Source organism: Mesocricetus auratus, unplaced genomic scaffold (assembly GCF_017639785.1).
Source record: "Mesocricetus auratus isolate SY011 unplaced genomic scaffold, BCM_Maur_2.0 Super-Scaffold_100676, whole genome shotgun sequence".
Lineage (NCBI taxonomy): Eukaryota > Metazoa > Chordata > Mammalia > Rodentia > Cricetidae > Mesocricetus > Mesocricetus auratus.
In genome coordinates this window covers 185031879-185103350 of record NW_024429266.1, presented here as the reverse complement: position 1 = coordinate 185103350, position 71472 = coordinate 185031879, and the positions used below count along the sequence as shown (strand labels likewise).

Below are 71472 nucleotides of genomic sequence, written 5' to 3'. Positions count from 1 at the left end.
ATGCGGCTGTTTGGGTTCTGTCCAGAGCCTGTGCGGAATCAGTTTGAGCAAAGCTACCACTGCTTTCTGAGCCAGACTCAGTGACCACCACAGCCACCCCTTTGCTCTCTCAGCTTTCTTAACACATCCTTTTATGCACAGAGGAGTTTGGAGAATTGAAAACAAACAAACAAGCTCCCATTTGCCCAGGACAGTCTCCACCCCAAAGTCAAAGACAGAGGTTCTTATGAGAAGAACAGAGGCTCCTCAGGAGGGTGCCTGCCACTGACTGGGCCTAGTCCAGCTGGCCAGCCCCTCCCTGACAAACCCCTCCCTGCCCTCCCTGCCCGCAGTGTGGCCCAGCACAGGCCCGGGTACTCTGAAACCCAGCTCATCCTGGCGTTGGTCCAGAATGGCCTGGCAAATTCAGCGATTCAGAGGCTCTCTCTGCACAAGCAGCCGGCTGAGGTCCCGGCCAGTTCCCTGGTCTGTCTCCACTCCATCCTCAGATCCTTTTGGCTCCAGACAGGATCAAAGGTTCCCACTCTTCTTGGCTGGAGGCCTCATAAAGAGACATTTGCAAGAGCCTTTTCATAATGGTTACTGGAATGTGAGAACCTGGCTGTGAATATTTATGCCAAGCCAGCTGTTGGCACCACCGCCCTAGCTAGGATCCACTTCTAACCCTGGCCTCTTTCAAGCAGAATTGTGGTTTCTTTCCCTGAAACATCTGGGGGGAGGGAGCAGGGAGACAGAGACAGAGACAAGGACAGAGATACAGAGACAGACAGAGACGCAGAGAGATTGAAAGAGTGGAAGGGGATGAGGGAGGGGGAGACAGAATTTCCCAGGATTTAGAAGGCAAGCAGCAGAGATTGATGGATTCTTATGCCGTGTTATTTCATCGCGGTTTTTAGTGTGCTAGCATGGCCCCCAGATTGGGATCATGAATGGGCCCTAGCAGGTTGTACAGGCCACCTCTAAGGCCACAGCGAGGGAGCAAGGGATGTGCTAAAGGACACATGGAAAGTTCAGTTAGACCCATGAGTCAGAGAATACTGAAGACCAAGACAAATACACTCCCCACAGGTGTGGCTCTGGGGACAGGAAAGGGGAGTATGGAAGGCTGGGTGTTGTCTTTCCTGTCTGAGGGACCTTGACATACAGTCTTTCTTTAGAGGTCATCCAACTGCATGCTGGGATGGATGGCAGCAGAGCCCTCTCACACATTCCAAGCAAGTGCTATACCCTCGAGCCGCATCCCCAGCCAGCAGATACACACTGTCTCTCTTATGACTACAGGGGTCAGAGAAAGAGGGAAAGGACCACTTACTGACACCTGAGACTTCAAAGTTGCTGGAGGCCCGGCCTAGATACACCAAAGCTATGCGAATGTCATCCTGCTTCCTTCTGAATTTTATGTTTCTCCCCTTTATCCCTCCTTTCCCATCACCTCCAGTGGTCTCTCTCTCTCTCTCTCTCTCTCTCTCTCTCTCTCTCTCTCTCTCTCTCTCTCTCTCTCTCTCTCTGTCTGTCTCTCTCTCTGTCTCTCTCTCTCACTTCATACTTGGTGGAGTGGAGTCAAGTGATGTTGATGATCCATGGGAATCAGGGACAGATCTGGAAGTGGGTGAGGAGGCTCCTAGCACAGTGGGAATTGGGGGAATGGAATAACAGACACTTTCTGTTCTAGAGGCCCAAGACTGTTCAAGCTCAAGTGTTGTCCATCATGTCCATGATGCCTTCTCTAGAACCTAGACAAGGCAAGAATGACAAAGTGACTCCTTTCTTAGGGTTTCTGGGAAGGAAACCTTGGAATTTAGCCCACAGGGACCCATTTCAGGCTTCTGAGCCTCCCACCTGCAAGATGATATACGTAATAAGAAAAGTTAGCTGTAAAATGATAAACTGGCTTCAAGTCACTGTCTGAGGTAGTTCGTAACACCAGCAACAGGAAACTAATCCAAGGTGGTGTTCTTGGAGACAGAGTTTTGTTCCCCATGGCTGAAGTTGCCTTAGGACTCACTATATGATGTAGGCTGGCCTTGAACAGACAATCCTCTTGCTTCAACCACAGCTTTAAAACTGCAAAGGAGTTGGGGGTGGGGATGGGGGTGGAGCCCACCGTTAATCCCAGAAGTCAGGAGGCCACGGCAGGTGGAGTTCGAGGTCAGCCTGTTCTACAGAGCAAGTTCCAGGACAACCAGGGCCACCCAGAAACCCTGTCTCAAAAAAGACAAAATAAAAAAACAGCAGCAGCAGCAACAACAAAACTGCAAAGGACGCACCCACTGTTCCCTCTTCCAGGTTAATTGAGCATCTGTGTGTGAATTGCTGCTTAGGTCTTGGGAGAGAGAGAATTGAGTCAGAACAAATCTTGAGCTCTAGTTTCCCAAGGAGCTGGGGACGAGGCAGAGCAGTTTAAGAGCAGCTGCAAGTTCTAGAGTATTCCTCATGTTCCAGCCTTGTGTCCCTCTTCTTTTCATTATCAGTTGATAGCTTGCCAGGTCCCTCTACCACTTCCCCATTCTGACTCCATTTGGCCTCCCTCTTCCATCTTCTAAACACCCCTGCATCATGCAGCGTCATCTCCCTCCTTTAAGACCAGTTGGTTTGCAACTCTAATTCCACTTTCCCCATGACATCCATCCAAGGATTAAGATGAGGACATCTTTGGAAAACATGGTATTCAGCTCATCACGGTGATTTTCTTTTAGGATTCTGCTTAAGGATTGCATTTTAGCATCTATTGAGCTCATGTGCTGGGAAGTCAAAAACACACAATACATGGACTAGTAGCAGGCAAGAAGGAGCAACAGCAGTGCAGTGTGACAGAGGGGACTGTGGGACACAGATAAGAATCATCAAACTGAGACTGTAGAAACAGAAGGCACCTGGTCCAAGCGTAGTGACTTCCCAAGAGCTTTGGGGGTGTCTCTTGGAAACCCTCAAGGGTGATGTCACTGAGAGGTGGTACCTTTAAGAGCTGACTCCCTGGGAAGCCCTTGAGTCACTGGAGATGTGCCTCCATGGCATTATAGGATCCTGAGCTCCCCCTCCTCTTCTCTGCCTTCTGCTTCCTGGATCCCGAAGAGGTAAGTCGTTCGGCTCCACCATGGGCTCCTGCATGATATGTTACCACTGGCCCCAAACAATGGTTTAGTTGATCATAGGCTGGAAATTACAAATCATTGAGGTCAAATATACCTTTTCTGTCTATAATTCGATTATCTGAGGTATTTGTTATAGTGGCAGAAAACTAACACACATCTGGCTTCCTTCCTTCCGGGGGTCATAAGTGTTTGTTTTTTTCTCAATGAGCAGTGTTCTCTACGCTTACTGCCTCCCTCCTGGTCTGCCACCACCTGTTGACTAAGGCTGATTTGAGGTCCTCAAAGGTGACTTTGTAGCATCAGTTCCTGAATCACACCAGGGTCTGGCCTTGATTATCTCCCTGCTTTAGGCTTCTTTTCCCCAGAGCTATCTTCATTAAAGTCCTAATTAGGACAGCACCAATGAACTGGAAATGCGTTTCTATAAAGCGATCACTTGTCTCAGCAGATTCTTCGCTCCCTTGAAGGTGGCCCCGGAAGTGATTATGAAGCAGCTGTGGTATGATGGCAAGAGGGAGAGTTAGAAGCTGACTGTGACTCCAACTTCTGACACTTCATCTGACCTTGGGGGAGTTACCACACTTCTCTGAGTCTTGATTGTAATTATGGAAGGGGGGCTGCAGTAAACAGTATGAGCTAACTGCTGTAGCCAAATCTTAGACTTCTAAGGTTACAAAAGCTTTTATCTTGCCCATATAACAGTCTGACTTGGGTGTGACTGATCCCATGGCTCTTCTAGACTACTCTTTTTCATCGTGATTTGGGGACTCAGTGTCCTTCCATCTTAATCCCCAGAGATCTCTCTCTCCTGGGCTAAAAAGAGAGAGGTTAAAGTTTTTGTAGTTTGATGAGCTAGGTCAGGCTGTAGCCTACAATTCACTGGGCAGAACTCAGGAACATGCTATGCTAATTAGGAGCAAAGGTATCTGGGAAATGCAGTCTAGCTGTGTGTCTAAGATGGAAAAGGTTTGTGGAACTGCAACGTCTTATGAGGATAAACTTGTTTCTGGAATTAGAAGAGATAAATAGTCACCTGTGTTCAGACAGGCATAGAACACGTGTGTGTGTGTGTGTGTGTGTGTGTGTGTGTGTGAGAGAGAGAGAGAGAGAGAGAGAGAGAGAGAGAGAGAGAGAGACTGTCTCATAGAATAATACACCCTTGAGGAAGGAAATGTAAATTACAGCCTGTGGGAGGAGGCCTCTTAATGTTTTCTTTTAAAGCATATTGTATCAGGGAAAAATAGTAAGAAACATACCATTATCATCTGTAACAAATGCTCCACAAGAAAGCATAGTCCATTAGCCCTGAGCACCCCTCAGAAAGCGCTCTCAGACGAAGAAACCCTGAGCTGGGCCTGTAGAGCCCACGGCCCCTTCTATCTGTTTCCACTGTGTCCTGGCTACTAACTGCTTTTCCCACCTCCAGCACCCACTCACACACATGCTAACTCCTCTCACCGAGAGGAGCCAAATCAACAGTGATAAAGGGTATGGGGAGGATTAGACCAGACAAGATAATTCAGACGAATAAATGGGGCACCATGGGCCAGCCGAAGGAGAATTAAATGCAATCTGGCCAAGAGAAGTAGCCACACTAATTGAAATGTGTGTGCACATGGGTGTGCAAATGAATTGAATAGAAAGAGGGACTAATAAGGCCAGTGATTTGTGACCTGGTTCCAATTTGCCCAATTCAAATTTGAGGGTCCTTCTATGCCATTCCCTTCCACATTCCCTCCCCTTCCTTCCCTCCACCTCCACCCCTACCATACCCTAATGGGATCATAAGGAGGAATGGAAGAAAGTCCATCTCCCTTCCTGCCTGATTCAGGCTGACGACTGTATTTGAATATGTATTTCTTTTTAAAAGATATAATAAGTGTATTGTGTCTTCTCCCTCTCACCAGCTCAGCCCTTACCTTGGAAAAGCAGTGGGAAGAAACTATTAACTGGTGTGAGCTGCTTTTAGGGATGTCCTGAGGGACACATCCGTCTCCATTACATGTCCAGCTGTTGAGAGCTGCAGCAGGCTTTCAGAGGAGCTCTGCAGCTGTGGGGAATGACTGGCAGGGAGCAGCTCTTAAGGTGGCCTTAGAAACACACCCCACTCTGAAGATGCCCATGGGGTAACTAGGAGAGAGGACCCCTCCCCCCAGAGTGTTAGGGCTCAAGGCAAGCTGCAAAAAAAACCAACCAACCAACCAACCAAACAAACAAACAAACAAACAAACAAAAACGAGGACCAGGGGCCGTTTGAAAGAAGGAACAGGATACACTAGATTGAAATAACGATTGCGGCTCAGGGCTCTGAGCTTTTACCTTGCCAGGAGTTATTTCTGCTTTGCCCAGGGAGGGAAGCCACAAGAGTGCTTTGATGTGAGTGCTTACTTGGAGGGAAGGGCTTGGCTTGGGTGATAGGAGGAAAGGGAGGGGGGAAATGTGTGAGAAGAGGCCAGGCCGGTGAGGACAGAAAGGCAGAAGGCAGGAGCCCAGTACTAGATCCTCTCAGGTCCCTGTTTCAGAAGCAAGAGACTCATCACTGCTGGTGTGACGGGGCCATCTTGACTTTGTCTAGTCACGCTTTTCCTTGTGGTAAATTCCCAGCAGAGACCTCACAGAAAGGGTTTGCAAGGCATGATTGTTAAAAACTGAGAATTGCAGCTTTCCTAGCTGGGGGACCTGGTGGAGCATCTCTGCCTCCAATCCTGAAGCCTGAAAACTAGTGGAGATTAGGGGAATAGTGTGTGTGTGTGTGTGTGTGTGTGTGTGTGTGTGTGTGTGTGTGTGTGTGTGACATTACCAAATGTAACTGCGATGCAAGGCAAATGCTCTGTGTGGCAGGGAGAGGTCTGGATAGGTGGGAAGGCATCCCAAAGGGGGACAGCAGAGGTCTGGTGCAGACAAACATCGCCTGTCACCGGGACTTCATCCTAGCCTCGCCAATGGAAGAATTCAGACAACACACAAAGAGCACAGTGTTGAAGGTGGTGGAGTTTATTCCAGAGCAGAGCTGAGCACACCCTCATGGGTGACATGCACAACGGCAAAGGGACCACTGCGCCACTCTGTATTTGAGGCACACCTCATACTGTTTCTAAAGCTTCCAAAACAAGAAGCTTTTCCTGAAGGGCTTTGCGTTGGTTCAGGAGATTGACAGGCCTACCTGGACCGGCTGATACCGACACATGCAGTGATGGTATGTAAGGCCTCCTGCTAGACAGTAATCCTGTAAGGTTTAGTTAGAGCTCCTAGATAGTTGTGTAGTAATGACCTGGGTAGTTCAGATGTCATGTCTCCATCCAGGGCCAGGGAGCTGACTCTTGGCACATTCCTTTGACTAGTAATTCAAGTAACATGGTTCCAGGCTGTTGATGAGTCTGTGTTCTTAAAGCCTACTGAGACTGAACTGGTGACCCAGCAGGGAGAAGAGCTGGCCTCTGGTCATTGTGCTGTCATAACACGTTTCAGTCCCTTGGGCAGTTTGAATATGACATTTGGGACTCACGTACCATTGAGAGAATTATTCTGAGAGATGGTGACTCAGTGGATAAACACTTGCCATGTAAGTTAGGCAAACTGAATTCAATCGCTTGAACCCATGGAAGGAATGAATTGACTCTATAAGGTTGTTCTCTAACTTCCACGTGTGTGAACATGCATCCACAGATATACAGCACACACACACAATAATAAGTGCTTTTTAAAATGTATGCGTGTGTGTGTGTGTGCTATGTAAGCCATGTGGTGGGGTGTATGTCTGTGTATGTGGGCAGATGCCAGAGGATCTCTACTCTCTTGAGAGAAAGTCTCCCACTGAACCTGGAGCTAGGCTGGCAGCCAGCAAGCCCCAATGAGCCTGCTGTCTGTTACTCCCCCCCCAGCCCATACCCATACCCACTAGTTAATTAATTCAGAGATTTGAACTCAGACCCTCATGTTTGCACAGCAAATACTCTCACCTGATGAGTCATCTCCCTAGTCCTAATGCATGTGTGTGTGTGTGTGTGTGTGATGTGTGATGTGTGTGTGTGTGTGTGTGGTGTGTGTATGGTGTTGCATGTGTGTGGTGTGCATGAGTGTGGTGTGTGTATGTTGTGTGTGTGCATGTATGTGCTTGCATATGTGTATGAGGGTGCATATGTATTTTGTGGATGCGTGTTCACTTGAGTATTTGTACATATGGAGATCAAAGGACAACTTCAGGCTTTTCCCTCATGTGCCCACCCCTTTGCTCTTTGAGACAATCTTTTTCATAGACCCAGAGCTAGACAAGTAGGGTAGCTCATCTGGCCAGCAGATCCAGGGGTGGTATCCTTGGATCCACCTCCCCAGAGCTGAGATTACCATCAGATGCCCCCAAGTTCAACTTTTTTTTAAAAATGTGGACTCTGAGGATGGAACTGGAGTCTTCAGGCTTGCAAGATAAGCACTCCACCAGCTGACCAATCACCACAGCCCCCTCAGGTTCCATTTTAAAATAGTGATCATCCTATGAGGCCAGTCTGCTGCATAGAGTTCTCACAGCAGGTCTGAGGCAAATGAGAGCAATCCTCAAGAGAGGGCAGCATCTAGGAGTTGTTCCAGGGACAGTAGGTAGGTAGCTATTTCCCCTCAAGAATGGGTGATCGATAGAGATCAGACACTAGAGTGACTCAGGAGCCAGGAAGTTTCCAGAAGAGAAGAAGTGGAGAGGAGGCAGTGAGTAGAAATGCAGGGACTGAGCAGCCTTCAGACACCCTGGGGTGGGGCTGGGTGACCTGTTTCCACAGGTCAGAATGGGGTGGTCAGGTGACAACCAGGAATAATGGTATTGCAGGAAGTGAAGGCAAGGAAGCCTTGGAGTTGAAAATGTAAAATAATGCTGACTGTAAATAACATTTATGGAGCTAATTATCATCCATCTATTCAATAAATAAAGCATGCCTGATAAATGCCAAGCAGGCTTTGGTGTTGAGGGCAGACACGGCAATGGAGACTCCCTCTCTGGTGGAGCTGGGGTATGCAGATGGATAAGCAGAGAAAAGATTTTCCTTTTTCATTGTGTGTGTTCATATGTGTACTGAGTGCAGGTACACCCAAGTCCCTTCAAGCATGCGGGGTCAGAGGGCAGCCTAGATCATCAGTCCTTGCCTTCCACCTCACTTGAGACAGTGTCCCTGTTGTCACCTCTGTGTGTATCGGGATAGCTGGCTCTTGATCTTCCAGGCGTTTATTTTCCTGTGGTCATCTCCCATCTTCCAGCAGGAGTGCTGGGATTATAGATGTATGCTACTGCACCTATTGTTTGTTTGTTTTTCAACATGCAGCAAGCGTATTGCCCATGGAGCCATCCCCAGGCCCAGAAAAAGAGTTGCTAAATAAATACATGTATGACGGGGTAGGTATCTATGTCTGGATCATACCTCACACTGTATCCAAAAGTTGATTCTAAATGTACCAAGAATCTAAGTCTTAGATATATTGAGCTTGATAGTTCACACCCATGATTGCAGCACTCAAGAGGCAGACGCAGGAGGATTGCATGTTCAAATCCAGCCTGCTTTGAGGTCATGGCTCAAAAAAGCAAGTGACAACAAATGAAACCAAAACTCTTAGAAGAAAACATAGGTTTTGGATCTTGGACTTGGCAATGGATTCATAGCTATGACACCAACCACTCTAATACAAGAAGAAAAACAAGACAGGTCTGTTTGACTACATCAAGTGAAAAGCATTTGGGCTTTATGTGTGCTATCTAGTGAAAAGACATTTCTATAAAAGTGTATTAATTGACAAGACTGCCCATAAAATGTAAGAAAATATTACAGATTATATATCTGATTAGGGCTTGTATTTAGAAGATACAAATAACTTCTTTGACATGGGCAAAAGATGGAAATAGATGTTTGTAAAGGAAGATACTCAAATGGCTGAAAAGATGCTCAATTTCATTAACCCCCCAGGGAAATGCCAATCAAAGCCACAAGGAGGTACCACATCACACTCACTAGCATGTGATGATACTAGGAACTAAAAATAGCAACAGTGCACGGGGGCTATAGAGAAAGTGGAGCCTTCACATTGTGCTGGCAGGGATGTGAGATGGTCCAGCCACCCTGACAAACAATTCCTACCAGTTCCTGAGAAGCCAGACGGGAGCTTTCCACCTAACCCAGAAGTTCTGTTCTCAGGTGTGACTCCAAGGAGAAATGGGAACACACCCTCATAAAAATGTGTGTGCAAATGCACATGATGCAACGCAAGTGGAGTTGTTCACAGCGGCAAACTATAGCAATCACCTGATTCCCCATTAAGGGATAAACAAAAAGTGATGGGGTGTTCTTTTTTTTTTTGTCCATTAAGAGGAATGAACTAATGATACATGCTACAGAATCAGTAGACCTTGAGGGGAAACCAGTTATAATGTTATAGTATTAATATGCTTCCCAGTGTGAAATAACTCCAAGCACTTAGAGATTAATAAAGGATAAATAGTGCACAATTAGTTCTGGGTAATGCACAAAAGGGAACCAGCCTTGAACAGAAATCCCTATCAGCTTATACAGTTTCACTGCCACCAGTTATACTTGGAGCAATTAAACATGTTTTGAAGACAGAAATTCCAAGGTGTTGGACAAATGGGGAGGTTTACAGTGTAAAAACATGGTTCTCCATAGTTGACCTAGGCTGCTTTTCCCAGGCTGCTGTTAACCAGGGTCATCCTGGCTGTGAGGCAGAATTGTGTTCTTCTACATAAGAGAACCTAGAAGTGCTCATGTCGAGAAACTCTACTTTGTGTGATTTCATACTTCCTAAGCAACTTCAGTGGATCCTTTATGATGTCAATTATTACTCCCAGTTTCTCCTGTATCAGCAATAGACCATACATCACATGGCTCCGATTGTAGGAACTATCCAGAATGAGCAACCACACAGAAATGGAGGAGTAGTTGCTTGGGGCTGATGGTAAGGGGCAAGTGCTTTGGGAGCCTTGCGAGTGATAGCTGAAAGTGTGTGTTTTGGTGGTGGTGAAATGATCTTAGCTTGACAGTAATGGTTGAATTGCCCCAGGTATACTAAAACCCACTGAACCACACACTTGAAGTGGGCAGATAGTATGACCTGTGAATTACATATCAACAAAGCTCTTAAAGATTAGTAAGGCATGGTGACTCATGCATGTAGTGCCAACATTTGGAAGACTGAGGCAGGAGAACTGTCATGAATTACAGATAAGTTTATGGCAGGTAGTGATAAATGAGATGAAGAATTACTAGGTTATTTAGAGAATGGCCAAAGAGGATCTTTCCACAGAGACAGTGTTTAAGTGGAAACCAGTAAGAAGGATGGATATGAGCAATATGAATACAGTTACACAGCACACGGTGACATGTAGTGTGAACCTAATTGTCTTTAATAATAAAAACCCAGAGTCAGATATAGGGGTAAATGCTGAAAGATCAGAGAAGAAGTGCAATCAGCCACTAGTTCTTATCTCTACCTAATCCTCAGACCAAAGGGATGATCCTGTCTCTAGGAATCCTCAGACTGAGTACAATGCTGTCCTGTCTCCTCCTGCTTTATATTCCTCTCTCCACCCAGCCATATCACTCCTGTCTTCAGGAGTGCTGGGATTAAAGGCATGAGATCCCAAGTGCTGGGATCACCTTTGTGTGGGCTCTGTTTCTCTTTTAGACATTCAATCTTGTATAGTTCAGGGTGGCCTTGAGCTCACAGAGATCTGTCTGCCTCTGCCTCCAGAATGCTGAGAATAAAGGTGTGTGCCACCACTGCTTGGCCTCTATGGCTAACTAGTGGCTAGCTTCACACTCTGATTTTCAGGCAAGTTTTATTTGTTAAAGCACACAAAAAAAAACATTACCACAGTGACACCTTGGTTAACAACAAACTTTGTAAAGAACAATGGTCCTATCAAACTATGCTGGAGCAGAGATATCCCTGTTGCTTAGCTGCTTGCTGTCAGGCTGGAACATGACTCACATGTCTGTAGGGATGTTGCTGTGACATTGCCTGAGCTGATGATAGCGTGAAGTAAAGTGCATCCTGCTATGCCTAGGGTAATACACGAGGATGCTAAAAGAGTATGTGACTGGCTTTTGTATGTACTTTACTTTGACATTTGCTGAAGTGTGGGATCCTTCTACTGATAAAAAAAAGTTTACTGGCGCTAGACAGATGGCTCTGTTGGCAAAGTCTTGCCACATAACTACAAGGACCTGAACCCATGTAAAGAATCTAAGGGTGGTGAATGGTTGGAATTCCAATGCTGGGGAGATGGAAACAGACAGAACCCCCTGGGCCTTGTTGGCAAATCAGTCTCACCTAATCGTACCCAGGTCCCATTGAGAAACCCTGTCTCAAAGCAAAAGCAAAAACAAAACCCAAGGCAGGAGCCTAGGAAACAGCTGATTGAGTAAAAGTGTTTGCTGTGGAATTTATGGGTTCCTGAGTTCAAATCCCCAGAACTCATGTAAAAGTGGACATGCAATATGAACACATGTAATCCCAGTACTACTTCAGAAAGACCTGAGGTTAAGACAGGAAATGACTGGCTAACCCAGGATACACAGTAGAAAAATGATGAAGAGTCTGGTCTCAAACTAGACAGAAGGTAAGGACCAACACCCAAGGTTGCTCTCCAACTTCCAATGTATGCCATGGCATGTACATGCTCACATTCACACATATAAATGTATACATACACACATATGTATATATATGCACACACACAAATCAGAACAAAACACACAAGGAGAACAATAAGAACAACAGATGACAACCGAGGAACCACACCCAAGGTTGTTCTCTGGTCTCCACACACATGTATACCTGCATCCATAAATAAGTGTGGATTTATACTAACACACACACACACACACACACACACACACACACACCATGCAGTTTTGTCGGCAGCATCCTCAGACATCTTGTGTTTACCAAGTCTCATGATGGAACAATTTTCTCCTGTGTTTTATCTGATCTCCTGTGACTTTGTTCATCAAGGCCATGTGAGCAGAAGGCTACATCATGTTTGCAATATGGGCACACACTGCACTGTGTGTCGGGATGTCTGCTTTTGGTAGTACTCACACAGCAATGTCATGCAATGACATATTTCTCAGAATACATCTTTGAACGCCCCATCCTTTACTTTTCCTTAGAATGTTGTGTGACTGTGCACAAGGATTCGGGGACGAATCGTCTAAGCTGGAAAAACAGATGTAAGGGCTTGAGGTGGCACAGGGCTTTGAGAATGCAAGTGTGGCTGGTTGAGCTAAGTGAGCAGGATAGGGGTGGGGGTGGAGGGGTGGGGATGAAGGCTGCTCTCAGGTGGGTACCAGTAGGGTGACTCAGGGTGAAACTGATGTGGGCAGGTGGGAATGCAGATGTTTGCCTGGGAGTGGGGGATGGGAAGCCCTGGGAGTCTGAAGCAAGCAAACAACACACATGCACTTAGGATGTGATAGCATCGCTCTGATTGTGGGTGGAGAAAGGTCCACAGGGGCTTGGTGTAAGTGCTGTGCTGTTTTAACAGCTCCCTGGCTTGGGGAGGCTCTGGGCTGTAATGTCCTCTTATTTCTGGAGCCTAGACAGTCCCACCCTGGCCAATTGCAAACTACCAAGAGTTTGATAACCAGCTCTAAAAACTTGGGAAAATTGAAGCAGTCGACTCTGGGGAGCCACTGTGAGTCACTGCCAACAAGTCAGCAGTGGAAGACAAGTTTTGAGTTTCTAGGGCTGTCAAGGAGAGAAAACAGCATCAGATTATGGGGAAATTTTTGTTTCATTTTCTTTTTCAAAAATCTCTCTCTCGTGTGTGTGTGTGTGTGTGTGTGTGTGTGTGTGTGTGTGTGTGTGTGTGTGTGAGTGTATGAGTCTGGCTGTGTGCATGTTATGGAGTGTGTATGGCAGTGACAGGACAACTTTAATTGTCATTTTTGGCTTCCACCTTGCCTGAGACAAGATCTCTTGATTTGTTGCTGCATATGCCAGGTTAGCTGAGTTTGAATTCATGGAGTCTCCTGTCTTCACTTGTATCTCACAGTAGGAGCTCTGGGACTGTACATGTATGCCACCGCATTTGGCTTTATGTGAATTCTGGGGATCTGAACTCAGGTCCTCACATTTATACAGCAAGCACTTTATCTACTGAGCCATCTCTCCAACTTGGGGAAAATATAAAGCTTCCTCCTATTAATTATGAACAAAAGTAAGTGATGTTTCTATCACGAGTCATTGACTCCCCTAGTCAGCCCAGGGCCACCTTTAGCTCTTAGAGGACTTTTGCCCAAAGTGGGAAGAGGAGTCCTTCTGTTGAGAGGAGTTACTGACTCTTGGCCTGGAGCGGAGCTGGTGGTGGGTTGTGGTGACTCCATCTTCAGAGGTGTAAAATAGGGAGCCACTGTGGTGAAATGATTTGTCTGAAGTGGAAGAGGCAGGATTTGAAACTGAGTTGCTCCATCTTAGTCTTGAGTAGTTTTCCTTAAAATCCCACAGTGATTTAAATACCACCCTCTCAAAGGACAACTGTAAGTTTCCCAGTCAGGTGGACCAGACTGCCAAGGTAGAAAGGTGGAGGGGGAGAGATAAAGCAGGGACAGTGATGCTGTGTAACAGTTCTTCCATGTAGAAACATCCCATCCAGGGCAAAGCTTCTTCAGAGTCAGGAAGTTCTAAAGGGAAGTTCCTCAACACTAAGGGAACAAACAATTCACAAGTCTCAGGAAGTCCCTAAGTCTCACTAGATTTGCAAGGTCTTTCTATTTCTATCTTTTTTTTTATTTCCCCTCCCACTCTTTTTATCTTTAATAATAAGGACTGCTGAGGGGAGAGACTCTTAGAGCTGTGAACTGTCTGTAAGTTTTGCAGAGAGCTCTGGGGTTTCAGCTTTTCTGAGTTATCATTATTCATGTTGGGGAGGGTTTTCACTTTTGAGTCAGTCACACTCCTGCAAGGAACGCTTTATGTACACTACTCATTAGTTCACCAAGTTGTACTTCAGTGTAAGATTGTTACTTTGGTCTGTCTCTGGCTCCTTATCTGGAGTGTGTAGACATTTGTTCATGACTCCCAAGGAATACTGTCACTCAACCCCCAATCCCTGTGTTATAGATTTCTATGGAAATATTTTATTCCTAACAGTGTGGAAACTCTAGGCAAAGGGGAAGGGTTAATTATAACAGTAAACAATCTTAATAATAAACATCCAACAATTCAGTTGATGAACACCTATTTTGCATAAAATAATCCAGGTAACTTTGCATTAATTTCAGAAGAAAAATACTTATATTAAAAATGAGAGCACTAAGTCTCAGAGAGAATACGGATCAAGTCCACAGTCACTCAGCTGGTGAGTGACAGCAATGACTAGTGCAGTATTTCAACATAATCCCACTGCAGTGTGAGCTCAACCGATGGGTAAAACCATCTTCTTAGTGTGCCTGCTCTCTCTCCAGAGATCATGGGCATGATTCTGGATCAGAGGGGAAGCTAGTTCACCTGAAGCACATTGGGACATGATGTAGCCCGCTGAATGGAGACCATTCTTACCCATTCCACCCACACTGAGTGTTCCTGTTCACTAGGCATCCCAGGTAGGCAGTGGAATTCTACTCATGAGTAAGATGTTGCTGGTGGTTTTATGACTTATCCAGCATTTCTCCATGTCTCCCTTTGCTGACACCCAGTCTCTCCAGAGAACCTCGTCACTTACATGTTTCCCTAAGTAGCTATGCGAGACACAATCTGGGTACAAGGAGGAGATGGAATTGCTACGTCCCTTTTTTGTGCCCCCAATATGGCCTCACCCTTCCCCCACTGGTTCCCCTAGCAGATTTAGGAGTGCCCATAGCAGAATTCCTGGACAGCAGTGGGTTTACTCTCCGCTTGCACCCCATTTCTCCATTTACAGTCTTCCTATTTTTGACACAGAGTGAGAATCTGTAGGGCACTTCCCAAGAGCAGGGCCCTTTCCTGGCTTTGGGAAGGGTCAGGGCATTAGACTGGAAGGTTTTCTTATTATTTTTTCCCAAGGAAGTGGAATTCAAATAGGAACCACATGTCCAGTTTCTCTGAGCTACGGAGCAAGGCTAGAACATGGTCTCCAGCAGCTGGCTCTCCATGCAGAGCTCTGCTGTCTCTCTGTTAGCTTGGCTTTACTCTTTCCCCAATGAGAAGCCAGAGGCACGTCCTGTTCTGTGCAAGAACTCCCTGCTGGTGATCAGATGGTGCAGCAAGATGTCCAGGGATGCATGTGTGTGTGTGTGTGTGTGTGTGTGTGTGTGTGCTAGGAGATATGTGTCCATATATATGTGTGTATATATGTATATATGTATAGGGCGCATATATATGTATGTTACACATATAACATGTGCATACATGTATATAAACATATATGTTATATAGACATTTGTAATTGAGGCCATCTTGGTAGGCTGAGGCCATGTTATTATTTTGATATAAAGTGAGTCCTCCACCCAAGGCTCGTATGTTGAAAACTTGTTACCTAGCCGGTGTATTCAAACCCTGAGAGGGTATTGGATCATGGGGCTCTACCTTCAGAAATGGACTCACCCTTTGGTTGGGTCATAATCTGATAGCAACCGAGGGGAGCAGTGGGAGGGAGGCCTGGTTGGAGGAAGTAGTAAGTGGGATGTGCTTTTGAAGGCTGTCTTGTCCCTGGTCCAATCTTGTCTTGTTCTTTGTTTCTGGGATACTATGAGGGCAAGCAGCTTTCTGCTGTCTCACACTCCCATCAGGATGGGTCTCCCAGCACAGTCTAAAAGCAGTGAATCCAGGAGATCATGAATGTATGTATGACATAGGCATGGCTCTCTTGTTCTCCATTAAACATTTTTATTTTAATCAATTTCTTTTTAAAATTTCACTACAAGTATGTGTTATATTTTGAGTATACTATCTTGTTTCCCGTATCTTCCCTTTCCCTACCACCTGTGGTGGTTTGAATAGGAATGGCCCCCATAGATTCATGTGTTTGAATGCTCGGCCCACAGGGAGTAGCATTATTATGAGTTGTGGCCTTGTTGAAGTAGGCGTGGCTTTGTTGGAGGAAGTGCATCACTGTAGGGGCGGACTCTGAGGTCTGATATGCTTAAGCTATGCCCAGTATGGCACACAGTCTCCTTCTGCTTCCTGTAGATCAAGATGTAGAACATTCAGTTCCTTTTCCCACACCATGTCTGCCTGCATGCTGCCATGTCCCACCATGATGATAATGAACCAACTTCTGAGACTGTAAGCCACTCCATGAAATGTTTTCCTTTATATGAGTTGCCACAGTCATGGCGTACTTCACGGCAATAGAAACTCTGACTAAGATGCCACCATTTGTCCATATGTGTCTCACTTTTACTCCATGTCATGTATACATACACAACGGTGTATCAATATAAGATCTAGGGATCACGAATGAAAAAACATATATTGATCTTCTGGGACTGGCTTAATTTGCTTCATATGGTTGCTTTTATGTGTATCCATTTTTCTTCAAATGATGTAGCTTTATTTTTCCTTGTGGCTGCAAAAATTCCGTTGTGTATATATGATCCATTTTCTTTCTTTTTACAGATTTGTTTATTTTTGTTTTATGTGTATGAGTGTCTTGCCCATATGTGTATATGGGCATCACATGTGTGCCCAGAGCCACTGGAGGTCAGAAAAAGCATTGGATCTTCTGGAACTGGAGTTATGGATGTTTGTGACTTGCCATGTCGGTGCTGGGTATCAAACACGGGCCCCCTGGAAGAACAGTCAGTGATCTTAACCGCCGGACCATCTGTCCAGTCCCTACCCAATTTTCTTTACCCTTTCCTCAGCTGTTGGACACCTAGGTTGGTTCCATAACTTAGCTATTGTGACTGGTACTGTAATGAGCCTTAATGTGCAAATGTATCTGAGACATGGATTGTAGCACAGTGCCTGGTCCATAGAAACTGTTTCATACATGCTTGGCACACAGATGAATAAACTGCCGAGGGTCCTGTGCCCAAGAGCAATCCAGGAGGTGACAGACAGGCTTCTTCTCACAAGCCTTTTATTCTCCCCACATCCTTAAACACAGCTCAAGCTGGCCTTGAGATGGGTCGAGAATTCTACGTTTTGCAGTTGCTAATGCTGAGGACTCTTGCCTTAACTGGCACAATACAATGCCCACATTCATTGACTGGGTTTTCCTTTCTGATGAACAGCTCTGGAAATAGACAGAACACTCAAAGTGTGAGTTTTTAACGATGAGTGAATTAAAACTGTCCTTTCCTGTGGTTCCTAGGATAAGACCCTAAGCCTCTTCTCTTCACTGGATCTTCAAAGAGGATGGGACAGAAGGGGGAGGGGGAAGAGGTACTGGGGTGACAAAGTGTCTGAGCCCTCTCCCTGCCTCTGTGCTGGTCACAGTGCAGCTGGAGGCTAATGTCACTCTCAGAACCCCCTCTGAGACCAGGTTTTGGTCTCTGTAGGCAGCAGGGGATGACATCTCTTCTTTTCCTGGCCTGTGTTGGGGGTGAAGCTGCTTCTGCTTCGGCTTGAGGAAGGTAGGTGCCTCTTTCTGCCAGTCATTGAGCAGATGCCCAGGGGAGCCTCTGAGATGGTATCAGCCTCGTCAGGGACAGAAAGTCAGAGGGCTCACTGGGCCATACAACTAGGGTTTTAACTTGATCTGTTCATCATCCTCTAACCCAAGATCCTTCCTATGCAGAAGAAACAGAGGTCCAGGGAAGGTGCAACATTCCCGCTTAGGCTCTGACTCCACCATCAGCATCTCCGTCTCGGGATGGAATATTCCCATGAACTGTGAAGTGTTTCCAGAGGAAGGCCAGAATCCACATGGCTCCTTTTGCCACTCAGGTCCTGGTAAATGGCAAAGGAAAGGGAGAGACAGGACCATCAGCCTTGCTACATCCACAGACCTGTCCTTCATCTCCCCATATACTGGCCATTTTGCTGTTGCCTTGGAAACGACACACATGTGTCAGAGAAGAGGATGCAGAAAACAAGGTGGGCCTGTGCAGTATGGGTGCCCAGGGGAGGCTTTTACCTACAAGGAGAAGTGGATAAGTAGTAAGTGCCACCCACATCCCCTGCACTCTGCCTCGCCACTACCATGGTTCAAAGCCCATGATGTCCTGAGACATGTTTAGAGGAGAGGCAGAGGGCTCAGAGGCCTTTCCCTCAGCTGTTCTGGCAACAGGGCCCCTCCCTTTCCTTTGTCAGGAGCCTGGCTGCCTCTGTGAATTGTGTCTGGGAGGAAATGAGATCCTCCTTCTACCAGGCCATTTGCTGGCTTCCTGAACCACTGAGAGTGCTGGGGGAAGGAGGGCATGAATATTTTATAAAAGGCCATAAAACATAATTTGTTCCTCTGAGTGAATTAGAAACTGTAGTTAAAAAAGAGAGAAGTTACCATCCTTTGGCCAGGAGTTTTGCATTATTTAACCCCAGCTATTTCATTATATCCCTAATGCAGGTGGACCAGACACTAAAATCACACCCTGTGCCTTGGAGGAAGGAAAACAGCAGTTCAGAGCCCCCCAAACAGACACCCTGTCTCACTGGGCAAGGGATCCAGGGCTCTCTTCCTGTAGCAGCTTACACGAGTGGCATGTCCCAACTATAGGGGAGTCAGAGGCAAGTAGAGGGCCTTCTCTGTGCAGGTCTATTTGCACCAAGGAGGAGAATGAGAGAGAGTTCTGATAGAGTCTCTTCTGTTGGATGCTGCCAAAGCTCACACTTCCTGCTCTGTGGAAGCAGCTCTTTCAATCCCCAAGACTAAGAGGGGAATGAAGCCGAGAATAGAACAGTCTCAAAGTGGCCTTCAGGCATCACTGTCTAATCCTGCATCCTTGTTGAGAACCTGCCTTCCAGGTAATGTCTCGGAGACCCTGCCCTTCCCACTCTATTTTGAGGACCATCTGTCTTCTTCAGCACACCCCTCTTTTGATTTCCTCTCTTGTACAATGTGTAGGCCTCCCCATGTTCCTGACTGAGCGAAAATAAGCTTTCTTTGTTTTGATGCAAAGCAATTTAACTTCTGTCTTAGGCTGCCCATCACAGCATACCCTAGGCCTTTCTATTCCTAACCGTAAAGCATTTTAATTTGTTGTCAAAACTAAAAGGACTGTCTGCCTCATCTAGCAAATTAAACAGTAGAAACAATAGATAGGACGTATAATTTAGCTGCATCAAAGGTTCAGCATCCATCTCTTCTGGACCCTATTCAACAAATGTATACTTCAAGACATCAATTTAAAAGAAGCAGGAAAATATGTTCTTGATCCTTCCAGAAATAGCCAGAGTGACAACTTTGTTGATTTTCAGTAACTGGACAGACTGCTCATTATCCTTCCCCCATGTCTGCTAACAGTGCAATATTTACGATCACATGTTTATGCTTTGTCCAACTTGTTTTCTCTTTACCACCTGCCCTTCCATCTCCACACACACACAGACACACAAACAGACATACACACATGCATGTGCACAGACATATATGCACACACAGACATATAAGCAGACACCCACCACACACACACACACACACACACACACACACACTTTTTGAATTCACTCTTTTACCCCCAGGGCCTGTGGCAGAATTTGTATCACCAGTTTCCATTCTCTGCCCTCCCTGCAGCGGCCACCTGACTCCTCCATCTCTTGGATACTGCATTTATTTTCTGTCCCTCACAGCTACTCACAAGCTACAGTTCATTGAGTATCTGCTAAGTGAAGGGTGCTTTTCTCTGATCTGCCACCTTGACCAGGAAGCACTTACTATTTATAACTTGCTGAGTTTTGTAGTCCGGATACAGAGGCAGTAAAGAAATCTGGATTCCCATCACCATAGCCCCCTAACTAGGGGAATTTGTATTCTCATTTCAAATCCCTACCTTGGCATCATCAAATAGTGCAGCTGTAAAAGGTAATGATCATGACCTCTCTTAGAGCTTGGTGTTTGCGATCTCGGTCTTAAATTGTGTTTTCCGAAACACACATCTCTCAAAATGTAAGGTTTCCAGGGTTAAATTCTTTTGGAAACTATTATCTTAAGTAATGTTCAGGTACAGCAGGGCATGCAATCCTCTGCATTCGGGAGAACGAGGCAGGAGGATCACTGTGAGTTTCAGGCCAGCCTGGGCTATATAGTGAGGTTCAGACCAGTCTGGCCTATGTAGTGAATTTCAGGCCAGCCTGGGCTACTATTTCAAAACCAAAACAAATTCTAAGGAATAATATAAACCTTTATTACTTTAATGTTTACTGAGGCCTCTATTTGGCATACAGGAGTTCTAAATTTTTACTTGTTGATGTTATTGGTGGTGTGTGTGCAAACATGCATCAGCATGATATATAATAGTACAATTGCAGATAGCAAGTTTGGAAGGTGATGAACAGACCTTCTGACATGGGCTCCACATTGCTAGTTGTATTTGATGATGTCTTGTGCCCTGAGAAATTGTCTTCTTTGTACTTCTGTTTCCTCAGTTTTAAAAGGCCAGGAAAAATCACTAGCTCCCAGCTTTTAACAAAGTGTACAGAACACAGTCACAGTAAGAACTCTTTAAATGCCTGCAAGCAGTGCTGACCACCTCTAATACATACTTACTGAAAGGTTAATGGAGAAAAGGGACTTACAACATGCAGGCTTAGCCAGGCCCATGGCGCCATTGGAGATATCAGATGGGACATCAGAATGAGATGCCAGGCTGTTGCTGCCTCAGTGATTTGGTTCGGTCAGAGAATGAACAAAGAGAAGAAAGAATTGCAGACCAGCCCCATATAAACACACACGGGACTCTCCACAGAATGCTGTGGAAGGAGAGAAAAGAAGCAACAATGAGAACGAACATCACCAAAGTTACGCTTTTGAAACGAAGTCCATGATCTCATTAAAGAATTGCAATTCTCTTCCTTAGTGATAGAAGGCAGAACATTTATCACCCCGTCTCTGCGTCTTACAAGGAGGAACTCAGCTAAGCAGGTTGGTCAGCAAAGACTAGGCTGTGCTGCATGCAGTAATACACAGCTTGGAAGTCTCACTGGGCTACGCTAAAGGAGTATTTATTGCTCAGACTCTCTATCCATCCCTGGTACTCTTGTGGCTCTGCTCTCTCAGTCTAGGTCACAGGCTCATGGGGCTGTCAACTCTTCAAGTGCAAGATTATTGATTGGGTGGTGGGTGGGGAGATCTCTGGCCACTCAATGATGCCAGTCAGATTTGATCCATGGTATAACTTGGTCTTTTCAAGATCAGAAAGAGCACATCATACTGTGTGCTCATGAGGCAGTGAGCTAGAAATCCTTCAAAAACAGCAGAAATGACCACCAAGGTCATGCAGTGTTTGGCTCACACACAGGGAAATGCGCTAATTCCTAAAGGTCTACATAACCCCAGCATCAACTCACGGAGCAGCAGGCATTTTTCTTAGAGAGTAACATGTTCTGAACTCTATTTTGGTTATGGGCATGAAAGCCCCCTGAGTTAAAGCCTCAGGACCCTGTAATATCTACTGTCTGTTCACTCACAATAAGGTGACTGCAGTCAATATTGTCACTGGGAGGACAGAGAAGGAGGATGAGAAGCAGTGATTGGTTCATCATGAGATGTCACGTAGATGCCTAGTGAGGTCCTCAGCCTACTCTTCTCTGGTCTTTGACTGCTCCCTGTAAAGACTCTCCTTTCTGCTAACTCCCCTGGCCATAGTTGATAGGCGATGGAGGTGACATCTTCCTTGGGGACTGAACAGCTTCCTCAGCCTGCTTATTGTCTGTCCATCTACATTGAGGGTCCTGGAGGTTCTGAGTAGTCCTGAAAAGTCCAGGTCATGGTTCCTCTGGTAGAACAACTGTGTTATGGTTTGGATCATAAATTCCTCCCAACATTCTTGGTTGCCAGTGTGGGTAGGGGGATGGGGGAGTGGGTGGGATCTTTAAGAGGTGGAGCCTGATGGGAGGAAGTCAGGTCATTGGGGTTGTGATGGATAATCTTGATTTTCAGTTTGATGGAGCTTGGAACCACCAGGAGGGAAACCCCTGGGTCTGTCTCTGAGAAGGAAGACCCGCCCTGAATAAGAGCAGCTCAATTTCATGGGCTGGAATTCTAGGCTGAATAGGAAACAGAGAGCGAGAAGAGTAGCAGAACTCATCTCTCCTTGCTTCCTGTCTGTGAACACAATGTGACCAGCACATCACTCTCCTGCCCCGAGCTCTCCTCACCATGATGAACTGCAACTTTAACTGTAAGCCAAAGCAAACCCGTCCTTCCCTAAGTTGCCTTTGCCAGGTATTTAGCCATAGCAGCAAAAAGTAAGCGAAAACGATGTTGGGCTCTGAGTTCTTCAGCTCTTTCCTGCATTCTTGGTGTTTGGGATGAAAGTCTCTACTACATGCTCCCACCATGATGTCTTGTGCCATTCTAGGCCCTAAATGAGACCATGTGACCATGGACTAGAACCTCTGAAGATACAACCCTGAGTAAACATTTCTTCCTTATATGTTGATTAGTTCAGTTATTTTGCCAAAATGATGGAAAGCCAAGTACTACAGACTGTCTGGAAGTCCTTTTAGGCTTTTCATTCTGTCACAGATACCCCAGTGACAATAGCTACATGTATGATACACATATGGATCTTCTCAATGCAAACAGAACAGTGCGTAATACCATACTATCAGTTTGTTCTAGGAGGTTCTCTCTCTCCTGTCTTTCTTTCTCATTTTCTTCCCTTCCTTTGGTCCCTCCCCCTATGTCACTATACCCAATTCAAAGGACTCACTCATAAATCTTGACTGTATAGATTGTTCTATCCTATCTTGTTTTATTCAGAGCTCTTATTCTAGGAAGCAAGTCTGAGACCTACCCAGCCCTTCTCATGCAAAGGCCCTTAAGTATTTGCTCATTTAATTGGGAGTAGAACAAGGGGCAGTCATCTTTGCCAGCCCTGACTTCCCCTTACACATTTCTGGACTCTATCTTGTCCACTTCATCTCTCTCTTTGGTTTTTTTTTTGAGACAGGTTTCTCTGTGTAACATCCCTGGCTGTCCTGGAACTCACTCTGTAGACCAGACTGGCTTCCAAATCACAGAAATCCACCTGCCTCTGCCTCCTAGTGCTGGGATTCAAGGGGTGCGCCACCATCACCTGGCTCCACTTTGTCTCTACTTGCTAACTGGACAGCGTGTTGCTGAGCTCATTAATTTGGCCCATTGCATTCTCCCTTGGAGTCAATAGTAGCCTCCAAATGCTATTAACAGTTTGTTTGTGAACCTCTTCCTAGATATGCACATTTTATCTGCCTTCTAAATTGCTATCTTTCCAACAAAACCCTTGAAACAGAGTGGCCAATTGTTAAAATCTGGCTATAGCTGCTTTCCACTCCCAGGCACTAACTTTTGAATCAACTTGGATAGACTCAATTATATAAAGATAACAGAGCAACCCTGAACAAGGAAGACTTGGAATAATCAGGGTTCTCTCTCTTTCAGGCTACTGTTGCTTTAGTTGGAGACATGAGGGGTGGTCTAGCTTCACATCCTCTCACTGTGGAATGCAAATGGCAGAGCAGCCACCCATTGTGCCTTGCAATGCTGGCATTGTGGCCAGACGAAAGAAAGCTCTCAGGGTGTGTGTGTGGAGCACTAATAATTAAATGTTTTGGTTCGGAAGTCACAACTACCCATTCTACTTATAAATCACCATCCAGACCCATTTGCCTGGTACTTCCCAGTCACAAGGACACTGCACTGGAGAGTACAAGATCTTACATTCCTAATCCTAGAGGGATGCAGAAAGCAGCATCCCTGCCCATCCCAGCAAGAAAATGAGAAGAAGAAGCTGGTTGCCAGCTTATGATGCTATCATGCTCCTTTGGGAACTTCTCTGAAAGATAGGGGTTTCTTGTGGATGGGTTTCTTGGCACAGAGAGCGCTTTCCGAAGGCTGTTGATTTGCAGGGTGCAGATGTCTAATGCATTCCTTTTCCAATATATATCTTCACTCTAGTGAGAACTGTTGAATTCTCGCTGGCAGATTCTCCAGCCCTAAGATCAACATCACCATCTGGCTATCGACACCCTCCTCCTCCTCCTCATTAAAAACCTTAACCACACAGTTCATTAGAAATTGTACCCACCTATGGGGTAGGCCTGTGCCCTTGCTTTTCCTTGGTGCACTTGCTCACAGGGAAAGTTGAAGGGAAAGGAAATAGTCACATGGTTTCCAACTACTAAATGAACGGGGAAGGGACATTAGGGCTAAGATTCACACCATCAAGTGGCCTTCAGATAGCTTGTGGGGCTAGTGGGTGCTAATGGAAGGAAATCACCCCCAATTAGGATATCTTTAATGCCACTGTTAGATGAGTTCTCTCTCTCTCTCTCTCTCTCTCTCTCTCTCTCTCTCTCTCTCTCTCTCTCTCTCCGTCTCTCTCTGTCTCTGTCTCTGTCTCTCTCTTTCTCTCTCTGTGTTGTATAATTATGAAGAGGGAATCAAAAAAAAACAAAACAACAAAAATTGTCTGTAAAGTATAGAATCATCCAACTGCCCATTCGTCCCCCTCTCCAGGCTTTCTAGGATCTGAAGCTTTCTCTTACCACTCCAGAAGAGAATGGATGGAAATGCTAGGAGGAAGCAGAAATGACCCAAGTCTTGGGGGAAGTTGAGAAGTTGTGAAAAAGGTAACAAGAAGAGGGAGGCGGGGCCTGTTGGCACGACTGTCTTGGGTCAGACGACTTCCACACAGTTCACGGTGCGCATCTGAAATGCAGGCATGGACCTTGCCTAGAGATGAAACAACAGGATGAGGAATACAGCGCCTGACTTTGACTCACTGTCCCTGCTTCCAACCAGCTCTGACTTATCTGCATTCCACAGTGGGAAGCTCAGGCATAGAAGATACTTCTGAGGGAGGGTGTGTATTCATGTACACCTGAGGCTCAGCAAGAACTGCCCTGACCACTAGGGGAGGGCAGGGTGAAGCAGCAGATGTCATTCAGAACAGCCATCCTCCTTCCTTGTGGGGAACTGTAGGGATCCTATGGTTGGGATAAAGTCAAATACTCAAGTTTACCTGTCCACAGAGAAAGGTAAAAATGAAGTAAAAAATAGAACATAAACACTGTTTATGATCTGTGTCCAAGCTAAGAAAATAAATAAATAAGACCCAGTTGTGATTCTAGTACAAGGTCGGGAGTTCAAGACCAGTATTGGCTACCTACATACTGAGTTCTCAGCCAGCTTGGGATACATAGTGACATCCTGTCTCACAACAACAAAAACAGAAGAAAAAAACCAGGGGTGACTCCTCACACTCATAATCCTAGCTTTTGGGAAGTGAATGTGTGTGTGTGTGGGATCAGGAGTTCATTACTATTCTTAGTTGCATAGTGCATTCAAGACAGGCCTGGGTTACATCAAACACTGAATAAACAATAGCAAAACTACAATAGAATGTAAATGATTATCAATTATGTGTCATGTTAGATGTGCCATCCTGTTTGGCACATACCTCCAAGTGTCTATGTTCTGTCTTCTAAAAGACTTTAGTGTCATAGATTTAGATATTCCTAAATTAAAAATTTGTAAATCATGTTTCTCATCTACGTTACAGACCCAAATCATCACTACCCCCCAGATGACTGCATTTGCATGCCTACTTTTCCTCTCCAATTTAACATTTCTAAATACAAGATCTTGCTTTCCTCACCTGGCTTATTCCCCCATCTTCCCAGTGTTACCTGACCACACTGTTGCTCTAACTAAGCCCTGGCATGTTCCTTGCTTATTTCTCATGGATGACCAGTTCCTGATGCTTCATCTCCTAAAGACACCCCTTTCCAGAATCTCTACCTACCTTGCTTACCCAGATTGCTTACTTTAGTCCAATTTAGCATCATCTTTTCTTCAGAATGCCATTCATTTCCTAGTCTTTTCACTTCTTCTTTTGTCCCTGTGGTGGTTTGAATGAGAATGGTCACCATATTTAAAGACTTGGTCCCCAGTTGGTGGAACTGTTTGGGGAGGATTAGGAGGTGTGGCCTTTTGGAAAAGGTATGTCACTGGGTATGGGCTTTGAGATGTCAAAAGCCCATGTCAGTCCCACTCCTTCTCTCTGCCTCCTTTCTGAGGATCAGATGTAAGCTCATAGCTACTGCTCCAGTGCCACGCCTGCCTAACTATTTCCACACTGCCCAATCTCATGAGCATGGATTCATCCTCTGGAACTGTAAACAAGCCCCTAATTAAATGCATTCTTTTAGAAGTTGCCTTGGTCATGCTGTTTCATCATCATGTAACAGAACAGTAACTAAGACAGTCCCTTGAGTTCTCTCCCATCTCATCCTTTGTGTGATCACATCTCTGCCACATGGGAACTGCCATTAGCTTCACAAAACCTAAGTCCCTCACTTTGCAAGATTTTACCCCTTGTTCCTTCTTCAATCTCTTTTACTTTTTTTCCTTGTATGGTCTATGTGAGTCTTCAATGCCCACAACCTGTCTAATCTTTTGCCCTTGTCTATCCAGAATGTTCTTTCTCTGCTGATTAATTTGGTGGATCCATTCTCCACTTTAAATTCTTACTAGAAATATTCCTTCTGCCAGGTGAACTGTAGTAGTTACCTTTACTATCACTGTGACAAAATACCTGACCAAAAAACAACATAAGAAAGGAAGGTTGGTGGGATGGTGGTGGTGCACACCTTTAATCCCAGTAGGCAGAGGCAGGTGGATCTCTGTGAGTTTGAGGCCAGCCTGGTCTTACAGAGTGAGCTCCAGGACAGCCAGGGATGTCACACAGGGAAACTATGTCTTGAAAAACAAACAAACACCCCATCCAACCAACAAATTCTGCAAATACCCTCTCACAGACATGACTAGAAGTATGTCTCACCAGTGACAGTTAAAATTACAATTAGTTAACCATTACAGAACCACATGCTTCAAAGTTCTGTCTTCTACATTCATTCCTGACATAGAATCCCATTTATTCTCTTTATTGTATAGTGTGTAAATATCTTCTTCATTGTGTGGTAAGAGTTCCTGGGTAGAATGGAATGAACTTACTGTTAACTGTTTAGCACCTAACACTATGGTGGCCACCCAGTAGCTGCTCAATTAGTGACGGATTGCATAAATGCCTGACCTCTGTGGTCATTGCAGATGTCTGATTTTAAATACAATAAACAAATGGCCTGTGCTGAAATGAATCAGAGCCCAGTAAATGGCAGAGGAATGATTAGATCACAATTACCTGTCACTGGAAGTAGCAACACAGTGTCAGGCAAGCCTCCTGCCTTCTCTCTTCAGGGAGCTGGCACTTCTGAAGATGTGATCCTTTAAAATCCACCCTAATGTCTCCTTAAGAGGAACCATCTAGGCACAGGGAATGAGTCTGTTTCACAAAAGAACTAAAAACAGAAGTCTGATTCATGAATTTGTTAATGGCTTCTACCTCCCAAGGGAACCTCCCAGTGTACAATGAAGCCTTTCTAGGGGCTCAGCCCTACGTCTGATGAAGGTAACCACAAACCAGGGCTCTGCCTGTAGGATGGCAGACAGTGCCAGGCAGCTTAACAGGAGTATTCAAATGGCTGTCTGTCATCATGCCGGGACCTGATGAATCTTCTAGAAGGATGCAACTTCTTCTCACACCTCTATTTTGATGTTACTGATCTCAAGGACAACTACTTGGGGGGAAAGTGGCCATGAGAACACCAACATGCAAATGAGTAATTGGTGATAAAAATTATAAAACAAAATCCAAAGAATCCCTGACAAATGGTTTTACAACACGGGAAATAATTGTAGAACCCAGGACGAGAGTATGTCTCCCACATTGCATTTGCTGCAGTTTTATTTTATTTTTTTCTTTGAATGGAGTGACTTTTGTGTGAAGTCTAAATTGCTTAATTACATAGCCTGTAAATGGGAAAACTATTGACTGGGTAAATGCAGTCTACTTGGCTCTCACCCTTCACTGAACTGTGCAAGGAGAGGGGAAGGAGTGGAGACCACGTTAAGCGTAAGAGAAGGAGAGGCTGCTGTCTGGTAGAGCTGAGGAGGGGCACGGGGCACAAGGTACGGTGGGCGTTGAAGCTAGCTAGCATCTCTCTTATCTTCTCTCCACTTGATTTCCTCCTTACAGGTCCAGGAGCTCTGGTTTCCTCCTCTGCCTCATCGCTGCTGCTCCGGGAGCACCTGCTGTGAGAACTGCTGTGGTTTGAAAACAGTCTGTGTGTATCGTAAGGCTGAGAGCCCACACATGCATCCTGTGACTTGACAGAGTCTTTGTGTGCCATTCCCATCCTTAGCCTGTTGAAGCTCTTCCTTAGGGAGAAGCAGCTGCACAGAAAACGCTGGCATTGCCAGCCCCATCCACTCTGGCCACAGGAAAGTCAGGGCCAAGTTACCTGGGTGTGGCAATCTCCATCATCTTCATCCATGCAGCCTAGGGAGGAAACAGTCTAAAGCCTTCAGCAGAATGGATGGGAAACCCTTCTGGCATTCAAAGATAGGCAGAGTAAGAAGCATGGGTCCCTCACAACCTCTTTTGCCCCATCCAAATTCTGCCAAATGAGTCTCCATTGTAACATGGACTAGTGCTGGAGGCCATCTTTCTGGCAAAGCACCATTGAGTCTAGTAGATGCTTTTTGAACACAGCTGTAATTTTTTATTGACATTTTGATGTACCCCTGCCATCCTCCCTTTTCTTGACACAAATAAATATAAATTACAGAATCTTTTTTTATTCCCTTCCAGGGTGGCTTGGAACAAAGATTCTAGGCTGCAATTGCTTGCTATTGTGTATCTTTAATACTACGATTTTCTGGTTCTCTTCATGGGTGCTAATGGTGGCTGTTCCTAGGACTCTGTGACAGGGTCTTCCACTCGCTGGGCATGGATAGGCTTTCTCTCCCCTGCTGCTGTCACTGTGCCTTGAAGAAAGCTGCAGCCCCACCCTTCCAGGTTGCAAAAGCGAGAATCTATGGGGGAATTCACGTTGGGACACAGCCTAGATGGAAAGCTCTCAAGACATTTAAAAATATTTCATTTCCCCCACTCCCAGTAGAGGTTGAAATTGGCAAATGTGTCTTCATGGATACAGAAAACGTGGAATATTTTTTCTCCCATTAAATAGCTGTTAAGGGGAGTCAGATGCTATGTATAGCTTATTGGGGAGGGGTGTGTTGGGCCAGGGTGTGATTTCTTTTTGATGAAATACACTGCGCAGGTCAGCCCGGTGAACAGAAACGAGAAGAGATGTGAAGGATGGAGGGGGTGTGTTATTAGGATACTGCGGCTTGGTTGGTGTGGGGGTTGGGGTGTGCTTGTGAATGTGAGAAAGCAAGAGGCGTGCCAGGAGAGCGCGGGAAAGATTACTGGGGAGGTAAGTGTACACATCTTTCTCCAGCGTCCAGGCTTGCTGCAGCCCCTGGCTGGGTAAGGGGTGTGATGTGAGTGTGGGGTGGGAGGGGGCAGCAGGCGGGGCCTGCCACGTCACTTGGAGAATGTTGGGGAGGAAGGGCAGAGCAGAGAGCTGAGCTTGCTGCTGCTGTTGCTGCTGCTGCTGTTGCTGCTGCTGCTGCTGCTACTGCTGTCGCTGCTGCGGGTGTAGCCAAGGCTTGAAGCGGTGGGAGGTGGGTCCCTGCGCTCTGGGGCCGGGGCAGCCCCAGGGCGGTCCCGAGGCCTGTGGAACAGCTCCTGGGAAGAAGGTGGCGGTTGGAACCGCGACCTTGGCCAGACCTAGTTAGGTGGTGGACGTAGGGCGGAGGCAGAGGCCGAGCCCGGGCAGGAGTCTTGGGCGAACCGGAGGGAGGCGCATCTGGTGCTTCGGTACCACTGACAAACCAGGGTCTTGTAAGGCTGGAGAAGAAGAGCGGGACCAGAGAAAGGCAGCAGGTCTGGAGGGCGGACCCGTGGGTCCCCGAGACCAGTTTTAGTTACCACCGGGAGCTAAGCCACGCTTCTTTTAGGGCAACCAGTTTCACGCGTGCGACAGTTTGCGGGTTCCAGGCATTCCAGTAATCTTGAGCACCGAGGCGCTGCTACTGGGAGCCAGAGCCACATCCCAGACCTCGCCTGGCAGAGGGACGAGCTGCTGGTTTCACCGACCTTACCTCCAGGTCAGAGCGCGGGCCCCACCCTATAGGAGGGCGCAGCCAGAGCTGGGAAGCCAGTGCCACGCTCCGGAGCTCGTGTCGTGGGCGCCGTCCTAGTGGCGGGGAGCGCACCGCCAAGGGGACATGAGATCGGAGAAATCCCTGACGCTGGCGGCGCCGGGGGAGGTCCGTGGGCCGGAGGGGGAGCAACAGGATGCCGGAGAGTTCCCGGAGGCCGCGGGCGGCGGCGGCTGCTGTAGTAGCGAGAGACTGGTAATCAACATCTCCGGGCTGCGCTTCGAGACGCAACTGCGCACCCTGTCGCTGTTCCCTGACACGCTTCTAGGAGACCCTGGCCGCAGGGTCCGCTTCTTCGACCCCCTGAGGAATGAGTACTTCTTTGATCGCAACCGACCCAGCTTTGATGCCATCCTCTACTACTATCAATCCGGGGGCCGCCTGCGCAGGCCGGTCAACGTGCCCCTGGACATCTTTATGGAAGAGATCCGCTTCTATCAGTTGGGGGACGAAGCCCTGGCGGCCTTCCGGGAGGATGAGGGCTGCCTGCCCGAAGGTGGCGAGGATGAGAAACCACTCCCCTCCCAGCCCTTTCAGCGCCAGGTCTGGCTCCTCTTTGAGTACCCAGAGAGTTCTGGGCCTGCCCGAGGCATCGCCATCGTCTCAGTGTTGGTCATTCTCATCTCCATCGTCATCTTTTGCCTGGAGACCTTGCCCCAGTTCCGCGCAGATGGGCGTGGTGGAAGCAACGAGGGCAGTGGGACCCGCATGTCCCCGGCCTCCAGGGGGAGCCACGAGGAAGAAGAGGAGGACGAGGATTCCTATGCATTTCCTGGTGGCATTCCTCCTGGGGGTGTGGGGACCGGGGGAACGTCCTCATTCAGTACTCTAGGGGGTTCCTTCTTCACAGACCCCTTCTTTTTGGTGGAAACCTTGTGCATCGTCTGGTTCACCTTTGAACTCCTGGTGCGCTTCTCTGCCTGTCCCAGTAAGGCGGCCTTCTTTCGCAATATCATGAACATCATTGACTTGGTGGCCATCTTTCCCTACTTTATCACCCTGGGCACCGAGCTAGTGCAACGTCACGAGCAGCAGTCCATGAGTGGTGGCAGTGGCCAAAATGGGCAGCAGGCCATGTCCCTAGCCATCCTTAGGGTGATCCGCCTGGTCCGGGTGTTCCGTATCTTCAAGCTCTCCCGCCATTCCAAGGGGCTGCAGATCCTGGGTAAGACCTTGCAGGCGTCCATGCGGGAGCTCGGGCTGCTCATCTTTTTCCTCTTCATTGGAGTCATCCTCTTCTCCAGTGCTGTCTACTTCGCAGAGGCGGATGATGATGATTCGCTCTTCCCTAGCATCCCAGATGCCTTCTGGTGGGCTGTGGTTACAATGACCACGGTAGGTTATGGGGACATGTACCCCATGACGGTAGGGGGCAAGATCGTGGGTTCACTGTGCGCCATCGCTGGGGTTCTCACCATTGCATTACCGGTACCGGTCATTGTCTCTAATTTCAACTATTTTTACCACCGAGAGACGGAGCAGGAAGAGCAAGGCCAGTATACCCATGTCACTTGTGGGCAACCTACACCGGACCTGAAGGCAACGGACAATGGGCTTGGCAAACCTGACTTTTCCGAGGCTTCACGAGAACGGCGGCCTAGCTACCTTCCAACTCCACATCGAGCGTATGCAGAGAAAAGGATGCTCACCGAGGTTTGATGGATGCAGGCAGGGCCTGCAGGAAAACGGGAGCTCTGAGCAAGCCATCTCTCAGGCTTCCTTCTCATGCTCACTACTCCTGTAATAGCTCAAGAGGACCTTGAACCCCCTTCCCGGTACCCAGTACATGGCATCCTGGACCAAATACCTGGACTGTAGACTGTTGCTCAATCCTCGCAGCATTCGAGGTTTCTCCATCTTAGTGACATTTTGGAAATTTCAACGGTGCCGCCCAGTCATACCCATTTGTCAAGTGGATGAGATGCGCATTTCTGCCTGACCTTCCCTCAAGACTGAATTTTCATGCCTGGGTCTTGTAATATCACTAGGAATGGTGACATCAGTAGAATAGAAAGCTGCTACACTCAGGTCCCTTCTTTAGCGTCCTTTGCTTTGGGTCATGCACCTTTCTTAGCTTCTGGTCTCTTGGTCACTGAGAATCTTGAGAATGGAAAAAACTTCGACTTGCTGTTTTAGCTCGGCACCCTGTCCATCTCCTGGCTGGCAGAGCTGTTAGCTGCACAGCTTTGAAAGTTATTCATGTCTAAATTTGGATGGAATTAGAGGAAATACTACACAACTGGATTATTTGAAGGATGTGAGGGTCGGTCTAGACCAAAGGGGCCAGTGGGTTCCTCTAGGATCTGGCACAGGAGACACTGGCTGTGGCCACACATGCCCTCCCCACTCTGATTCTCTGACTCCCTTGAACTTCCAGGAAAGCTCCTTCTCAGAGCCAAATATTCTTTGTGCAAGCATCTTCCTGTGCAGAGGAACTGGAAAACGGAACTAAAGAGCCAGGAGAGGAGGCTGACCAGAGCCAAGCGACTGGCTGGACCACATATCGGAAGCTAGGTGCCATTTAGCAGAGACTGTCACCTTGGACAGGCAGAGGGACTCTGCTGCAGATAGCAGCCAATTCTCCCTACTTAGCCCAGTCCTCTCTAAGGTACCCTCCACCCTTCTTCCTGGGGATTTGACCTAGAATTGCAGATGTTTTTTTTTTTTTTAAATAAAGCAACCTCAGCTATAACCTGCAGACAGGTGAGTTCACACATTGAATGCCAGCATAGCTTTCCTCCCCTGCCACGGGCAGCAGCATTTGGGGAGGAGCCAGGAACAGGCACACAGTCTTTTGGTTGACAGCCTCACGCTTAGAGGATTTTGCTGAGTCAAGCAAACATTTGTCTGCTCTGTTTTTCCTCTGGGGCTGCATTTGGCCTGCTCTAACTGCTAAGGTAACTTGGTGGTTCCCATTTGGACCAAGCCATCTTCTCCTGTTGTGAAACCATCCCTTCCAGCTGTCCACTGTCCCCCTCCCCAAGTAACATTGCCGTTCAATTTTGCCTTTGATAAACTGTGATGCAGTTCTCACGGGTGCAGTCTGAATCCCAGAGGACTGTAACATGTTTTTAGTTTTATACTGATGCTTTAAGACTCTTCGAAGGGAGTGCTTTTTAAAAAAGATTTTCCCGAAGAGCAACATATGAGGGACTGATCTTGGGGGTTTGCTTGAGAGGCACTGTGGCTCCTGTGAGTGACAGATCACAGTCTCAGTTTTGCCACAGTTTTACAGGGTAACATTGGTGTCACAGGCCCTCTTTGTGCCTCAGTTTCCCCATTCATTAAATGAGAGCATTAAAGTCTTCCCCTCCCTACCTCATGGGGAATATCAATAAACTCACCCAGGAAGGTGGGGAAGATGCTATGCAAATGTGTGAATTATAGTAATGGATTTGAGTTTTTGTTCATTATCCTGCCTTCGTGTTTCCCAAAGGCAAGACTTTTCCCCAGAAGTTTCCATCTTGGATATAAAGCCTAGGACTAGGGCATTGTACACTATTAGTTCTCTAAGTCTCTCCTTGGCCTTTTGGGCTGGGCCTCCATCCTTTTTCTTACCCTGAAGAATGGAGTATATTCTTGAGGTTGACTTAGTGGCCAGAGGTCACTTCATCTGGGAGATTGACTTCTCCAAGCCTGGAACTTAGTAAAAGACAGAGATATTTAAGACTCAGAGACCTATTCCAAGGCCAGTAAGAAAGTGCTTTTTGAGTCCAACTTCTTTAGTTACTCCTGAGCCCACCCCAGTGGCCAAAGGGATGCCCCCAGCAGAGGATGAATGTGGGGACATGTGTGCATGGACTTCTGTGTGTGTATATATTGTTACCCTCATCACTGTCCTTGTCCTTATGCAAACATTGCCTTTTCAAGTCAGAGCATGCCTGAAAGTAAAAGGTTTGTGGAGAGCTAGGCTCTCCAGGGACTTTGGTTGCCGTAGCAACCTTCCAGACTGTTCTCTCTACTGATTTGGTATCAAGGGAGAATAGACTACACATCCCAGCCTCTCAAATGGGAGTAATTCCCTTCTATTGGTTTAGGCATTCGTAGAATTAAGACAAGGACTCAGGACCTTTGAAAACATGGAGGAAATAGCCTCTCAGCACTTCCTGCTGGGACTTTTTTCCTGGCCCCATATATATCTGGTCCTGAAGCTGCCACATCTTACTCCCGAGTCTTCAGAAACTTAAATGCTTAAAAACTGCCCAATGAAGCCAACTGCAACGCTAAGGTTTTCAAAAGGAGACCTCAGAGAGAGGTACCAGATGTCCCTTCCACAGTAGCCAGACTGGGCCTTGAGGACATGGATGATACCAGTCTGAGGTGTCCTGGAAGTCTTTGTCTTAGATGCAGGCTTTTCCCAGCTCCAAGAGAGACCAAGAAGAGTGAAATCCCTTCCTCCCAGGGAGCAATGTTGCTCCTGGCAAGAAGCTCAGAGGTGGCTCTTAAGATGTCATACGGAAGCTGAGAGGCAGTGATCCCATCTAGTTTTTGTGGAGAATTTTGTTCAGTGACCCCTCCCTGCTTCTGAGCCTCCATGTGGACATTGTGACCTTGGCATCAGGAGAATATTCACTGAGTGCTGCCTCAACAGCTGGAATAGGATCACAGCTGCCAAAGAAGGTGGGTCCAAGTCATCCTAACAATCAACTTAAGCCAGCAGGAGCTCCCAGACGACTTCCTGGGACTGCTAGTTGCTGCTTGGGATAAGGACACTCCTCCTGCCTAGCATCCCAGAGGAGCAAGGGACAGCTGGTCTCCCTGGAACTCGAGGTAGGTCCCCCAGTAGAGGTATTTCAGTCCTGACGGAGTGGTGGGGGGGTGGGCTCAGCATCTGGTGAAGCAGGTTTTTACTGTCTGTCCTTCTTTCCGTGTGGTTCTCTCTGTCTTTATGTTTCTGTCCCTTTCTTCCCCATCGCCCCCTTTCCCCCCATCTCTTCTTTCCTACTATATACATGTATTTTTTTCTCTTCCCTGATTCCCTTCTTTTTACCCCTAACCCCATTTAAACATGTCTTTCCATGTATATTTCTATCTCTCTTTCTCCCCCTCTCCACCCTTTTTGGCTTTTGGGATCCCCTGTGGCATTACTTTGAGGGTCATGCTTTGGACTACAGGACAGCTGTGACCAAGGGTTTTGCTAAGAAGGTCCCCTGTTTCCCTGGCATCTCAGGACACCATATTTCCCTTGCATACTATCTGTTCCTGGAGTAGCTGCACTTACACAATAATATGAGATTCTGTGGGGTTAGTAAAATGTCTTCTAGAAGTTTCTTGAGCATGCAAATGCTAGAATAAAAGAGGAAGGTGGCAGGGAGAAGGGAATGTGAGGAGAGACAGAAATGGAGATGATGATATCTAGATAACAGGTTTGAATCTCAGGTACTGGGTCGATTAGCCTTCTGGTATGGGCATCTCAGGGCCCTCTAACCTTAGGAGCTTTGCAGAGAGGCGGGCGTCAAAGCAACAGCAAAAATGGAGAAACAGGGAAAACAGGACTTGCTTAGAGGAAGCCAGGCAGATCTGATAAAGACTCAACACTCACATTAAGACTTGCTCAGCCTCTGGATGGCTCCTTGCGTCCTCAAGGCAGAGCAAGAAGAAAAGGCACCATTTGCGGTGGTGGAAATTATAGGGGACACCTCTTGATGTGGAAGACTGAGATCCACTGGCTAGCCATTAGAGACAGTGTGTGGACTGTCCCTGCCTGGGGCTTTAGGGTTAAGCCCCACCTACATCAAGACATCCTGGTGGCCATCAGGAGACACAGGGATCAACACAGGTGGGTAAACTAGCACCACAGAACTTTTGAGGGTGACACCTGTTCTAAAACAGATGTGTTGATAGGCATATGACTTGGGTGGGGGAGACATGAGTCTAATGACCCAAGTTTTTTCATGAGCTGGTCCAAGTTCTGGTTTTATAAATCAAAAGGGGTGAACCATGCAGACTATCTGCATCAGTCTTTTTTTCCCTCTGCAACTTTAGAGTGGTCCTTGCATCTGTCACAAAACATCAAGAAGTGGTGCATGTGTGTGTCAGCGCGTGTGTGCATGTGTGTTTGTGGGTGTGATCTCTCTTGAGTGTGTACATGGTGATTTGTGTGCATGCTTATAGTGTGTGAATGGCATATGTATTGTGTATGTGTTTAGTGTATGTGTTCAGTGTATGTGTGTGGCATGTTTATGTTTGGTGTGTGGTATATGTATTGTGTGTGGTATATGAATGTGGTGTGCATGTGTATGTGTGTTGTCTGTGAGGGCACTGTGGGGTGTATATGTGTGTGTCTGTGGTGTGGTGTGTGTGTGTGAATGTGGTATGCAGTATGCGTATATGCAGTGTGTGTGGGGTCTCTGTGTGGTGTGTGTTTAGTGTGTGGTGTGTGTGTGTTTGGAGTCTTTGTGGGATGTGAATGCAGTGTGTGGTGTGTGTCTGTGGATCTCTGCAGGTGTGTATATGTATGTCTGTAGTGTGATACATGTGTGTATAAGATGTCTGAAGACTCTGTGGGATGTGTGGGGTATGATGTGTGTGTGTGTGCGTGTGTGTGTGGAGTAGGATGTCTGTGTGGTGGTAGAGGTCTGTGAGGTCTCTGTGGGATGTGTGTGCTGTATGTGTGATGTCTGTGGAGTCTCTGTGGGATGTATGTGTGTGGTGCCTGGGGGGGGTCTCAGTCTGTGGTATGTATGTGAAATGTGTGTGTATGTGTGTATCTCAGGGGTTTTGTGGTGTGTGTGTATGGCATGTATGTGGTGTGTGTATGTGTATCTGTGTTGTATGTGTAGCTTCTGTGTAGTGTGTGTGGTGTCTTGGGGTCTCTGTGGGATATATGTGTATTGTGTGTGTGTGTGTGTGTGTGTGTGTGGTGAGGTGCATGTGTATTTGTATGAGGTGTCTGTGTGGTCTCTGTGTGGTGTGTGTATAGTGTGTGTATGTGTGAGGTATGTGTGATATATATGTGTTATGCGTGGTATGTGTATGTGCTATGCGTGAGTATATGTTGTGTGAGTTTATTTTGACTATCAAGCCTTCATGAGATTTTACATGCTTAGAATTTCTGTGAAGACCCACTAGGCCATTCTTTGGGTGAGCGGGCACCTTGACCCTACTCCTGTATACAGGGCTTGCTCAAGGAGTTTATACTTTGTTCCGAAGCAAAGCAACCCCACAAAGCCCCCCGCCCTCCCCCCTGCTACCAAACCACTAAATCCTTGCTTCTGTAAGCATCAAGAAGTAAGTTTAGTTATTTTTACCCTCTTCCATTCTTCACTGAGATCATTGTTAACCCTAAAGAGCCCTGTGTGATAGGGACTGGCAGCCCTCTAGGCTTCGGTTGGAGCTTATCATATTTCTATATGGTCTACTAGCCCTTAGGGGTGGTCTACTAGCCCTTAGGGGTGGTCTCCCTTTGTATTGCGTGGTGCCCACAGGGCCCTTTCCTTCTCTTCCTCTGGGGCTTTCCCTCCACATGACCCCTCCCACTCCTGTTACTTGTCTCCTGCACACAGCTCCTCCCTTCTCTGACCCAGGCTCTGCTGGCAGCACTATTTCTCTTACCTTGCATCTCTATGCGAATGCCAGGAAAGGTTTCCAGGAGATGTCATACTCCCTGGACTGTCTGGCTGCAACTGCTCTCTACCTCTTATTGGCCGTGACTGTGTACTATTGCCTGAGGAAGGGAAGTGTGTCCTCCTTCTGATGTGTCACGGTCACTTACAGGAGGAAGAGGAATTCGTGCATTCAACTGTAGGATTCACTGCCCATGTCCCCTTTAGACTGCTCTGCTCCCGGCAAAATGAGGCCTGGAGCACAGGGCTTTGGAGGGAGGATGCACATTGCTAGACACGGGCTGCTGGGATGAGGACAGATGGGAGCCTGCTTCTCATGCTGTCACTTTCCTGCGCTGGGCTTGAGGACCTCATGGGATTGGAGCCTGATGTTTTCATGTTTCTTTACTCTGAGCCGGGAGTGGCTCTTCTGCTCTCTCAGTCCCTTCTTTATCCTCACGCCGTTGCTTACACAGTGTCCCTATGGAGGGAGTCGAGCTGCCTGCTATCCACCAGTTTTGAAGGGTCATGCCTTCAGAACACTGACTCATTCACAGAACAAAAGGGGAAAGAAGCCTGATAGACAGAAACTCAGTGTTAACGCTTAACATCTTTGGAGCCTAGCCCTGCGCAGGTTTATGACATTAAAAAAAAAAAAAAAACAACTGTAACCTCATCACTTGTACTACAGAGAGTATTTCCCTTAGTCAAGTCACAGACCCATGCATTCAACTGTAAGATTTACTGTTCACATCCCCTTTAGACTCCTCTGTGCAGACACCCGCCCTTAGAAAGCATCCTGGGACCTTAAGCAGTCTGCTACTGCCTGCATGGAGTGTATTCAGTCCTGGGCCCATTGGTGAAAGCAAAGGCAACATTTTAAAAGGAAATTGCAGCCACAAAGTCTGCTAGCGCTGCTATTTTTGACATGCTTGCTGTTCTCTGAGGGTTTGACAACCTCTGTCTCCTGGAGACAGACAAACCTGCTCCTGGCAGCAGAGATGTGCTTTGAGAGAACACACAGCATGACTGTCCTGTAGCTGGGAGGACAGAGGTCATGCTGTCTTCTTCACCCTTAGAAAGCAAGCCAAAGGCTGGGCATCCGTAGAACTTTGGCTGTGGCCTTACCTTTGCCGGGGAAGTTGATAATACTCTGCATGCAAACCTCAGGCGGTGGCCTTACCCTTGTCTAGGGAAGCTGATGGTACCTTGCAACTTCCCCAGGGCAAGGAGCCACAGCAATTCTTGTCAATGACAAGCTTCTGAAACTTGTAGTCAGGCTCTTTGCAATTAGGCTTTAGAGCAAAGTGGTGAAGAGCCAGGGAAGTGGTTCAAATCCTTCCCTGCTATGCAACACCAGGCAGGTTTGAAGCTGTCCCAAGATTCAGTTTCCCTCTCTTTTGCATGGCGGCTGATGATAACATTGACCTGACGGGGCTGTTCTGATGACTGAATGAGTTAGCATATGTAAAGTGTTTAAAGGAGTAATCCCTGTTTAAAGATTGACCATTTTGGATCTGGAGAGATGGCTCAGTGGGTAAGAGTTTTTCTTCCAGGAGACCTGGTTTGAGTCCCAGAACCCACATAGTGATTTCAATTGTAACTCCAGTCCCACAGGATCCAACACCCTCTCCTAGATATGGACATGATGCACATACATACATGCAAGCAAATCACCCATATACATAAAACAATGAAAACTATAGATTAACTACTTTGACTATTCTATTTACATAGTGAACCTAGGTAGGCAGATAGGTAGGCAGACAGGTAGTTTTCCTCTTTGGTGAGTGGGAGAAATAGAGGCAAGGATGGTTGTGATGTGCTCAAGGGCTCATACCTATGTATGGTTCATTGCCAATAATACAGGACAGAATGCATGCCGGGGTGTTTCTGGTACTGGGTGAGAAGAGCAAAGCTGTGTCTCCTGACTGTGTATAGTTTTTATTTATCTGCCAGTTTATCTCTGATAGAGAAGCTCCATGAATTTTATACTTTTCTCTATGGGCTTGGAAAGTGTATGAGCTCTATACCTGTGTCTTCATCTGTGTCTTCACCTAAGTCTATGTCTTTATGCATCTGCGTCTCCATCTGTATCTGTCTGCCTTGATATATACACCTGCATCTGTGTCTGTCTGCACCTGCTACCGCATCTCCATCTGTATCTGTCTGCATTGGTATCTGCACCTGCATCTGTCTGTCTGCATCGGCATCTACATCTGCATCTGTCTGTCTGCCTCTGCTACTGCATCTCCATCTGTATCTGTCTGCATTGGTATCTGCACCTGCATCTGCATCTGTCTGCATCTCCATTCATCTGTATCTGTCTGCATCAGTATCTACATCTGCATCTGTGTCTGTCCATATCTGCTGCATCTCCATCCATATCTGCATTGGTGTCTGCACCTGCAATTGCATCTATGTCCTCATCTGATTCTATATCTAAACATACATTTGCAACTGTGTCTTTATCTGCATCTGTGAGCATATGCACTCACATCTGTGCCTGCATTTATACCCACAGCTGCACCTGCATCTGTATCTGCATCTGCATCTACTACATCCACACTAGCACCTCTCCATATACCTAAAATCTGTGTATTAGTCTTATATGTAGAACTTTTTATTGGGCCTTTGTCACTATGACCATTCTCACCACTCATTTGTTCCCCAGGCACCTCATGTGGCCCTGTGAATACTCTACTTCGCTGAGGGACAGCCTTTAGCATCTACCTCTCATACATGCTCCAGTTTCCCTTCCCTCCTGTAAGATGGAGCACATAGGGGATTCTGTACCTAGAATCAGCTGGCTCTATTTTCTTGTCTCTATTTAAGAACTTTAGCTCTTCTTGGGGAGGGGGTGCCATGACACACAGCCCAGAATATCTGCCCACACCTAACTCACTTCTTCCATTCCTACAACTTCTCATGAAGGATCCAGCCAAGAGCAAGGCAGTACAACTGCCCTCTTGCTTTTGGATTAAGAACTGTGTGGTTTGTTTGCATTTAGAGTTGAACTTGAGTCTGTACTTCATTTAACCTCACCAAGCTTCAGTTTTGACATCTACAAAACAAGGAAGCAAATAGCACTTGGCTCTCAAGGTAGCGTTGTGAGGTCCAGATGAAGCTGCCAGTGAAAGGCTGAAGCCAGCTCTGACTAGCTGAGGGGCCCTCAGTGACACTGAATGAGAGACAGGCTTGGCAGCAGGCTGGCCACCTGCATCCTCAAAGGATGACAGTGTCCCTGCTGACTGCAACCATTTCAATGGACCATTATAAAGAAATAGATTCTGGGTAGCGCTTGGTTTTACCAGAAGGCTGTTTGCCTAGACGAGTCACAGCAGACTTTCTTTAAATAGCTTCCCTTAGGATGTGATCTCATGTACAGAAATGCGCAGGTGCATCTTAGAAGACTGTGGTGGATAGAATAGGAATTTTTTTAAAGAACGAAGTTTGTTTCTAATGAAACCTGGACTGAGCCTTCTTACGTTCCCTTCCTGAGCTGCACAGAACAGTTGGGAAGGTTGCAGTTGGATGGGGTGTCAGAGCTGCAAAGGGGGAGTAAATGAACCCCCTAAGAAAGAGGAAGCTGAGGCAAAGAATCGAAATGATAAATTCCAAGACTGCAAGGATCTTCGGCATAGCTGGTTCTGGGACCCCCATTGGTTATCTGATCTCACTCTCTTCCTACAGAAAATGGCAACGGAAGGAGTATATGAATTAAATAAGAGTGTCTAATTCATTTTTTTCATTTCCTATCCACCCATGCTATTTGGCAATGTGGTTCATAGGAACATAATGAAGTGACTTTGAATTTTATCATTCCCTTCTCTCTTTCCAGCAGGCCTGGCTAGGGAATTCCCAGTTTGACAGCCACCTTCTGTGCTGAGAAAGGGCTAAATAGTGTAGCCCTGGGGAGGACCAGTGGTCTTCAGCACTAAGCAAAGAGTTATGAGAGTGTTGGCCTCAGCAGACAACACCGGGCCTCCACTGTCACCCGCTAAGAGTTTTTTTTTTTCCTTTGAGGCTGGGGTTTTCTTTTAAATTTAGTGACTAGAGTAAGGAAATGGTTAAATATTAGAAACGAGGAACATAAGAGCTCATTAGAGACATCTGTGTTTGGAGGATAAAGTTAGTCTCTTATCCAGGAGTACCATGGCCCGCTGAAGCCCTGGGAGCCAGAAACTAGCTAACCAGCTTCAAGTCTTTTCCCTGCACTCTGTTGCTCTGAGGGTAGGAAGAAGGAGGGGGGTGTTCTTGTTGAGTTACAGATCTCTTTTATAAATCACAGGACTAAGGATCAGAAAAAACAAAGCTTCCAGAAGGCATGGTGGCTGAACCATAAATCAGACAGGCTCTGAGTTACTTTAAGGCAATTTAGCTTTGCTGAGAAGAAAAAAGGAGGTTTGGGAAGAGGGAGAAGAGAGCTTGAGCTACCTACAGAAGACCACTGTCTGCATATCATGGCAGACAGTATGTTCACCTATGAGCATACCTGTGTGTACCAGTGGGATCCCAGGACATTCCCTTGGATGTGGGTGTGTGTTAAATTTATCCACTCACTCATTCATTCACTTTCCCCATGTGTAGCCTTCTGGTACCCAGTGTTATGCAACTGCAGAAATTCCAAAGAGCCATGTCAGCGTGTCTACCCTGAAGGCTATGTTTCATAAGCAGTCCCAAATTGTCATTTTTGGTTTTGAGGCCAGAAGTGACAAAACATTAAGAAAAAGTGCTCCACACAGGTCGGGAGCTTTGGTTTCCTTCTTTTAGAAGATAAGGCTTCTGGTCTGGTGGGTTCCCTGCTCTGCTTTCTAATGACCTGGGAGGAGCTGAGACTCCTGATGACCTCTTAAATGTTTTCACGACTTTCCAGGAGCCCTGGAGTTGAAGCTTTAGCACAAGGGCTTTGGGAGAGCATAAAGATGCAGACTCTAAGAGCTAGATGTCATAGCAACATACCTTCAGTCCCAGCACTTGGGAAGTAGAGGCAGGAGGATCAGAGATGCAAAGTTAACCACAGCTACATAGGAATTGAAGTTCAGCCTTCACTGCATAAGACCTTGCCTCAAAACCAAAGCAAAACAGAGCAAATGAGCAAGCTAAACCAGGGGCTGCCTGAGCACATGGCTCGGCTGGTGCAGGGCTTCTTCCTGCTTAAGTACGAGAGCCCGAATTCTGTCCCCAGCACCCACATTAGAGAAGACCTAGTACAGCAGTGGGTCCTGTAATCCCAGCTCTGGCAGCAGAGATAAGAGGGTCCTTGGGCCTTGTAGACTCACTATCCTGGGTGAATCAATGAAGCTCCAGGTTTGTTGAGAGACCTTGTCTCAAAAAATGAGTTGAATAGTGAATGAGAAAGGTACCTGACATTGACCTCTGGACACACATGCTCTCTCGCTCTCTCTCTCTCTCTCTCTCTCTCTCTCTCTCTCTCTCTCTCTCTCTCACACACACACACACACACACACACACACACACACACGCACACACTACCACCACCACCACCACCACTACCACCAACAGCAAAGACGCAAACTATAGCACAGGCAAAAGCAAAGCAACAACATAAGCCAGTGCTTGGCCGTTTCGCCTTTGAGGAGTGCCTTTCACTTGCACGAAGTCAGGGGATGAGCCTCTGCCTAGGACGGACAGGAATGAAGAACAGCGACTCAGAATGAGAATATGTGGATTTCCTGGATGAGGGTTGGCACTTGGTACCCATCTGTCCTATTCTCTGTGTGATGCTATGTTAATCCTGGCGTGTCCCTCGCCTCTTTGTCTAGGATGTTGCAGTGGGCTTCTGTTATGTCTCGGCTTGAATAGGAAATGCCCTATAGGCTCCTTACTGCATGCTTGGTCCTCAGCAGGTGGTGTGAACTTGAGCAGGTGGGTCCCAGGTGCAGGAAGTAGGTTACTCAGCAGATGCGTTTGAAAGTGTATCCAGCTGTGATGGTGGAGTGTTCAATGCTCTGATACAAGGTATACCCCAACCCCAGTCCCGTTCTCTCTGGCTGCTTCCTGTCTACCAAGAGGTAAAACAATTCCTGGGCTAAACAATTCTTTCTGTACAAGTGCGTGAGTTCAAGGAGCCATGGAGGGAACCTTCTGAATCCATGAGCCAAAAGGACTCTTTCCACCTTTGGGCCGCTCCCAATGATGCAACTGTGACAAGTGAAGTCTCCTGTTGGTCAGAAGTCAGATGGATGCAAGGTTGTAACTGTCCCAGCATAAGTGCCTTAGGAGGGAGGTAAAGTCTCTCCTCACCTCCCAGGTTTACCTATAATGTCATTAAAATGATCCAGGCCTGGAATTCAAAAGGACAACTGAGACCAGAGTCAGTCAGTGACTCGAGTTCTGAGAGAAACAGACTTCTCATAAGTCATCTCTCCTCGGGGACATCTGTCATTTCTGAAATCCAGAAGCCAAAGGGCTCTACTCTCTCTCTCTTCCAGATATTTGACCCCTCCAGTAGTGCAGAAGGCATCATTAGATCAGACTGATGTAAAAAAAAAACCTGCCATGGGCCATCTTCATTCATTCATTTTTCCATAGAGCTACGTGTTGTTAAATTTTGTCAACTTGACAGACACTAAAGCCTGAAGAGGGACTGGCTTGTAGGCAAGCCTTGACTGACAATTTTTGTGGGAGGGCCCAGCTCGTTAGTGGCGGCACCATCCCTGGGCAAGTGGTCCTGGGTTGAATAAGAAAGCAGGCTGAGTGAATATGGGAACAAGCCAGTGAGCAACACACCTGCATGCCTTGTGCAGTAGTTCCTGCCTTCAGGTTCCTGTCTTGGGTTCCTGTCCTGATTTCCCTTCATAATGGACTGTAAGCTGTTATGATGCAATACACCCTTTCTTCCCCAAATCATGGTGTTTATCACAGCAATAGAAAGCAGTCTAGGACAAGGTGTGTGTGTGTGTGTGTGTAAAATTATTGGTGTAGAATAGAATAATTTGCTGTTGGAACTAAATCTTAGTGAAAGTGGGCCCACAGAAAATTGTAAAATTTGCTCAGGATAGGAAAACTTGCAAAACAGCATGCAGTTAATAGAACTATGAGGCAGAACTGTCTATTATATTTGCAATCCTAATGCCTCCTCCCCTGGAACCAAAGAAAATGCTGACTATGACCAAACAGATCCTAGATTATTTTCTCCCACTGCAGAAACAAGGGGGCAATTTTGAAGTTTATGTTTCAGAGTGGGAACTCTGAGAAAGAGTCCTAACTGCATTTAGACTCCCAAGGTGACACACTTGCAGGTATACATCCTGCTATTTCCCTCCTAGGGCCATGCTGGGTGAGGATGTGGTCCTGATGCTAATGTCTTCTGACAATTCAGGAAAAGGATGAAGTTTGCATACCTTGGAGCAAGTTAGTGTCATCACTGCCACCCACATCCTGCAAGCTGTGTGACTTTGGCAGAGTTAGGAGCCTCTCTGAGCTTTTCTCCTCTGTGACACTGAATGATGAATAGGAGTCTCTTGTAGAATTATGGGAGAACTTGTTAACCCAGGTCCTAACTAGCACATAGGAAGCCTGTCATGCAGTAAACATTCAGCATTCAGTAGCATGTACTCTCTGTGTGTGTGTGTGTGTGTGTGTGTGAGAGAGAGAGAGAGAGAGAGAGAGAGAGACAGAGACACAGAGAGAGATTATAGAACTTTGTACATTTTCATGTTCTCATCTAAGCAACAATGGGATAGCTCTGCAGTTATCAAATACTTGATTCTAGCATGGATACCTTATATAAAGAGGCTTTACCATCCTTTTAGAGAAAATGGCTTCCATGCTCAAAATTCCAAGAACTCAGATAAGTTCCTAATGGGAAGAATGTGGATGACAGGACATGGAGGTCAGAGAACACTTCCCACAGAACTGGGAGCTCACATGGATCAGTGTCCTTGCCTGACATCTGGGCTGCTCTTGCTGGGAATAATGACTAGGAAAGGTTGTCTGAGGGCACAGGTAGAGGTAGGGCACTTCCTCTAGCACCCAGCAGGCTCCTGCATGTACCTGTGATGATGTATGTGAGGTCAGCATTCTTCTTTGGGGTTACAAGTCAGTGGAAACTATGACTTGGTTTGCAGATAAAGCATTTGCTCTTTTCACAGCCTTTCAGGACCATCTTTAATTTGCAAGTAAGTCAGCTGAACTCACTTAATGACTCATAGAGACTCAGGCAAAATGATGTGGAATGGTCAGGCCGGAAGAGACTACTAACCATGCATGATGACACAAGCCTACAATCACAATTACTCAAGAGACACAGACAGAAAGATGGAAAATTCAAGGCCCACCTGGGAAACAGAGTGAGTTTATGGCTAGCCCGGGCTCCTTAAAGGCTCCTGCCTCAAATGGTATCAGGAGGGCTGGGGCTGTAGTTCATTTGTACTCCTCTTGCCTCTCATGCAAGAGTGTCCGGGTTCAACATAGGGGCTGTAGGAGCACAAGAAGTGGGGGAGGAAGGAGAAGAAAGAAGAGAAAGAGGGAGAAAGGAAGGGATGGGAAGGGGAAAGAGAAGAGGAGACTATGAATCTAAAAGTCTTGAGATCCATTGCTCTCCTCTGCTGTATAAGTTTTCTAGTGATGCTGGGCATCTTCTGAGATCCCACAGGAAGCATCATCCGAGTGTCAATTTCTTGAAACAGTTTGTGTCTGAGCTTCATGGTCTTTGCTCTTCACCTCAGGTCCTAGTCACCTGTCACCTGCTGCACCTTAAACTTCTTCCCTCCTGTTTGGTCCTTCCCTCAGATGGATGCTCAGCCAAACACCTGGCATAGAGCAACCCATCCCAGAGTTAGCCATCTGTGCAGAACATGGTGTCTTATACGACATCCCATATGAAAAGCACCTCCAGGCACTGGCCTAGTGCATTTGAATCCATGGGAACACTAGCCATTAGTTTTCCCGAATGGACCATTTGTGGTTATGTATCAACTCTCTTAAAGGTATCCGGTGTAGTTTTCCTTCCATGTTGAAGCAAAAGGAGAGAGGAGGCGGCTACTCTTGCCTGTTGGTGCTGTGGTAATTGCTCTTTTTCTGACCTCTCTGAACCTTAAGAAAGTTTCTGTTATTTGCTTATTCTCATCCTTAAATCCAGAGATAGTCAGAGCGTATGGGAATCTAATGTCATCCTGGATCTTCTTGTGTGACCTTCAAGAAGTCTCTTGCTACTCACTTAGAAAGTACTGGCCAGAAGCCTTATCCTCTGGTCCATGGTCTTCACCTGTTATGTAAAGTGGTTGGATTGAACAATTGCGTTTCCGCTTGAAAATTCTGTGGCTGCTCAAGCACCACCACTGAAGGCACAGCTGCCTCCTTGTCCACCCAGCAGGTATGGTTGCTAAGCAGTTGTCTCTGGAGTGCTCTTTGAGGAAAAGAGATGAGCCTGCCGCAGTTTCAACCTCATAGAGTATGATTGCATTTTAGAACTTATATACATTTCTCAGCTTCCTATTTTATACATAAAGAGCAGAACATACCACTGGAAAATATACCAAGCATATTATGTAAGAACAGCCTGAATAAAGACGTAATACTTTTATCTAGTATCTGGCTTGATAAATCTGCTTTTCTACTTTTCTCCCTTTTGCTCTCCCCCTTCCCTCTACCCCACCTCCCTTTCTTCCCATCCTTCCTCCCTCTCTTCTTTATTTCCCTTCTCTTCTTCTTAGATGAGGCCTATCTTAGTTATTAAGTGTTTCCAGACCCTTCTTTCTATTTTGACATTGCAAAATAAACACTCATTGCTTTTTGGCTGTGTCACACACCTTGGCATTGTGATTGGAAAAACGTTGGGCATGGAAAGGCTCTTCTATATTAAGGAGAAGTAGGGATGCAGACCAGCCAGATGCTAAGCAGCATCTCAGGCTTTTGGAAAGGAGCCCGTGGCAGGGGTGGGGGAGAGATTGGTACAGCACTCTGGTATCCTTAAACAGAGTCAGAGCTGGCTCTCTATTCCCGGGAGAGTACCCTCACAGGAGAGACAGGCATCGTGTTGTGTGCCGTGCAGTGGCTCTAGGGTGGAAAGCAGCTTTGCTCAGGAAGCTTCAGGTTGGACGCTGTCTACTCCATCCTGCCACTCTCTGGTATCCACTCGTCATTCTTGGTTCCTATTGCCCACTCAGCTTACAGGAGTAGGACCTGACAGTGTAGAAAAGTTGGGTGGGTGTCCTCATTTCTTTTTTGTTCCTATGATAAAATATCCCAACAAAAACAACCTAGGGAGGAAAAGGGTTATTTTAGCGCATGATTCCATGTTACAGTCCATTATTAGAAGGAAATCAAGGCAGCAGTTGCTTAAAACAGCTGGCCACATCACATGCCCAGTCAAGAAATGAGATGAATGATTATGTGCATGCCTACTGTTCATCTAGTCTTTTCCTCCACCATGTGCTTCAGGGTCCCTTGCCTAGAGAATGGTGCTGCCCACAGTGGGCATCAATACATCAATCAGCAATCAAGACATTCTCCCACAGACAGGCCTACAGACCAATTGATCCAAATAATGTCTCATTAAGATGAAGACATTCTCCACATACATGCCTACAGGCGAACCTGATGCCAGAAATTCCTCATTGTGGCTCTTTTCCCATGTGACTTTAGAGTGGGTCCAGTTGGCAGTTAAAACTAACCAGTACAGTAGACCTCTAAATTGCTGTTTTACTGGAACATGCTGCCAGAAACAAACGTTTTGAGTTTTGACTTTAAAAGTAGCATCGCTACTCATAAAAATCAGTGCACTTCAAAAAGTTTAAGGAAGAAAAAAACATAGCTCCAGAATCCCCCAACCAAGACACTGGGGTGCAGTTTCCTCATGCTTTTCCTGTAGACCCGCATCTGTTTTACTACAGAAGTCATATAGCATATCACTCAAAAGGCATCTTAATCTAGATGTGGTGGGCGCAACACCTGTAATCACAGCATCTGGGAGGTAGTGGATCAGGAGTGCAAGATCATCCTTACTACATAGTGAGTTCAGGACTAGCCTGGGCTAACTGAGACATATCATTAATAAATAGGCTAAGAAAAAAGAAAAGTAATGAAAAAAGAAAATCAATTTATTAAAAAAATACAATAGAGGGCCTGGAGACATGGCTCAGCCATTAAAGGCTCTTGTTACTCTTCCAGAGGACCCAAGTCTGGTTTCCAGTACTCACACTGGACAGCTCACAAGCATCTGTAACTCCAGCTCCAGGGAATCCAAAAGCTTTCATCTCTGCAGGCACCTGCAGTCTTGTGTACAAGCCCACACACAGAACCTATACACCCACCCAGAATTAAAGTGTTTTAAAGGTCTTTAAAAATATAATATAAATAAAATAAAAATAGCTCATCCTACCCAAGCTCTCAATAACAGTAGGACAAAAAATGATGACCTGAAGAACACTTAGTACAGGTATTTGCTACCATACAAAACTCTTTCTATAGGCTCCTCTGGATTAAGCAGTTGGAGCATATGTAGTTATTTTCTAGGCCCCAGCTTTTCCCATCTGGAATAAATGAGCAAATGCCAAACACTGTGCACATCCTCACCTCATCTGCCCAGTTGCCCAACATTCGCCCATTTCATACTGGAAAGTAGGTTTTTTTTTTTACCTAGATTATTTTATCGTGTTGACCTAGATACTCAGCCACTGGAGTCCCTCTTTCAATGGCTAAGCTCCTGTCACCCTGTGAGATGGAAGAACTGAACTGTACAGGCCCTGGGACTCAATTGCCAATAGGAATTTATAGGATTTTGTGTTCTCCATTCTCTCATTGCTGTGTTTGACGAGGTTGGTGTGAGGTGCATATGTTCGTGCACACGTATGTTTGTATACTCCAGTGAGTGGAGCAGAGCTGTTAGAGTGTGATGTGAGTATCCCCGAACAAAGCTGTTGATGAAATGCTAGAACTACTGGGAAACTGAGGCAGACAGATACTGAATCAAGACTCATGGGTACTGTTAGCTACCATACTTCATTTGCATTCCCTGTCGTAAACTGCCCTCAGGAGAAACAGGATTGGGTGACCAGCATAACCCCACCCGCAGAGCACAAAGCTGTAGGTGCCATTGGTGGTGTGATTCTCTACCCTGCCCACCAAGGATGTTGTGCCGACCATCCCTGAGATGACCGGTTCCTGCTGCTTCTATTACTTGCTGAATCTGTTCGGCTCTTGAAATCTGAGGGCGATTTGTTTCCAGACCTTCATAGATACAAACATCTATGGATACTTAGGCACCATTTTTTAAAAATCATCCCTAGGTAATTTACAGTACAGCACTGTATGAATGTTCAGTATTGTTTAGAGAATGATGCCAAGAATAAGTCTGTGCAGAAGTATTTTACCTCCAAGTATGTGTGGTAGGAATATGGGTGACTGCAAATGGAAATCATGGAGACCCAGCGGCTCTGGGAGAGGTCTGAGATGCTGCTGGCTCACAGGCAGTGGCAGCAGTAGCACCAAGACGTCAGAAGAGTAGGAAGGACCCAGAAAGTAGGTCTCCACCCTCACCAAGCACCAGGCTCACATCCTGCTCTTTTTCTGTCTACCAGCCTGGGTTTACATAACTGACCCAGACTGATGTCTAGGCACTGGATTTAAAAAACTTCTCAAGAGACTTGTATGAGAATCTAGAATCCAGTGCCACCAGCCTGAGAAATTCTTGTGGTGGCAGTGTCACTCCTTTATACTGAATGACACTTCTTGTGTAATTATTTTTTTTAACCATGGACTGCCATAACAATATTTAAAGACCCGCAGAGAAGGCAGTATTATGATTACCCTTGTCTAGGAGAGGTAGACCAAGTTGCCCAAAATGACACAGCACTTGTTCTCTACCCATGCACAGTCAGCCATGCCAGGCAATAGTCATTCATTCATTCATTCGTCTGTTTGTCTATATATTCGTTTGCATTGATGAAAATTAAGCACAGGTTCCCATAATATGCTGGACAAGCACTCTATCATTGAGCTACAACCCCAGCCTTTATAAAATGGGGAATCTCCTTCTCCTAAGACAAGACCAGGGTGAATCAGTCATAGCTTCCATCCATGGCCTCTTCTGTCACTGCCGCCACCTCTGGTCCTCAGAGAGCCTCCCAGGGGCCAGCAGCTGTGCTGCTTCCCATACCTTATCCCACATCACAGTTAAGGAATGGCACTGAGGTGTAGCCTGCACAGCCCGCATCATGCCAACCCCAGTGATCTGACAACAGATCTGGGACACAGGTTAAACCACTTCCCTGCTGATATTCTGTAGAGATTCCAGCACCTCGACAGTTCCCGGGAGTACCATCTAAGCTGTAGCAGCCTCAGTGCTGTGTCCTCTCTGCTCCATGGCCACCCATCACCAACTCATGTGCACTGTGAGAGTGTCCCTCATTCCTGCGTCTATAACCCACCTCTTCAGAAGCCCCACGGCTCACCCGAGTCCTTCCTGTGAGGCTACTGCAAAGGGTTGGACCTGGTTGATGGGGATTCCACCAGAGAAAGGTAAGCATACCCAGAATCTACGGCTTCTCCCTATACCTCCACCCCCAGCTGACCACCAGCTGTGGGTTCAGCCTCTCCCCTTGACTCCAGCCAAGGACTATCTTCCTCTCCCTCTTCTCCTCCAAACCTTTTTCCCTGGCCCAGTCTAGGCTGTGTCCTGGAGAAGCTCCCAGCTGCTGCAGACTTCTGCATGGGGTTCCTGCAGCCTCTATCCTAGGATGCTCTGGAGGAGGGAGGAGGTGGAGCTTCGCTGCCCTGGCACTGCAGGTGGGCCTTGCAGTACCTCTGCTGCACAGGGCAGAGGACCAAGGCTACATCTCCCCATTCCCTGTACCTGTGATAGCGCAGCTTTGTCCCCAAGCAGAAGCCACTGTCAGCAGATTCCTGCACCCGGGCTTGCGCACTGTGGGTTGGCACAGAGAATAGTGTGTCCTCAGTGACTTCTGATCCCAGCTTTCAGCTAGCACGGCTGCCCTGACTCAGTCCCTCTCCTCTTACACAACAGTCCCTTGTGTGGCTGTGACTTCTGCTAGGTAGGAAGATTTGGAAGGATGGGAGAGGAGGAGGGAAAAGGGCAACTCTCCTTCCTCAAGCAAAGGAAGGAAGGGGCAGACGGACGGGCAGAGCGGTTCCTGAAGCTGCCTGAGGTTCAGAAAAGCTGACCTGGTAAGTCTTCACCTGTCAGAGTGGCGGGGAGGCCCTCACAGGGAGCCCCTCCATGCCCTTCACCCATAATGCTGAGCCTCTAGCAACCAGACTGGTACCTCCTGACCCAGAGTGGATCCGGTTATCACTGAACCTGAGCTAATCTGTCCTCCTTCTAACAGCATTAGTGGGTATGGAAAGTCCTGGCTGGTCCTTCTGTGGGACAGAGAGAACTCTTGCAAGCCACAGGTGTGGGCAAGGATCTGATCTGTTCCCTGGCTGAGGAAAAGGATAGGAGTGGGAAGATGCCTTGACTGGCCCCAGGCCCCATGGCAGTGACAGTCCAAAGGGTTAATTCACACATTCCCTTGACCAAGAGTTCATGCACCAGCTTAATCTTTGAGGAGATGACCCAAGCCAGGTGCTTCATGAGATGCAGTGGAGACTTCACGAGCCCCAACATCTGCTGATCTTGGTCTGTCTCTGGCTGCCCCTTAGTGGCACTGGGACTCTGGGCCAATTCTTACATCTTTAGTCCTTTTTGAGCTAGAAAATGAGAGGTTATAGGGCTAGGGTATGTCTTTGTAGTTGAGCAAGTTTCTAGGCTCCATCCCCAGCCCCAGCACATCCTGAAAAATGAATAAAAAGAGAGACATTGTTTTGCCTTATCTCATATCATAGGCATTCCTGGGGTGTTCTGAAGCATATTGGGGGGGCTCAACAGTTGAAAGACTTCCTATTCAAGCCAACACTAGTCCTCTCCTCCCCTCAGCTCTGTTCTGAAGCTGGTGGGACTTTGAGATCATTTAATGACTCCACAGTGGCATATTTGGGATTACTTGTGGTCACTCTGTCCTCTTCTTCATCCTCAAGGGCACTGATATGTCAGGGAGCTGTTGGTCGCTTATGATGATGTCTTTGTGTGTGTGTGTGTGTATCTGTGAGTTTGTGTATCTCTCTGTGTGTATCTGTGAGTTTGTGTATCTGTGAGTTTGTGTATCTCTGTGCATATCTGTGTGTGTTCGTGTATCTCTGTGTCTATGTATCTGTGTATGTTTGCGTATCTCTGTGTGTGTATCTGTGTGTGTTTATGTATCTGTGTGTGTATCTCTCTGTGTGTATCTGTTTGTGTATCTGTGAGTTTGTGTATCTCTATGCGTATGTGTGTGTATCTCTCTCTGTGTGTGTATCTGTGTGTTTGTGTATGTGTCTGTGTGTCTGTGCGTGTGTGCATGTGTGTATCTGTATGTGTATACGACTGCATGAGTATGTGGAGGACAGAAGACAACCCTGTGCCATTCCTAAGAAAGGCTGTCCATGTTGATTGTTGAGTCTCTCATTGGCCTGAAACTTGCCATTGTAGGCTTGACAGCCAGGTCAGTGAGCTCCTCGATTTTCTGTCTTTTGTCTCTGTCTCTCCAGTGTTTGGATTATAAGTACACACCGCTATGCTTGACTTTAAATAAAAAAAACATGAGTTCTGAGGATTGAATTCAAGTCTTCTTGCTTGCAAGGGGATCACTTACTGACTGAGCTCTCTTCTCAGCCTTGACTATGGGTTTTAAAAACAGACAAACAAATGAGGACAATTAAAAAAAAAACAACTCATACATAATGATAACCCCTGAGGAAAGGCAGCTCCCTGACTAATAATGTATCTGTTAGCTTATGCTGTGTAACTCACACTTCTAAGCTAATGAGCTTAAAATAGCAACTATTGATTTTTAGCCTCTGGTTCAGCATGATTTGCCTTTGGGGGGGGAAGCTTCCAGTTGGAGTGAAGACAGCATTGAGATATGTTAGTTGACTGTGGAGGTGGTGGCTGTGGGTAGCCAGCTTTGGAGAGAGGTGGTAGGGTGGTTCACAGGTCCAGAGATGAATTTTACCACCGTTGTTGGTGAAAATAAATAGCAATCCAACTTTGGGTTGATTTTATGATTGTTCTTGAATCTGCTTTGGACAATGCACTTTGGAATTGGCTGATTTGGGGCCTCCTTCCTCAGCACACTCCCAGACACCAAGCAGCCTGGGATTGTTGCAGGAATTCAGGAGCTACAGATCCATTTTGAGCACTTTCTAGGGTCTCATAGATGGATGGACCTAGAGTGGGCTCTGCAGCCTGGAGTGGAAAAAAAACCACTTTTCATTTAGGGTGTTGCTGTTCTGGGTGGCAGAGACTTTCTCCAAAAGTTCTCTAGAGTGGACAGCATCCATGACGCCCTGGAAAACAGGCGAAGGAGATACAGGGGATGTGGGTCTGCTCATCATTGGACAGACTCCGTGGGTATCTACAGTCTTTGTTTCATTTCTTTCGGTCAAGCCAAAATCCTCTTGGCTCATCCCAGAAGCCCCCCTCAGATGACTTGGAGCAGTACATTGCTTCTGTGTGTGTGTGTGTGTGTGTGTGTGTGTGTGTGTGTGTGTGTGTGTGTAAAGCAATATCTCTTTCCTGGAACATCCTTCATAAAATATTCACGGGGGCCAGGAAGTCCTCAAGGGGAGAAGCTTGGCAAATAGGGTTATTCAGAAACAAAGGAAGAGCTGATCCCCCAGTCTGTAATCTTGGTTTCCCTCATGCCCTTGACACTTGGGAAGTAGTAGCCTACACCGGAGGTCACCAGAGACTGCTGCTGAGGGCAGCAGTGTTGACAGCAAGACCACAGCAGAGAGTCTTCCCAGAACCGATTGCTCTTCAGGTGACACCACATGTAACATGCTGGCATGTGCCAATTTGTAAAATGTACACACACATCTATATGTACTATAAATTATGCATATAAACTACACATATACTTAATATATGTCAATAATTGTAGCTACTCTGATAGGAATGTAGTGATGACTCTTCTGGTCTTTAATTTGCATTTCTTTGACCAGTGAACACCCTCTTGTGTTGACTATCTGCGTAAACTCTCCAGTGATATGGTCTTTTCCCCAATTCTTAGTTAAATGTTTTTTTTAAAAAACTACTGAGTTGTTACAGTTCTCCAGATATTCTAGAAATGAATATTTTATCAACTATGTGGTTTGCAAATATTTTCTTAGAGTCAGTGGCTTTGGTTTTCAATGCTTTAAGAGGATTAGTTGGATAATTTTAAATTTTGATGAAGTCAAATTCATCAACACATTTTAAGGATTGTGCTTCTTTGAAAACCATTTTAAAAAGGACTCACGTACTTCTTTCATTTTATTTACTTGTTTTGAGTCAGGTTCTCACTACGTAGCCCTGACTGGTCTGGAACTCATTGTGTAGAGCAGGCTGGCCTCAAACATGCAGAGTTCTGTCTGCTTCTGCCCTCTGAGTCCTGGAACTAAAGGCATGCACCACCATCCTCAGTCTGTGCTTGATGTGATGTTCAGGAACTCTTTATCCAGCTGAAGCTTCTCAAGCTGTTCTCTTGTAGCCTAAGAATTTCATGGTTTGAAATGTGCTGATTGAAATCTATACTCTACCTGAACTTGTCTTTATGTAAGATGAGAAGTTTAAATGAAAATTCACTTTTAATGCCATGGTTACTCAGTTGAACCATCTTGCATCCAACTCCTGACCCATCCTCCATCATTTAACTGCTTTTTTGAAACTCTTGAAAATTAGTTGTCCATATCTATATGCATCTGTTTCTCTGGGTCCTTTCTCCTCCCAAACCTTACTGTGTACCTTTGCCTGACCTAGAATTCACTATGTAGCCCAAGCTAATCTTCAACTCATAGCAATCCTCCAGTATCAGCTGCTTGAGAGTTGAGATGATAGATGTGGGCTGCCACATCTAGCTTTATGGGTCTGTATCTATGGACTCTGCTCAGTCCTGTTCATCCACGTGCTTGCCCAAGGTAACAAGGCCTATACAAGATATGATCTTCAATAGTCTGCATTCCACCTAGACAACGATTAGACCAAGGGAATGGTGTGCTCGGCTAGCTGGCTGTATCCAGTTCATACACATACCTCAGAGAGAAGGTTGCAGCTCCTGTGGCCCAAAAAACTCAAACTGAGATAGACCATGGAGATGACTTCTCTAGAGGAAATTTCTGTTATCTTATGAAAAGAAAGGACAAAAGGGGCATTAGTTAGCTATAGCAGTAACACCCTTTCCCAAACAGACAAACCAATCAGTATCTCCTGCAACCAGCTTTCTCCATGGCTCTTTTAGTGTGAGAAAGATCATAGCCTAGATACAGCAATACCAAAGGAGCATGTCACGGTAGTAGGTAACCCACTGCTGGATACTTGTGTGGACACCCAACCCTGAATCAGGTGAGAAGGTTAAGATGGATCAGTGGGTAGATGTAACTCTCAACAACCAAGCTTAGCTTTCAAGGACGTTTTACAAATCACTCCCATTTGGCCAGGAGACCTTCTGAATCCGGAACACAGTATTTGGTGATACTGATGAGAAACACTCTATATACTTTTCATTGTTTCTCTGTCCCTGGTTTGTGTTCTGAGTTTTCTAAAACAAAAACTGCACAAGGCCAGTGAGGACACCCTGGAACAGCATAGCCTAGAGTCCCCTGGTCTGTCACACTTCAGATTCTTCTTCAGTTCCTTCACAGGGGTAACTGGTGGGTTGCCATAGGTAAAGGTGCTTCTGGCCAAGCCAAAGGACCTGCATTCAGTCCTGTCAACCCACGTGGTAAGAGAAGAGAACCCACTCCTGAACATTGTCCTCTGAATGCCACACACATACCTCCCCACTAGATAACAAGAAAATTGTAAAAACAAAGAAACGTTTCTGTGTATATGCTGTCTTATTGGTTGATAAATAAAGCACTGTTGGTCAATAAGGAAGCAAGATAGGTGGGACTAGGAGTTGAGGAGAATTATGGGAAGGAAATGTAGTCAAGAATAGAGAGTTACCATGTGATTCCAGGAAGAGAGGATGCATGAGTCTGCGTCCTCAGTAAGATATGACCTTATAAAAATATATATTAATAATTGTGGGTTAGTCAGAGCTAGCCATTAAGAAACCATAGAAAATGGCCAACAGCTTCATAATTAATATAGCATCCTGCCTGTTCATTTGGGACTGATGCAGCTCTGGGACCAGGCTGGTGGGGAGACTGCACACAACAAAGAAAGCACTTTTAAAAAGAGTCATCAAAGAATCTTTTAGAGGCCGGGTGGTGGTGGTGCACGCCTTTAATCCCAGCACTCGGAGGCAGAGGCAGGCGGATCTCTGTGAGTTCGAGGCCGGGCTGGACCGATAGCCTCCAAAACAATACAGAGAAACCCTGTCTCGTAAAACCAAAAAAAAAAAAAAAAAAAAGAATCTTTTAGCATGTGTGTGTATGTGTTTGGCACTCTTAGTAAAGAAAACTTAGAATCATTATCATTTTAAACTTGCTGTATTCTAGACATATTTTCATGTTAATAAATGCAGATGATTTTTATTTTCCATTTTATGATAAAGTTTATGGAATTAAAATAAAAATAAGTGCAGATAGCAAGGTTGTAGTTTTAAGGCTGCATACATTTGGATAGAAATACTATACTATTAACCGTTCTTCTCAAAATGTGTTTTTTATGATTAGAATCAATATGCTGACAAATATTACAATTTTACACATTTATCTCTGACGATTGCTTGTGAATATATGTCTGAGGGTAGGATTTCTTTACTAAAGTTTTCTTATGCCTTAAAACCTTTGGTGTGTTTACTACATTGTCCCTAGAAGATTGCACTTATATTGGGTAGATGCCAGATAAAATTAAAGACTCACAGCTTCCTGTCAGCCTCATATGAATGATTAATATACTCTCTGCATAAGAATGACCCAAGTTTGGGCAACATCTTAGATTTCCAGTTCCCCACATCCACACAAAGCTGGACACGGTACCCTGCCCCTGTAATCCCAGCTTCCTTATGGTGAGATGCAAGGTGGAGTCCTGAGAATCCCTGGAAGCTCAAGGCCAGGGCTCTTAGTATGTGCAGTGGTAAACAACATGGAAGGTAAGGACTGTACATGAGGTTGTCCACACACATACTGCGGCACATGGATGTCTGCAGCCCACACACACACATCACGTATACACGTACACAAAACATTTTTTAAGTTCCCAAATTTTGCAAAATTGCCTGGAGACCAAGTGGAACTGGGAGTCCTGTGTTTTATTTGATGTGCCCGGTGACTCTGAGGCTGTTACCAGGCTTGGTTCGCCATTCCCAGTATTTTTCTGCACCTTCTGGGCTGGAAGCTCCATGCCCCCTAGTTGACAGCATCACACTCGGTAGCATGTCCATGTCTGTCCAGTTTGGTGTTTTCTCCTTCCCTTCCAGTGACCTGTGACCTTTGTATCTTTTTTGCAAATGCAGGGATGACCTCATTCTTTCTCCAATCATGTTGCCAGGCTTTATTGTTTACCGCCACAGACTGGTAACTTCACAAACAGAATTTTATATTCTAACCCTTCTAGAGGCTGAAAATCTGCGCTAATTCTGTCACCATAACACATATCTGAGATGACAAATGTATAAAATAAAAAGGCTCCTCTGGTTCAGTTCCAGAAGTTCTGGTCTGATTCCTTGACGATGCTGCTTAGTGCCTAGGGTGAAGCAGCACCTCATGGAGACAGTGTGTGGTGGAGCAAAACTGCTTACCTCATTGCCAGAAAGCAAAGGAGAGTGAGGATGGTCACCGTGTCCCCTTCAAGAGCAAATCTCCAAGGACCTAAGGGCCTTCTGCTAGACCCCACTTCCTAAAGATCCTATAGCCTCCTCCTAGTGCCACCTTGTCATCTAATCTTTTGGTACATGGACCTTATGGACACTCAACTATAACAAGGCCCATGATTAAAATCATCAAGTTGGTCCCTGCCCTACTTCCTGGCTGTTTTCTGCTTCCTGGCTGTGCATAAGCTGTGAGCAGCTCCTGCCTTCAGACTTCCCAGGTCACATTGGCCTGCATCCTGTTGAACTGTAAACCAAGAGACTTAAGTTGCTTCTTCTAGGCATTTGGTTAAAGGAACAGGAAAAGTAGCTAATGTGTATTACTAGGACTCTCATTATATAGTGGTGCTGTGCTAAGGGCAAGCGTCTCTGAATAAGTAAATGCCAGTCAGAGTGCTGCAGGGAGTGTCAGAGAAGAAGCAGTGTTGCATGAGGAAGTGGAGGGTTTATCAAGAAGATGGTGTCTCAGCAGAGACCTGGTGGGTTGGGCCTGTGAGCCCTATGCGTATATGGGGAGGGTTCCCCATGCATACGTTACACACAGCAGTGCAAAAGCCCCGAGGCAGTAGGACACGGTGTCACTGAGGACAAGAGCTGCCAGGAGTCTTCTCTGCAGAACAACGTGAGTGAGGTGGGGGAGCCAAAAGGGGTAAAGTCAGGGCCTTCAAGTGGGGTGAGAACACGGGGGGCCTTGTGGGCTAGCCTGTGGTCTTTGAGCCACAGGCCATCAACTCTGGTCTTTGTGTATGCAGCCATGCGCCTGGTGAATGTTTTCTGCCCTTAGTTAATGTTTCGTTTAAATTGGTGTTTATGTCATTATCACTATCAAGTATTATTTTCCACATTGTCGAGCAGTGTATTATGATAATGTTTGTTTAATCTCTTGTAAACACTTTGTTAATAATTGCCTCATTTTCTTCACCTGATTAATTTTCTGTGTTCATATTCATAGTTCTTTCGGAGCTCTCTGACACAGTTGGAAAAGCCCTCTATGTCATTTTCCATGCAGGCTCTCTGTTCTCCCCCACCGCCAGGGTCTTCCATTCCGGAGCGCCACCCTCCCGCTCTGACTTGACTGCTTTCACTCTGCCTCAGCATAGCTGCTATCCTGAGAATTCATTTTCCTTTTCTCTACGTTGGGCTTCCATTTCCCTGGAAATGCTTCAGTCTTGCTTTGCTTGTGTTTGGATGGGGGTGGATCTTGCATGTTATCTTGTAAGAAACGACAAGTGAATGCCTACTTTTAGAGTTGGCGTGCCGAAGATCCTTATACCATTCTCAAGCTTTATTGGTGACTGGATGGATATGAAATTCCAGGCTGGATGTCGCCTTTTCTTAGAATTTTGAAGACAGCGTACTCCTGTTTCCTAACTTCTAATCTTGATGCCTTTTCTGATTTCTTTTCATGATAACTCGCTGCTTTATGTAAGTGTTAGGATCTCCTTGTCCTGGCTCTGCGCTTTGGTGTGGATGTAATGGACATGCAGTTGCTGGATAATGTGGAGGATGCTCATTAAATCTGAACTTCAGATAAGCTGTGAGGAAGGCCAGCCATATTTAGGACACGATTACCCTAAAAGACATCATCTGTTCTTCTAAAACTCGCATTTTACTGGATGTTCTTTTGGTTTTTGTTTGTTTTGCTAAATCCAGCAAGTTGTTTTTTTGTTTGTTTGTTTGTTTTGGTTTTTCAAATTTGAGGCTGTGTCTTTGGGTTGGAGAAGTTTTCACATATTTTCTTTTCTCTCTAAAACAGTGGTTCTCAACCTTCCTAATGCTGTGACCCTTTAATACAGTTCCTCGTGTTGTGGTGACCCCTTACCATAAAATCATTTTTTCTTGCTACTTCATAACTGTAATATTGCTACTGTTATGAACTGTAATGTAAATATCTGATACGCAGGTGGTCTGAGGCCACCCTGTGAGAGGGTCTTTTGACCTCCCCATGGGATCGTGACCCATAGGTTGAGAACTGCTACTCCAAAAGGAAATGGAAATATTAGTTCAAGTTTTAAAAGACAAGTTACCCATCAGGCCTCATAGCCAACTATAACCACGCCCAGCTCTCACAGCCCCACCCCACTCATACTCTTAGAAACACTCCTCTCCTTTTCTTTAGCTGTTTTGTCTAGACCTACTGCTGTATTCCCTGGAATACTCTTGCATTGCTTTTCAACTTTTGTCTCCTACGCCTTAGAAAAATTCATTTCCTACTATCGAAGATACCACCACCATTGCTCCCCACAATATGCACAAGCACCCCATGTGTACCCTCTCCGCCGGCTCTAGAATAAACGTCACAGTTTTTGTTATCTCTGAATCCAGCTCTTCCTTATTGTGACTCTGTAAATAGTGCTCCTCGTGGAGGCTCCTCCAGAGGGCTGGGGTATAATTATATTTCCTTCCTCACATGACTTGCTTTCCTCTGGAGCTACTAAGCATCTCCTCTGCTATGGTCTGCCTATTTTCTATATACTTGTCACTGTTTGGTTTCCAAGAGGAGAGTGGGGTTCAGTAAACATCGTGCCAGCAGTGTAAATCTCCTACTGTGTGCGGACATCTTCATCTTGACATCCCCCCGGGTCATACCCTCCTGTTGAATGTGGTCTCTCCCTCTGCCAAGACTCCGGCTCTGAGGCCCTTTCAAAGTTTTCCCTCACTTCTCTGAGGTGAGGGTAATCTGTGTTTGGATGAACAGCTTTTTAGGAGAAAAATCAGCTCCCACATTTTCTAGGTTTTTTCCTTTTGAATGGTTTTTGTTTCAAAGCAACTTTTTTTTCTTGTAGACAAAATATCTTCTGTTATTTATTGGAGGATTTTTTTAAGAAGTGAAAAATTCTTTGTTTATTGTGTGTGTGTGCGAGAGAGAGACAGAGACAGAGACAGAGAGAGGCAGAGACAGAGAGATAGAGACAGAGGCACATAGAGACAGAGAGAGGCAGAGTACATAGTAGACGTGTGCTCTAAGGTTAGAGGATAACTTAAATGAGTCAGTTCTTTCCTTCTACCACGGATTCCAGGGACCAAACTCCAGGTTTTTCAGTCTTGTATGGTGGGTGCTTCTTAGGCTGTCATCTTTTAAGCTCTAGGTCAAATAGTTTTAAATGCATCTTTGTCAGGGACCGATGTAGAAATTACACGGAGTCTGCTGGCATGTGAGCCCTATGAGGGAAGCATGGGGGAGTTCGTAATGTGTGACTTAGTTTCCATTCAGGTGCCTGATGAGACTCCTGATTAGGGAATGCTTAGCTGCCTCACAGGCTTGAGTCAGGTGGGAGGAAATGGCTTAAGCTTGCCTGCTCTCACCTGTAATGGGACAGCTCTGTGGTCGAAGTGCATGCTGGTACACACTGGAGAATAGAGGTCTGGCAGTGGCTGCATATGCGCGCTGGAGGAAGATGAGGAAAGGAGCCAAATTATAATTTGCATGATGCCATCTCCCATGTTTACGTCCTCGCGTCCTTAACTGAACCTTCCTTGTTCTCCTTCTTCCCTTGCAGGGCTGCGCTGCATGTGGGACACTTGGGGAAAACCAAGCACACCTCGCTCAGAGTGACTGGACGAAGAACACCTGGCCTTCCAGTTCCCTGGGGGACGGGACTCCCCTCCTCATCGATTGACTCAGCTGGACAGCCCTTGACGGCCTTCCACAAACAGTGACTGGTTCAGAAAGGGCTGAGATAGGGAAGCTCCTCGCAGTTAAAGATGGGATTCTGAATGCCGGGGGTTGGGCCATAGGAGGAGAGTGAGACCTGACGGTATGACCCAAAGAGAAACGGCGATGGGGTAGGATGGGAGCTTAGGAATCCATACCTGTGCTGCAGAGTCATCCAGGCACACGCCGGCTGTGGAAGTGTAACTAATAAAGAAATGACAGTCTCAGAGGCCATGCCTTATGTTGTGTGACAATCCCAACAGCTAAGCTCAGCACTCATGTCACGTGGTTTTGATAAGGGCAGGCAGATACGGAGATGCCAAAGCACTTGGCCAGCTTCCCAATGTTTATCACCCATGATGGCCACCCGTGAGCCACCCGAGAAGGCACTCCACCAGCTTCTGCAGCTTGCAGATTGTTTCCCAAGGAGGCCAGAGGCAGACCGTAGTCTAGCATGATCTGCCTCTTGGGTCTAAGACCTGGGCATATGTCAAGGTCAGAACTGTCCTTCAAGTGGCTCCCCAGAGTCTCCTGATACCATATACAGGTCCCTCAGGGTAGTGAGAATGGTCTCTGTTTTCATGACTGGAAATCGGCTTTCTCATGTAGTCTAGGCCCTCCAACTCAATACATAGACAAATATGGGCTTGAATTTTTGATTTTCCTGTCTTAGCCTCTTTAATGCTGGGATTACAGTGTGTGTGTACTGCCATGCCCAGCCAGTCTAGTGACTCTCATTGCCCTCCTTGGAGCTCATAGCTGACTGCTTATCCTCATGAGAACGACAGTAATGTTGCTTTGGAAGTCCCCTAATAATCACTCCTATTGTCTTTTCTGGGATCTCTGGAGAGGGGACATCTCCACCAGTAGCCACTGCCCCAAGTATTTCTTCCTTTTGTTCCATATTTACTTCCTAATCGGGTGTTGTGGGGTATGTTCTAGTTACCACAGATTCACTAATGAATAAAAGCAATAAGATTGGGTTCTGGGAGGACAGGCATTGAATACAACAAACAAACGGATATTTGTACAGTAGACGAGTTTATCGGCAACACAGGAATATTGAGAAAAGGGAGGCAGGAAGAGGATGGGTGAGGGGGTGGTGCTTGAGCAAAGTCCAGGAGGTCATTGGGTCAGGAAAAAGTGGTCCACTCAGAGCGTATGCAAAAGCAGGAGCGTGACCGCTGTGCTGCAGGCAGAGGAAGGAGGCAATGTGGCTGGAGGTCGGCAAGCCATCAGAAGGAGACGATGCAGAGAAAGCCACAGCTGGAGGGTGGGACTGGCAAACCAGGGTCCCACGGGACTTCTGTGCTCTGAGACAGTGGGAAGCCAATCCTGCAGGATTCTGAGAAGTGATTTGTTTTATCAGAATCACCAGTGATGAGGCTGAATAGTCTCAGCGAATGGATGGTTTGGATCAGGCCGTTGCAGAAGAGCCAGTGAGACATGGACAGATCCGACCCTTAGGGAGAGCAGTGTCATCAGGAGAGGTCGGATGTGAGAGGTAACAGCAAGGGTAATTCTTGTGAATGGAGGGAAGTGAATTGAGGTGATGTAGGGAAGAAAGGCAGCTAGCCGAGCCAGCATGTGGGCCCAGAGCCTGGACCAACTCCTGGGCTGCCACTTGAGGACAGATACTCAGTAGCAGAGGCGGGGCTCTGACTGACTCTACCAGCAGAGTGGCTGGCATTTCCTCCCCACTGCTCAGATCAGGTGCAGTAGAGTTTGAGCACTTTCCAGCCCGGCCTCTTTTTCATCAGAAAGCCAGTGGGAGGGGGCAGCTGTTGTCACCATGCCCATCTGCCATGCTGACCCGGGACCTGGGATGGGACACATCCCAGTTCCCGTGATTCATCCCCGTCTCTCACTGTCCTCCCCCACACAGCCTCCTCTCACTTCTCCACGCTTCTCCTCACGTTTCTCTCCTCCACCAGACCTACACTTGTGTGAGCCTGCTTTCCAGCCGAGTGCAGAACACACCCAAGAAAGGCAACCGGAGAGCCCCAGAGCACTGGGTGCAGGGAACATATTCCAAGACCGTGGCCACTGAACAGCATGGGTCATGCACCATTCTAGGGGTGTTTTAAAAATCTGTTTCCAGGGTGAGTCGACAGATAAGTGATATAACAAGACACTCTTGGGTGGCCAGATTTCCCTGGGATACGGTGAGAAGACCTCAGTTCTGTTCATACATTCGAGTTCATGGTAACTAGGCAGTCTCATGGAGGGGGAGGAGCTTCAGACCGAGAACCTGACGTCTTGGCACCAACTCTGTGTGACACACACCAGCCTCCTCATGTCCTCACTTCTCTGTGAGCCCAAAATGGGCAACATGACCTGTGACCCCAAGTGCCTCTTCTTGACTCATAGCTTTGAAGTTTGGGACTCTATTCACAGGCCACCAGGATGAACTCATTTCCGGGGACACGTGCATGATGGGAAACCGGAGCCGTCTCGTCTTGTCTAGGGAAACCCACACTGGTTCAGCTCTTGCTAAGCTTCTGCACTCGAAGCAAGCAGTTACGATAATCAGATGACCTTGGTTAGTACTAAAGTGAGTCTGGTACCCAGGCAAGAACGGCAGTTTTATAGATTGCTGATGACACAAAGCTTTTGTGAGGGTCAAATGGATTAATATAAGTAGAGTTCTGCCTCACTGGCTTTAAAGCAGCCACCATCTTTATTACCCTTGCTGTGGGATGGGTCCTGCGAATGCTCTCTTCCTGCTGGTAGGAGTTCTGCAGTCCCGTCTTCACAGTCACCAACAGTCCTGACGGCACCTTTAGCCTGGAACCTTTTCCTGTCCAATGACAGAAGAGGGCACTTCTGTTTTAGCTTGACGTCAGAGTGTGAAACCCTCCTGGTTAGTTGGGGGCAGTGTCGTGAGAGGAGGTAAAGAGACCTTGACTGATAACTAGGAGGGCAAGATGTGGTAGAGCTGGTGAGCATGCTTTTGTCAAGCAGTAGACTGTGACTTCACTGAGTCACGGTCACAGACACCCAGAATTTCAGAGTACCACCGGGATGGGAGTTTGCCTGGCTGACTGCTCTTCATACTCCCTGGGAAATGGCAGGGAGCTAGCCTCAGAGATCAAAGTCTCTGGCTTGCTCACAGCAGAGTGACAATGGCTCACGGGGCTCCTGTGCAGGAGATCAGCACCCCTGCCACTTAATCATGAGAACAGCCTCTGTCCCCAAGATACTCGGTGCTGTGTGTGATGTGAACAATTTCCTCTGAAGACCTAATGCATTGCTTGCAGTGATATCCGGTAGCTCTAATGTCTGTCCAGATCTGGTCCCTGCTTCCACCTGTCTCCACTTGGATTTCTGACACAGCCCACTAGAGGGAGCTACAACCACTTTCCTTTCTAACTACAGGCTAGCCACTGCTGCCCTTGAGCTAGTCATGGCCACTTCTGGCTGCAAGGACCAGCCAAAGCCCTCTGTGTAAATCTATGCAGGACCGGCAGTCTGTATAGCTGTTCAGCTGGGGCTATTAGGCTCTCTTGTTGACAGAGACTTGTCACAGTTCCCCTGCTGTAGTGCAGCTGTCCTGATGTGACCCATGTGACTAGGGGTAAATGGGTGACAAGCTGCCCTGCGAGGTGCACTGTGCTCTGGTAAACATGGCTTCCTAGACATCCTGCGCAGAGATGGAAGCAGCCAAGGCATCAAGGAGTCCTCGTTCCCTGATCTGTAAGAGGGATTTCCAGAGCCTTCCCTGTGGGTTGTCTTTAACCCTATGGAAGGGCCAAGGGACCATCAGGAATCAGTATGATGCTGTGGTGAAAATTCCACACAGAAGAAGCCTGGTGGCCAGGGGACTCGGGCCCAGTTTCCCCCTGTAAAGTACTATTCCCAGGAACCAGGGGATGACAAAGCAAAACAATCCAGTGTCTCTTGAAATTATTCTCCAGCTCAAACACCAGGAGATTTTATGGGATCTCAGCAAGCTAAGAAGCAAGTCACACCTTTCAGATCTCCTCCTGATAGCAGTGCCTGAGTGAAGATGGGTCTGAGGGAAGGGTGACCTGGGGACACGCCCCTACACCAGGGGCAGTCTTAGAGTCATGACCTCACTTTCCTCCTTTGTCAAGAGACACCGATTCCAATGTCCTCAAGTCTCTTCCTGTAATAGATGTGCATTTGATCCATCTCACAGGGCACCACTCCCCTGCTTCCTAAGGTTTGGGGAGGAGCACAGTAAAGTGGCCTGTACAAGGGTGTCTTCACCTGTCCTCATTTCCTACCCTGGCTGCCTTCTCCAGGCACGGTTTGCAAACTGGTGCCCCTTAACGAGGTTTGGAAGGGAGACTGACCTTCTAGGGATCAGATGTCACTCTTCTCAAATTCCAAGTGTTGTCTCTAAGATGCTCTGGTGGCCTGGCCTCTATTCCAAGCTGTTTTTGTTTGGTTGGTTTTGTTTGCTGTTAGGGTGTTTTTGAGACAAGGTCTTGCTGTGTAGCACTGGCTGGCCTGGAATACGCTGTGTAGACCAGGCTACCTTCAATTCACCAAGACTTGCCTGTCTCTGCTTCCTGAGTGCTGAGATCAAAGGTGTGAATAACCACACCTTTGGAAATTAAAAACAGGGTGTGATGTACCCATGTTGGCCTCAAACTCACTACATAGCCAAGAATGACCTTCCAACCTCTGTCTCCCGAGTGTTGGAATTGCACTCAGGCACCTCCATATCCAGTTTATACTGTACTGGGTTTTCCTGCAGGCCAGGCAACTTACCAGCTGAGCTCCATCTCCAGTCTCCACGATGGCTTCTGAAGAACTGGATAACAGTGGGAGGACCAAGGGGCCGGATCTGGAAGAAAAGAGTGTTATTCCAGTTGATGCATTGCTGGTAATTATTAACGGAGATAAGTACCTCCCGGTTTCCTTTTGATAGGTTCTTTAGTGTTCATACAAGGTTTCAGAAAATGGATAGGAACGAAACACCAAGAACTCTTGATCTGGGCTATCTTGTCCCACTCTTCATTGTTGTCAACGTCATCTCAAGAACTTATTAAAATGCAAACTCCTACCTGAGCATGGAGGTACAGGGGGCAGAGACAGGAGAACCATAAGTTAAAGGCCAAAAAGGCCAGCCTGGTCTACAAAGCCAGATGTTATGACAGACAGACAGACAGACAGACAGACAGACAGGGTGGATTCCTGGGCTGCAACTCCAAGAGTTGCAGAATCAGGCATGAGAAAGGTGTAGTTTTTTATGTTAGACAAGGTCTCATGTAGCTCATCCTGCCTTGGAACTCACCGGGGTCACAGGCTTGCACCACTACTCCAGGTTTATGAGGTGCTTGGGATAGAATTCGGGGATTCAGGGATTTGTGCATTCCAGGGGAGCACTCTGTCAGCCGAGGTACAATCCTAACTAAGAAGGGACTACGTATGAGCATATCCTTCCCAGACAAAGGTCATCCTACAGGTCAGGAGACTGGCACTTAGCGCTGTTAAACTTGGAACACAATGATGACCCTATGTCACTCACATGCAGTTCAATGACTTCTAAAATCATGACTTACAGGTAACAGTCAACTCCACAGATGAGCAAACAGTTAGTCTCCAAGGCAACGCAACCTGCAACCTGCACCACTGGTTAAGTACCAGGATTGTGAAAAGGTTCCCAGGTCAGTGCTGTGAGTTTTGGCCACTAGAGGGAGACAAGGCTATTGCTTTGCAGGCCTGAGCGGCTGTGAAGAGGAAAAGTACTGAGGCATGGCGAGCAAAGCCTTTGAGAACACCGGCAGCAGGGCTCCCTGTTCCAGGGCCGCAGCACAGCACTGCAATCTGGATGTGCACAGATGCCATCAAGAGTCACGTGCCTGGTGAAGAGGGGAGGGGCTGTTTATTTCCCAAGTCACTTGGTTTTCCTCCCGTTCCTCAAAGGGCCTTACAGCAATCCTGTTATGCAATACATGTCTGTGGGTATGAGAAGAAAAAAGGATGCTGTGTTGTCTTGGGCTGCAGAAAGTGGTGTGTGTGTGTGTGTGTGTGTGTGTGTGTGTGTGTGTGTGTGTGTGTGTGTGTGTGTGGGGCTTGGGATGGCTGGACCAGGACATCTCCTGCCCAGGTGTGTGCTGGAGGGGACACAAGGCGGCATCAGGACTGATCAGGACTGGCTGGTTTGAAGTCTGGGTATGAGAGATGAGAAGGCCCAGAGAGAACTAAGTCAGTCCCTGAGTTAAGAATGTAGAATGAGCAGTGTACCTTCCTTGAATTTGCAAAGGCTCATGGTCCACACTGTACACCCTTAGCTCATCTCCATAGAGGGTGCCCACATCTTGAACACCACCAGGGCAAAGGAACTGATCCAGAATCCGTGACTAGGAACAGCCCGCTTGGTGTCTGTGACACTCATGCCTCTTTCAGCATTTTCTTCTCCATAAGACTGATATCAGGAGCTCAGTCCTCTTCCTCCTGGTGAGCGGAGTGTCCTCAGTCACCTCCCCTCCACATGAGTAGTATGTACTTGGCTACCTCCTCTCAACATGAGCACACGCAGCCTTCTTTCTATATGAACATTACACATTCAGTCCTCTCCCCTCCATCCCCTCCATCCCCTGCTCTCCTCGCCTTTCCTTTCCCCTCCCTCTCCTCTTCTCCCTCCTCTCCTCTCCCCTCCCCTCCCCTTTCCTCTCCTCTCCCCTCCCCTCCCCTTTCCTCTCCTCCCCCTCCCCTGCCCTTTCCTCTCCTCTCCCCTCCCCTCCCCTCCTCCCCCCCCTACTCTCCTCTCCACTGGAGCACGTGCTAGCATTGCAAATAGCATCATACTCCTCACAGTATTTCATGTGTGGGTCACTGAGAAGCCCTTCCCCGCCCCCCATGCCCTTCTAGGCAGGACAGCAGCCATCCTGCAACTTCAGAGAGAAACAAGAAATGAATCCAAGCAACACTGGGACATGTGGGGCTCTAATCCGTCTGCAGGACAAATCTCCATCACTTACGTATGTGCACTGTACAACCTCTATGGCAAACTATGGGGACATGAATTGGCTAAGAAGTTAGTGTGGGGACTTGGTGCATATTTCCCAGAAGCACCAATGGTTTTCCTAAGGGAGTACTCCTGGTGATGTTTAGTTAGCTTATCAGCATTCTCATGGCCTGGGGACCAACATAGGAAAACCATGTTCTGTCAGTGTCTGGTAGCTAAACAGGGACCAGAGCCTTCTACTGCAGGGACGGTCAGAACACATGAAGGCAGTCCACAGGAAGAAATGGTCAGAGACCTTTAAATGGTCTAAAAAGAGATATTGTGTGTATGTGTGTGTGTTAGAATATGGGTATATGAGTGTCCATGTGTGTATGCATCTGAATGTATTATGTGTTGCATGTTAAGTATGAGCATGTGAATATGAGTGTGTGGTACAGATGGGTGTGCATGAGTACCTGTGCAGTGTGTATGTGCATATTATGTGGATGCGGTTAAGCTATGTCTGTTAACATGCGCATGGTATGCTTGTGCATATGAATGTGTGTATGAAGTGGATGTGTGTGTATTGTGTAGTGTGTGGATGTGAGTATGTCTTTGCGTGTGTGCATGTGTATGAGTGTGCAGGCATAAAAACTATTTGCTTCCCCCTCACACATACTCCCTTTGGGCAAGTGAAACCACATCTCCAAGTAGGTCTCTCCTCTCCCCAATATCTCTCTTCACCACTGGCTACAGAAAGACTCTTCCACAAAAGTCAGTGGTTACCCGTTGCCTATGTATCCAAATCCTGGATAGGAACCTGGCTTTCCTGGAGGTCATCCCTAAGGGTCTTCATCCCCAGTCCTCTGCCTGCTGCTGGACAGCATGGCACCTGCTCTATCCATGGTTCCCCAAGACATACATTTTGGGAATCCCTTGAGGGAGTGCCTGGTCCCTGAGCTCTCATCCCCACAGGCTCCCATTACAACTTGGGCATCTGCTGCTGCTGCTCTGAGCCTTGTATTGATCTCTGCCTGGCTGTTTGGATCAGTAGGGAATCACTGACCAGAATCTAGAGAATAGCGAGAGGTGTCTGCAGTGGCTCACTCACCTTCCATGTCTCACTGTCCCTGTCCTTAAAGGAACCCTGTCCCTGCTCTCCCTTGCAGCCTTCACATTGCAACTGGCCCAGAACATCAGAGTCACTGCTCCAATTGAATTTTGCTGCAGTTTCTTTCTTTCTTTTTTTTTCTCCCCTAGATGCTGAGAGCTATTTTTAACCAGGGACTTTAAAAAAATAGGGGATCCACAGTCTATTTTTAAAGCCCTTACGGAGGCCAAATCACCAAGTGTTTTTCATGCTGATTTGGGAGAGTAGGGTAGAAAAGGCCGTGGCAGTGGGTAGGGGCACCTGCCTGCGGATGAGGGATACCCAGAAAGGCTTAGGAGGGCAGGAGAAGATGGGTCTCAGATGGTGTAGGATGCTGTCACACAGGACACAATAATAAGAACCACTTCTGCCCCTACCTCAGGCTCCCAAGTCTTCAGTCCTAGAGTAATAAACACCTCCACCTCAGCAGCTGAGATGCTACTGCTGTTGGTTGCGTTATCACACACAGTGTCTTTTCCCGGAGTGTCTTTACTCTGGCTCTTCTTATGATATGAGAATATGTATGTTGAACATGAAACCAACCCTGAGTAGGCAGAGATAAAGCCCTGGGTGAGGGGTCCCTATGTGTGCCGACATGCTATCCAGGGCACATGGGGACTGAACATGGCAGGAAGAAGGCCTCCAGCTTTAGAGAAGAGATGGAACCAAGAAAATGAGGTTCGGGTGCCCTGCAAAATGGCTGAATGGGTTCCTTAGTGCCATCTTCCATGTATCCCAAAGCCTGTCACTCCAACAGCCATGAAACTTGGAAGCAGGTTTCACATGCCTGGAATGGGGGCCACAGAACCTGGACAGAACCTTCTAGATGGAGAAAGTGCTTTAGGCTGAACTACAGCCATTCTTGTCCCTGCTCTCACATGAATGGACAGAGGGGATGTCCCAGCTGGCAGCCTGGCAGCTACTCAACGGTTGGCCTCACATGATGCTCCTTTCTCCTCATTAAATTCTCTTCCTGGAGCCATGTCTTCCCTGAAACTGAGCAGGGTTCTTGATGTCACCCTGCTCCTCTAGGACCTCTACCAATCTCTAGTAGAGGCAAGGAGTGAGGAGAAAGAGAGATAGAAATGGGAACCCTCACAAGGATGGAAGATAACCACTTC

At 46.7% G+C, this 71472-nt stretch overlaps 1 protein-coding gene and 1 long non-coding RNA gene across 7 annotated transcripts; one reads left to right on the top strand and one right to left on the bottom strand.

Annotated features, from left to right (window-relative positions):
- Nucleotides 1-15928: 15928 nt before the first annotated feature.
- LOC121136734 lies at nucleotides 15929-51727 on the bottom strand. 2 transcript variants are annotated; one of them, XR_005873830.1, is made up of 3 exons: nucleotides 51646-51727; nucleotides 20745-20918; nucleotides 15929-17960 (listed from the first exon to the last, which is right to left on the bottom strand). It is a non-coding gene; the product is annotated as an uncharacterized LOC121136734 (long non-coding RNA). The 2 variants fall into 2 exon arrangements; XR_005873829.1 differs by lacking the exon at nucleotides 51646-51727 and adding an exon at nucleotides 24699-25063.
- On the top strand, nucleotides 29433-62508 carry Kcna6 (potassium voltage-gated channel subfamily A member 6). 5 transcript variants are annotated; one of them, XM_040737706.1, is made up of 4 exons: nucleotides 29620-35052; nucleotides 45944-46141; nucleotides 51079-51311; nucleotides 62125-62508. In XM_040737706.1, exon 1 carries the CDS (start codon nucleotides 30349-30351, stop codon nucleotides 31939-31941), a length of 1593 nt encoding a protein of 530 aa, XP_040593640.1. In that variant the 5' UTR covers nucleotides 29620-30348; the 3' UTR covers nucleotides 31942-35052; nucleotides 45944-46141; nucleotides 51079-51311; nucleotides 62125-62508. The 5 variants fall into 5 exon arrangements, with proteins under 5 accessions (XP_040593638.1, XP_040593640.1, XP_040593639.1 ...); XM_040737704.1 differs by lacking the exons at nucleotides 45944-46141; nucleotides 51079-51311 and adding an exon at nucleotides 29433-29492 and having other exon boundaries at nucleotides 30079-35052; XM_040737705.1 differs by lacking the exon at nucleotides 45944-46141.
- Nucleotides 62509-71472: the final 8964 nt, after the last annotated feature.

What these genes read in the sequence shown, in the direction of transcription:
- Kcna6 (XM_040737704.1), top strand. Translation starts at nt 30,349, where the DNA reads ATGAGATCGGAGAAATCCCTGACGCTGGCGGCGCCGGGGGAGGTCCGT.